General features: G+C 34.6%; 2 protein-coding genes across 2 annotated transcripts; one reads left to right on the top strand and one right to left on the bottom strand.

Annotated features, from left to right (window-relative positions):
* Positions 1 to 41,831: 41,831 nt before the first annotated feature.
* On the top strand, positions 41,832 to 43,010 carry LOC130936209 (S-adenosylmethionine synthase 3). Its single transcript, XM_057866246.1, has one exon. The coding sequence runs from the start codon at positions 41,838 to 41,840 to the stop codon at positions 43,008 to 43,010; it is 1,173 nt and encodes a 390-aa protein (XP_057722229.1). The 5' UTR covers positions 41,832 to 41,837.
* A 523-nt stretch (positions 43,011 to 43,533) lies between these two features.
* LOC130934158 (thioredoxin-like 3-3) lies at positions 43,534 to 44,228 on the bottom strand. Its single transcript, XM_057863745.1, has 3 exons — positions 44,088 to 44,228; positions 43,970 to 43,995; positions 43,534 to 43,753 (listed from the first exon to the last, which is right to left on the bottom strand). The coding sequence occupies exons 1-3, from the start codon at positions 44,226 to 44,228 to the stop codon at positions 43,534 to 43,536; spliced, it is 387 nt and encodes a 128-aa protein (XP_057719728.1).
* Positions 44,229 to 72,089: the final 27,861 nt, after the last annotated feature.

Genomic DNA, 72,089 nt, shown 5'->3' with positions numbered 1-72,089 from the left:
GTGTAGTATGACATAGAGGGCTGATTTTGATGAAAAATGGAGTTTGAATGGGTTGGTATGGTTTGGAATGTGTATGGAAAGAAATTGTGGGAATTATGAACTTGGTTAAAAATTGGTTTTTGGTAAACTTTGTTCGATCATAACTTTTGCCTCGGTTTTCAAAATTGATTGAAATTTATTTGAAATGAAAGCTTATTGAAAATCCTTCAATTTGATATAAAGTTTGTAAAATTTGGGATTTTGTAGAGGAAGTTATCATCATTTAAAGTTGGTGTTAAAAATCTGAAATTTTGCAAAGTTGCAGAATTTTATGATTTCTGATGTGTGCGCACGCACAGCCTTGTGCACACACACAACCCTGCAAAAATCTTACTCTGTGCGAACGCACACACCTGTGTGCACTCACAGGCAGGGAAGTGCCTACTGGTTGCAGCGCGAGCACAGCTGGTGCGCGCACACATCAATAGAGAATTACAACCTGTGCGGACGCACACACCCCTGTGCGCACGCACAAGTCGGGAAGGGGAGTCTGTTGGGGGCGCTAGCACACCCTGTGCAAGTGAACAGACCTTATGGATTTCAGTATCTGTGCGTACGCACACACCCCTGTACGCACACACACTTTTAAGATCTCCTGGGCGTGCGCACGCACACTCTTGTGCGGCCACACACGCCCAATTTCTCAAATTTTACTTTGTTTTTAACTATTCCACCTTCCCAACATGGTTGTAAGCTTCTATAACACCATTTTAAGACTTTGGGCTTAGTTTTGGACATTTAAAACATGGGAAAGAAATTAATGGATTTGGATGATATTATTTGGAAAAGTTAGAAGATGGAGGTCTAGGTTTCGGGTGTACTGGGATGGTTTGATGGTATGTGATGAATGGTTAATGTATGAGATGAGAATTGGGGAACTGATGAGTTCGAAATGGAAATGTGAATTTATAGTGGTTGGGATGAGTAGAGGACTCGAAAGGGTGATGAGGAATCACTGATGTACTGAAACTATTTTCTGAAAACTACTGATGTATCATTTTCATATTGAGAATATGAGAAGCTATGCGCCCGGTGGGGGCTGCGGTTGCATCTCGCCTGTCGAGGTAGCGGCGGTGGCATAAGGGCAGTGGTTTGTCCCGCTTGCGCTTAGATGCGAGGTCAGTGGCAAGAGTATCCCGCGTGAAGACGCTGGTAAGGGTGTTCATAAAAAAACTAAAATGTGGTTAACCAGTTAAAAAACCATAACCATATTTTGGTTAACCAGTTTAATAAAATAATTTTAAAAACCATATCCATATTTTTCAGAATTGGTTAACCAAAACAAAATTAAAAAAACCGGTTTTTAACCGGTTTCATCATGTAAAACCAATTTTTTTTCTTTTCTCTCTTTCTCTCTCTTTCTCTCTCTTTCTCTCTCCTTTCCCTCCCCTCTCTTTCTCTCTCTCGCTCCTGTCTCTTTTCTTTTCTTCTTTTTCTCTCTCCTCATCTTCCTCTCTTCCTTTCCTCTTCTTTTCCTCTTTCTTTTCTTACTCTCTTTTTTCTCTTTCTCTCTCTACCTTCTCCAATCTCTATCCCTCTTCTGTCTTTTTTTTCCTCTTCTCTCTAAAGCGAGAGAAAAGAGAAAGAGGAAGAAAAGATAGAGGATGAGAAAAAAAAAGGAGAGAGATAAGAAGAGAGAAGAAGGATAGGAGAGAGAGAAGAAGAGAGAGAAAGAGGAAAAGAAAGGGGACAAAGAGCAGTTTGGACGTTTAACTTCAACTTTTATGCCAGCTCTGGCGTTTTGACGCCAGAAAAGAGTAGAGAGCTGGCGTTTTGACACCAATATACGTCGTCAAAATTCGCTCAAAGTATGGACTATTATATATTTCTGGAAAGCCCTGGATGTCTACTTTTCAACGCAATTGGGAGCGCGCCGGTTAGAGTTTTTTAGCTCTAGAAAATCCACTTTGAGTGCAGGGAGGTCAGAATCCAACAGCATTTGCAGTCCTTCTTTAGCCTCTGAATCAGATTTTTGCTCAGGTCCCTCAATTTCAGCCAGAAAATACCTGAAATTACAGAAAAACACACAAACTCATAGTAAAGTCCAGAAATATGATTTTTGCATAAAAACTAATAAAAGTATACTAAAAAGTGGCTAAATCCTACTAAAAACTATATGAAAATACCCCCAAAAAGTGTATAAAATATCCGCTCATCATTTACATAATTATGCGTATCTATTTTAGTATGCCTTAAGATTGAATCTTGTGATGGATATGGATCTTAGGATTGCCTTTGGCATCCCGGGGTCTTATATCCTACATCATTGGGCACTGTTATCATACTGAGAACCTCCAGTTCTCATACCATATCTCTGTTGTGTGTTTTCAGATGCAGGTAGTAACCCACCCCTGTGAGTTGTTTGATTGGTGACAGAAGCGGAGGACCGGATACTTCTTTTGAGTCTTTTGATTTATTTTGTATATGACTCTCTCTTTTGTATTTTGTTTTGCCTAAAGACGTGTATTTGAGAGAACAAAACTTGTATAAGCTGTTTTTACTGTCTGGTTTCTGTGTATATGGCTAGCCGGCTCAAACTCCGCGAGCCATGGCTAGACTCTTATGATATTATACTATGATATTTGTTATACTGTAGTTATTTCTTGTGTCTTAAGTTAGAAGCTTCGTTAGTACATTTTGCGCTTTTCAAATCCTGTCTTTGAACTATATTCTTCGTCGGGCTTCTAGATTATACTATTCATTATATATATATATATATATATATATATATATATATATATATATATATATATTATGTATGAGCTTAGAACTGTCGTAATCTCTGATTATCCTTTGCTTTACGACGCAAGGTAAAGCTTAGGCTAATTAGGGTGTTACGTTAAGAAAGTGATAAGGATAGAATTTGTGGCCAAAATTATCTTCTAAGGGATAATTATCAAGTGTGATAATTATTTAAACGCATGTGTTTTAATTTATCCGATCAAATAACTATTTTACCAGTGCAAATGATACTCGTATATTAGGTTATCTCAGTTATAAATAAAACAGAAATAATATAAGCTTTTAACACTGAGGACAGTTATAGAATGTCAATGCATAAGAACTACATTAAAAAGTACTTATTAGTGGTGATTCTAATTTAAGTTATTCACTTGAATAATCTTTATTCTTCATTTAAAACATTCTAAAACAAAATGACAAAAAAAGGAAGGTATCTCAGGTTTGTAGCAATAAGAGTTTTGAAGATACTATATTTTTTAGCTATGGAAATAATGTATCAATGGGGAAACTTTATAGTAGTTTAGCTTAGAACTCATCTGCAACCACAGTAGGTAATTTAATCAAGTCATTAACGTCTAAGTTTGGATTTGAATGAAAATATACACTACAAGAAACACGGAAGATAGCGGCAACAAATTGCCTACGGTTTTTCCATGAGCTGCAAATTGGCAACATAGCTGCGGTTGACATCCGATCTCTTCAATGTGACGCAGAATTGAATGGATTAGCGTCGAATCCATGAAGCACCGCCACCAACCCCAACCCTTTATCATATACTTGATTACTTAGTGGTTGTGTTACCTAATCTGATCAGATTACCCAAAATCTAGAAAAACAGGAACCTGCGAAAGGAGAGTGGAAGCGCGCAAACCCCTCTTCTCTGCTCTGCCGTCTGCCTTTGTGTCACCTTGGAATCGCGTGGCTGCCGACCCATCCTCCTCTCAGCGCCATCGACCGTTCCCCTCTACTCTACAGTGCGTGAAACCCCTAATCCTTTCTCCACGGTGTGCGAAACCCACCCCTGCTCTCTACTCTACCGTGTGCGTCTGTGCCATCTTTGAATCGCGTGGTTGCCCAGACACCCTCCTCTCACCGTCCTCGACTGTACCCCTCTCCTCCACCCCTTACTCCCTCCTCTATCGTGCGCGATCTGAGCTATCTCGGCCTCTCCCTTGGTTCGTTCTTCTATCCAATTTGTTCCCTATTTTCATCAAAATTTTCTATATCTTCTCGGTTCAGATTATGCTTTTAGGTTAATTTGATTTAGATTTTGTCTATATCTTCTTTTAATTCAAGTTAATTGTTGCTGTATAGAGTTAAAGGATTTGAAGGTACCACTATTATGTTTTTGGGTTGGTCTGATGGAATCAAAATAGTTCTCTGCGTTGTTTTAATAATTGATATAAAGTATTGACATGTACCTTTTACCAATCAACAGCTCCAATTGATGGGTTTCCACTTTCAAATACTTAATAGCTGAGCTATGGAATTGTGAATAGTGTAGAGGGACGAATTTTTTTACTCAAAAATTATCTAACAATTTTTCTTATTATGAAAAAATAATATGTGATGACAAGTGATGTGACTGGGATTGTTGTGCAGATCGTGGTTAAGAGTCAAGTTTTGGCTGGTGGAATGGCTTGGGAACTTTTAAAAATGGTCTTAAGGGTGGTATTGATGAGCGGATAATTTATACGCTTTTTGGCATTGTTTTTAGGTAGTTTTTAGTAAGTTTAAGCTACTTTTAGGGATGTTTTCATTAGTTTTTATGTTAAATTCACATTTCTGGACTTTACTATGAGTTTGTGTGTTTTTCTGTGATTTCAGGTAATTTCTGGCTGAAATTGAGGGACTTGAGCAAAACTCTGAAAAAGGCTGACAAAAGGACTGCTGATGCTGTTGGAATCTGACCTCCCTGCACTCGAAATGGATTTTCTGGAGCTACAGAACTCCAATTAGCGCGCTCTTAATGGCGTTGGAAAGTAGACATCCAGAGCTTTCCAGCAATATATAATAGTCCATACTTTATTTGGAAATTGACGACGTAACTTGGCGTTGAACGCCAAGTACATGCTGCTGTCTGGAGTTAAACGCCAGAAACACGTCATGATCCGGAGTTGAACGCCCAAAACACGTTATAACTTGGAGTTCAACTCCAATAAAAGCCTCAGCTCGTGGATAGACAAGGGTTAGCCCAAACATACACCAAGTGGGCCCCGGAAGTGGATTTATGCATCAATTACTTACTCATGTAAACCCTAGGAGCTAGTTTATTATAAATAGAACTTTTTACTATCATAATCTCATCCTGGATTGTAATTTGAATCCTGTGATCACGTTTTGGGGGCTGGCCATTCGGCCATGCCTGAACCTTTCACTTATGTATTTTCAACAGTGGAGTTTCTGCACACCATAGATTAAGGGTGTGGAGCTCTGCTGTACCTCAAGTTTTAATACAATTACTATTACTTTCTATTCAATTCTCTTTTATTCTTATTCCAAGATATACGTTGCACTTCAACTTGATGAATGTGATGATCCGTGACACTCATCATCATTCTCACCTATGAACGCGCGTGACTGACAACCACTTCCGTTCTACCTTAGGCCGGGCGCATATCTCTTAGATTCCCCAACAGAATCTTCGTGGTATAAGCTAGATAGATGGCGGCATTCATGGGGATCCAGAAAGTCTAACCTTGTCTGTGGTATTCCGAGTAGGATTCTGGTATTGAATGACTGTGACGAGTTTCAAACTCCTGAAGGCTGGGCGTTAGTGACAGACGCAAAAGAATCAATGGATTCTACTCCAACCTGATTGAGAACCGACAGATGATTAGCCGTGCTGTGACAGAGCATTTGGACCATTTTCACTGAGAGGATGGGATGTAGCTATCAACCAAGGGTGATGCCTCCAGACGATTAGCCGTGCAGTGACAGCGCATAGGACCATTTTCCCGAGAGGATTGAAAGTAGCCATTGATGATAGTGATGCCCTACATACAGCTTGCCATGGAAAGGAGTAAGAAGGATTGAAGGAAGAGTGAATAGTGAAGTAGAGTTTCAAGAGGAACACAGCATCTCCATACACCTATCTGAAATTCCCACTATTGATTTACATAAGTATTTCTATCCCTTTTATTTTCTTTTTATATTTGATTTTCTAAATTCCATAATTTTATCCTCCTGACTGGGATTTACAAGGTGACCATAGCTTGCTTCATACCAACAATCTCTGTGGGATCGACCCTTACTTGCGTAAGGTTTATTACTTGGACGACCCAGTACACTTGCTGGTTAGTTGAACGGAGTTGTGTCCACACATAGCAAAGAGCCACAAGAATAATTCCATATAAAATAAAGAATACAGTATTGTGAGTATCACAATTTCGTCCACCAGGTATACACATTGTTAAGGCTGACTATGTTGCAGATATTGCTGGTAATACATGTTCCCTCTGAGATCACTAACCAAAATGAACCTTTTTTTGGTTCTCATTTGAATTTATATGCGTGTGGCTTTTGATATGACAATCTCAGTTGATTCATTTCAATATTATGGTCTTGATTTAGAGTTGAGTTCATTGAGGATGGATGTGCATAGTGGTATTATTGTTTTGTAGTTGTTGTAGTTATTGGCAATGTTATTATTTTGATCACTACCTAAAATGAACCTTTTTAGTGGTTCGATTGGTCACCTGGACTTGCTTGTATTCATATTAGCTATTTGGTGACTAGAAATTTGTTCTTATCATCTATCTCTATACTTCTGCTCTAGGGAGCTGCTATGGGATTATGCAGATAGATCTGCTGTGTAATTTCTGCAACAATAAATCTGCTGTGTATGGCTTGGGAAAAATATGCAGATACAAGACCAGGTTTGGATGGCTAAATTGGGAATAAAATCTGTTTATAGTTGCATCTGGTTCAGGAGATGGGGCACAATGCAGTTCTAATCAAATAAAACTTGGAGTTCCAATTAAAATACAAGGCCTAGTGGCCAAGAAGAGCGGTCCTAAAACTATATATATTAAAGTGGTATTGATGAAATGCTAATGACCCCACTACCAATTACACAATTTGATGAGCACAATATACCCAATTAGAGCCGTTGTTTTGTTTGGAAATGATGTTCAAATTTTTTTATGCACAATCATATATGAAATGGATACACGGTCTTATTGGATGGATTAATTTTTTGATATTTCTAATTGTTTGTTTTCTACAGGTTTATTTATGTCAAAAACTAGCACTTGTGAATGAGATGTACTTTTTTATAATCCTAGATCGTAAGTCTGCTGGTCCTGTAAGTATTTTGTACCGTTTGTTTAAATTTAATTTGCGTTATTTGCAGTGTTAAACCCTTGCAACTTCTTTATGGTATTTATGTAACTGAATTTCAATTCTTTCAACTTTTATTGGTTTTGCAGCTTGTCATTGCATGTAGTAAGGGAAGAACTAGCATTGAAGACCTTGCAGAGAAATTCTCAGACATGATAAAAGCAATGCTCTGTGTGATTTCACCATAAAATATATAGGTGCTACCGTGCTAGACATGAGTAAGTGAGACATCTACTTTGAAGTATCTTCTGCTTTTTTTTTGGCTTAAAATGGGGAGATTTATGATCTGATTGTGTTTTCATTAATCATGCCAATCTAGAATTAATCATATTTATTTTTCTTTTTTCTCCAGATTCCTCACCAGCCTATTATCATTACTATATTTCGACAACACTGGGCTCTCTGTTTCATCCTGTCTGCCATATTTTCTCTCCATCTCTTCCTACATTGTGCGTGGTTCAAATCTACTATAGTTATATAGGTTCCTGCCTCCATCACCTCTAACCTTCAACAGCGCACACCCATCGTAGGTTCAGATCTGTTGGTGCATCCTTTCTCCTACTTTTCTCATTTACTTCTGGTTTATTCTTTTTGGTTTGATTTGTTCTGAATTTTTTTTCTATGAACTTTGAAATTGATTTTGCTTGTTTTTTGTATCCATTAATTGCTTTGCTTCATCAATGAAAGAAAAAAATAAGATCAATAGGGACCAACTGTACGTGCAGTATTTTTCACAGAACTATTATAATTACCATAAGCTACATTGAAGTTTGACATATGGGATACAGCAGGACAAGAAAGATACCATAATTTGGCTCTTATATACTTTCATGGTGCAGCAGTAGTAATTGTTATTTATGATATCTCAAGCATTGTATGAATTTCAGCTTAGTTAATTTTAAAAGAATCCAACAATTCTAGTCTTAGTTTCTTACTAAAATTCATGAAAACTTTTCTAATATATATCTTACTTTTTTTGTTTTGTTTTTAATCCCAGGATATATTTGTTAAAGCCAAAAAATGGGTTGAAGAATTGCAAGTACATGGTAATGCCTTAGAATACTAGAAATGATAATTATTACAACAACCTCAATGTTCTTTTTTAACCCCAAGAACTCATTGTTGAAACTCATGCTTGTGTCATGAGAAACTTTAACTTCAATTCAAAACCAGCCACTTATAAATCAATCACTATCCAAATTTATAATATTTACTCAACTTGATCTGTTGTTCCCTTTGAAAACTTTCCACTTTGTTCTTTCTCGTTGTTCTATTTATACTAACAAAAGCAAGTTTAAATTCAAATGCTTATGCTTGTCTCAGTCTCACTTTAATAAAACTTTAACACTGTCTATAGGAAGCCATAAGTTTGTAATGGCATTGGTGGCAAACAAATTGGATTTGGAGCCAAATAGAGAGGTTGAAGTTGAGGTGTTGTTTACTTACTTTACAGGATCTAAACCCACGATCTTGACTGCATCATATTATTTTTGTTTCCACTTAAATGAATTAAAACTATTGCAGGAAGGGGAGCAATTTGCTCATGAGTGAAATGTTCTACATTGAAACATCTACGAAGACGGGTGATCAGAGAACATCAATGAGCTTTTCTATGAAATAGGTAAATAATGATGAAAATCATCTTCATTTTCATCTGATAGTGAGCTTAAAGTTTGTGTTTATATAACTGGCTAGAGATATAAGTATATGCTGCCTAGCTGCGCAAGCAACGATTAGGAGAGTTAGTTCATAATATGTCCCCCTTAGGTTTTTAGCCTTTCACGTTTTATCTTAATTCTTGTTGCATTAGTGCACATGTTTTGTACAACATAGACCATGGGCTAGAAACAAAATATATTTTTTGGGCTAATCTCCTTTACCATATTTTTATTATTAGAGAAATACTATGTTAGTTTAGCAAGAGATACTTTCTTTGAAACTATTTTCGAATCTTTGATACACTATGCCTTAACTGCTTGCTCTGCCCATGTATCTTAACAGTATTGCCATCTTCATTTGAACTTTCCATTTGACCAATTTCCTTATTATATTTAGAAATCTTCCATCGAAATTCTTCTCTGTCAGCTTACAGAGACTTATAATTATCACAAGTGAAATTGAAGAAAATAAAATAATTATAAATGACTAAAAGCTTATCCCTGATGTAAGATATGTTCTCTAACCCTTTTAAATGTAGCCTTGTAGTTATCACATCATTGTACAAAAGTTGAAGTCTATTTTCTTCATGTTACCCTTTGTCTTATATATTTATCCTTTTGTTTGTACTATAGTACTTCCTGGAGACTCTAAGATTTGCAATAATCTGAATCTCTCTTATATGATATTGCAAACACCATGCACAATAATGCCTTGTAGTTTAAAGGGAGCTACTTGCTATATTTATGTTACATTTCTTGTTTGAAGATATCATATTTATTGCTTTTTTTTATGTTTTATTACTATAGGTTGTTATATTTATGTTACATTTCCTGTTTGAAGATATCATATTTATTGCTTATTATTTTCTATTTTATTACTACAGGTAATATTCTTCTGCTAAGAAACAACATAAATTTGAGTTCATATATTTCTGAAATCTCATAGGAGAAATTATTGTTATTGGTTGCAGAGCAATTAATTGTTACTTGCTAGATGAATCAAGCTGTTAGTGTATTATCTAATTTGGTTCTTTAATAGAGTCATTACTAAATTTGTTATTACTTTATTTGTGATATTTTAGCTATTTTTGGCTTGCTCTTATTTTTGTATTTGTCTAGATGTAGAAGCAATATAATTGTGTAGCTTTATGAAACCAAATTTTTTTTAATATAAATGTAAAAATTACGGGGGTTATAAACCTCTGCAATATACATTTTTTTTAAACTGCTTTCAGAATTGTAGCTGTTTACAAACTGCTGCAATTTTTTTTTTTGAAAACCTATTAAGCAAATTGTGGCGGTTTTAAACCGCCGCAAATAATCTAATCCTATTTTGCAGCGGTTGTGCCAGCGGTTTATTAGAACCGCCGCAAAATCGTATTACCACCCCCTAATAGGCGACGTTTAACGAACCAATGGAATTTCGTTTCGCGACGGTTTAAAACCGCCGCAAATACCTATATGAACCGCCGCAATTTCCCGCTTCCTCCGTAGTGATAGCAGCTAAAGATTATTTTTAGCTGCGTAAAAAGTAAAATCATATAAGGCTTATGTTAACATTAAAATAAGTGAGTGTGCAATATTAATAATAGAAACACAAAGAACAAGTGAAAATTCACAGTAATTATTAAGTATTTTGTAGAAGAATGTAAATGAAACTGCTTTAAAAATGAATTTGTGGTACCCCTTCAATACAAGTTTTATTATGATTGAGAATCATGACAATTTTAGAATAGGCATGCATGGGATGACAGCATTGAAGTAGTTAGTAGTAGTGATTCTATTGTAGATTAAACAGTGCAATAATCATTTTTAAGTTTTTAGAACAATGCAAACCAAAGAGTTAAAGAACAATACAATGGAAGCTGAGGTATGTAATAAAATGGAGTTTTGAATATTTTAAAATTTTTATTGAGTTGGATAAACCAAAGATGGCTTTACAAGGTTTTATTAAGTTGGATCAATTAAAAAGTACTTTTATCGATAAGTATATTTTTTAATAAAAGTTAATTTTTTTTAGTAGTAAAAGAAACCAACCCTCAAGTTCAGCAAGGAGCCAGTTAATTGATAAAGAAAACACATTTGGTGCAAGAAAATTTTCAGAAAGTAGTGAGAATATGGAAGTGTTCCAAATTTGATCCAAGAGTCCATATATGAGCGAACGAGTAAATGGTTAAATTAGTCTCCGAAAGAATATTCATTTTTCAAATTAGTTTCCAAAATATTTTTTAATTAAATTTGTCTTTTAAAGATTTTAAGTTAGTCATTTTAATCCTTCCGTCACTTTCGTTGCTAACGACGTCAAAATTTGTTGATGTGACACGTTAAGTGACACCACGGCACACACCTAGTGGTCTTAATTGACGACTAACATGATAAGTTTATAAAATTAAATCAAATAAACTCCAAATTGAGGAATTCCAATGCCTCAAGTTATCCCCTCAATTAGGTTTTGATTTAATCTAATTTCATAAACTTATCATGCTAAGAGACAATTAAGATTTCTATGTATGTGTTGTAGTATCATTTAACGTATTATATTAACAACTTTTGATGTCACGAACAAAGAAAATGACAGAAGGACTAACGCGACTAATTTAAAATCTTTGAAAGGCGAATTTGATTAAAAAAATCTTTTGGAGACTAATTTAGAGAACGAGTAATTATTTAGGACGAAATCGACCATTTACACATTTAGCGAATTATTTCAGAATTCATCTCCATAAGATATCTTTGGCAATAGGTATGACAAGTTAACTCAGATTGTTGGTATAGGCTTGCTTGGAGCATGTTTTATTGTTTGGTGTGTTTGACTGATGATTGGATTTTTGTGTGTTCTAGAATTTCACAATTGAAGTCTCGTTGCAAGTATAGTTTCTAAACCAACAATAATCCTTTTATACAAACATTTGTTTGTCACAAGTACAAACCCCTAAAATTAATAACCGAAGCATTTAAATATCGAGTCGTTCTCCCTAGGAATTACAATAAAGTGTCTTGTTATTGGTTATGAGTTATCTTTTTGGGATTTTGATAAGAGACATGAAAGATAAATGACAAGGAAGTAAACTAATAGCTAAAAAGGTCTTGGCAAGGGTTGGTGGTCAAGGATCTCTATCCATATCACTAACCACAATATGAGAATTGGCAAGAATCAATCCCATTAAATCATCCTCTAACTAGTAAAGAAAAGTCAAATGAGCTATATAAATCCAAGTCCATAAGTCCTAACTTTCCACTAATTCAATTAGTGAGAACTAGAATCAATGGCTCCCAATCATCAATTACTTAGACATTAGTAACTCAAGAGTTCCTAAGTTACCTCTCCAAGCCAAGAGCATAAAATTCTACTTTAAAATCCAACCAAGCATTTTAGCAAACACTTGGAAGGCACAAAAGATAAACAACATGAATTACAAGAATTAAAGAGAACTACAACTACAAAAGCAAGAGATCAACAATAGAAAATCAAAACAATTATGAAACAACAAAGAACTTACTAATTGCATTGAAGAAGAAATGTAGATCTACAAAAGAATTCATAAACTACAACAATACAAAGGAATTACAAGAGAAGAGGAATTCTACAACTACAAGAGAACAATTGAGGATGAAAGAGGAAAATTAAGAGAGAAGAAGAAGAAGTAGATCTAGATCTAAACCAAATCCTAATTCTAGAGAGAAGAGAGAGCTTCTCTCTCTAGAAACTAACTCTAACTACTTCTAAAACTAAACTATGACTAATGATAAAAAATATGTGAAGTATGTCACTCCCCCTTCAATCCTTGGGTTAAATAGCATCAGAAATGAGTTGGATTGGGCCCACAAGGCTTCTAAAATTGCTGGCCATGAGTTGCATTTTAAAAAGTCACGTGCAGCATCGGTGTGAACACATACAGTGTGCGTACGCATCCCTATACTTGATGCAACTATGGCAAATCTTATATCAATTCGAAGCCCCGGATGTTAGCTTTCCAACGCAACTAGAACCGCATCATGTGGACCTATATAGCTCAAGTTATGACCGATTAAGTGTGAAGAGGTCGGGCTTGACAGCTTTTGCGATTCCTTCATTTCTTCATGAGTTCTCCATTTCTACATGCTTTTTCTTCATTCCCTCAAACCAATCTTTGCCTCCTAAACCTGAAATCACTTAACAAACATATCAAGGCATCTAATGGAATCAAGGTGAATTAAATTTAGCTCTCTTAAGACCTAAAAAGCATGTTTTCACATTCAAGCACAATTAAAGGAGAATTTATAAAATCATGCTATTTCATTGAATAAATGTGAGAAAAGTTGACAAAATCCTCTAAATCTAACACAAGATAAACCCTAAAAATGGGGTTTATCATTAACAAGCTCATCTACCTCGACCCCATTTACTATACAATTGTGTTACAGAATGAAATAAAAAATTCAAAAAAGAATGAGATATGAAAGATACAAAATGAAAAGAGAATTTTTAATAATACATTTAATATTTAAAAAAAAACATCTTTTCTTGATTTTCAGTGTTAAAAGAAAGTTGACAACAACTAGATTTTACCAAATAACCAGCTAATAGATAAAGAAAACACATTTGCTACAAGAAGCTAGCCACAAGAAAGTGAGAATATGGCTATATCTTACTGTGATAATGACAATCTTAATGAGGGGAAAAACGATTCCACACAAAACTCACCGGCAAGTACCGGGTCGCATCAAGTAGTAATAACTCACAAGAGTGAGGTCGATCCCACAGGGATTGATGGATCAAGCAACTTTAGTGAGTGATTAGTTTAGTCAAGTTAACATTGGTGAATTGGATGAAATTGAAGCAATAGAATGTAAATTGCAGGAAATTTAGATCGCAGAATGTAAATTGCAGAAGTTTAGATGACAAGAAATGTAAATTGCAGTAAATGTAAAGGGGATTGGGTGCTGGAAATTAAAGAGGAAGTAAATCAAAGCTTGGAACAAGTGACAGAATCTTAAATGACAAGAAAAGTAAATTGCATCAACAGAAAAGGGAATTGAGGTGCAGGGAAATTTAAATTGCTTAGAAATGTAAATCAAGCTCACAGCAAACTCATGTAAAATTTCAGAAAGGAAAACTTGCAAAAGAAGATTATCAGAAACTGAAATTGCATAAGCTAAAGTGAATTGCAACACTGAAATGTAAAGATGCAAAAAAATTAAAGTGTTTCAAAGAGAACTTTCTATTTTACTTCTACTCATACTCCTAATGCTCTCTAGCAGAGCCAACCTCCTTTCTAAAATGAAACAGATGCCTTTTTACAGGCTTTTACAAAAATGAAAATAAAATTAAAATTAAAAACAAATTACAAAATGAAATTCCTAATCTAGCTTCTCGGTGTCTTGTGCCTTTGAGTGATGTCCATAAGTTTTGCTTGCTTTGGGCTTGAAGAAGAGTGGATTGATTTGGATTTGGCCTTGGATGAATTTGTATCAGGTGGGTCAGGGTGTGTTTAGTGAGGCTCCAGTCGAACGCTCCATTGGGTTAGTGAGCGTTGCGCACACTTACCGCTACACATGCTGCCTTGTTTCCCCCTTCAAGCCTTGGTTGCTCCCTTTGTGCCAATTTCCTCTTGGGGTAGCACTCAGTTTGGATCTTTGAACGTAGCGCTCTTTTGATGCCTTGGTCTCCTCTTCGAGCCTGGCTTGCTCCCCTTTGTGAGTGCTGCGCTTTGTTTTTCTTGCATTGGAAGCCCGAAAACGCTCAATTAAATGAGCGTAGCGTTCACTTTAACGAACGCTTGCCTTTGCATGGTTCATGGATAATTTCAACACTCATTGCCTATTGAATGCTAGCGTTCTATTTTATGAGCGCTCTTCCTTGCCTTTGGTGAGCGCTACGTTGCTTCATTTTAACGTTACATGCATTCTTTCATTGGTCTCTTTAGTAATGCCATATTTATTCAATGCATTCATTCACTTGGCATTAATGATTTAGTGCTTCACGCATGCATTCATTGTATTTTAATTAATAAAGCCAATTGCATTTGAAATGTATGGCTTTAATGAATAATGCTAATGCATTAACGTTAAAGCATTCATTCATTAATTCATTGGCTTTAATAATGTATTACATGCATGCTTGATTAGTAATGCCGTAAAGCTCATTCATTTATTTCATTCTAATTAAATGCATGCACTAGTTATTAAATCATGTATGCATACGGCATTAATAATCATATGCATGCTTTAGTTATTAATTCATGCATGCATAAAGCATTAATAATTGAATGCATGCATGCCTTTGTTATTAATGATAAATTTATGCATAAGGCATTAATGCATATGCCACGGCTTCATGGTCATGGGCCATGCTTTTAAAAGCGTGACCTAAGGTTTCAAAACGTGTTCAATCTTCAAAGCGTGCCCAAAATTCTTCTTTTCTTCTTTTTAGCTTATTTTGTGCTTTTTTTCCTTCTTTTTCTTCTTATTTCCTACAAAGTTTATAAAATCAAAAGATCAAAGAAATATACCATTTAAGCACAAAAGAATGCAATATTTAAACACTAATCATCAATTTCTTGTATGAAAAAGCATAGAAAAATATGACATGATGACATGTCATCACAACACCAAACTTAAACCTTGTTTGTCCCCAAGTAAGAAAAGAATCATGCAATAGAGATTGACAATCCAAGGTGAGAAGAATAGCAAGTTAATGTTCATGGTAAGCTAGTTTTCTATTCATGCTTCAATCACAAAAGAAATGTAAATGCTTCTATATAGCTCATTTTATGAAATCTTTCCCTTTTGTTTCTTCCTTGAAACAAGCCTTTGATTTTCTTATTAGCTTCTCCTTTTGGCTGCTTTACCCCATGAGTTGATAACAAAGCTACGATTCTAAATGCTTTGTTTTCAAGTATTACCACTTGATACATAAGCACCACAAGCATTGATTTAGAGGACTTCATTAAGCTCATTTGTTTCTTTTCTTGACTCTCTAATCATTGATGCTCAGAGCCTTGAGCTTTGAGGGAGTGCATTTGCACTTGAGACTAGCCTTGACTCTAAGTGTTTTGTTTTCAAGCTTTTTGCTTGATACATAAACACCACAAGCACTTAACAAGGAAATTGTCATTGGTATTCAGAGCCTTCAGCTTTCTCATTCTTTCCGTTTTTCTTTTCTTGTCTTAACTGCATTTGCTTTTTCAAGGTTTTCATGATTTTAAAAAAAAATTCATAAAATTTCCTAGATGAAAACTTCAATTAAATAAAATCCAATGCAATTGAGCAACAATTAATCATGCTAGCCTTCCAATTACTTGTATGCACATGCTAAGTTCTCCTTTAATTCCTTGTTTGTTTATAATCATGATACTTTACTACTTTGAACTTTACAAAACTCAAGTTGGTAGTCATAGTGGCATAGCAACATGTTATAGATCAAAATTCAGGCTATGCTTATTCATACACATATGTAAAAAGAGAAGATAAAGACAATCAAGCAATTTAAAGTGTTGGAAATAAATGAGAGGAAAAGAAACTATACAACCTTGTAATTCATCTTCTCTATTGTTGTCATTTTCCTCCCATTTTTCCCTTTTCCCTACCAACTTCAGCATGCTTGCTCATCCTCAAGCAACAATTAGAACAGTGGTGATGGGGCTAAGATGGATCATGAGTGTCTTACACAATGAAATGTTAGTAGTACATGTGTTTTAAGCAAGCAAAATTAAAGATAACCATGAAGGCACAGAGAAACAGAGACATTGTGATTGCAAAAATAAGAGGGTGTGCATGATACATAGCATAAAAAATAAGTAGCACACCAAACTTAGTGTGACACTTTCACTTAGAATTGATGCAAATATCCAGTAAAGATTGGAAGCAAATTTTGTTGCATAACAACACCGAACTTAGAATGCAATCACATATCCATTTATTTGAACTAAAACTAAACACAAGGAACTGTTATATGTTAAATACAATCACCAAGCCAAGAATCTGTCACGAATAAGGATCTCTTAGTGATGTATTAACAAAAACAGTTAATAAAAGAAAGCATTAAGAACAAGGAAATGACTAAAACAAAGAGAAAACTAAAATTGTCTAACTAAAAGAAAGATAACATTGCAAAGGGCCTTATGATTATGCAGACAAGTGGTGTTGCTGAATGAATTGCATAGAAAAATAAGTGGCACACCAAACTTAGAATCTTAGTGTGTCACTTCCATGTAGAATTGATTCAATCATCCAAAGGGATAGAAAACAAATTGTTGCAAGGCAACACCAAACTTAGAATGTAACCATATGCTAATTTATTAAAATTTAAACAAAGCTAACAGGGAAAATAAACAAAGCAAAGGAACGAAATGATACCTAAGTTGGGTTGCCTCCCAACAAGCACTCTTTTAGTGTCATTAGCTTGACATGTTGTTCCTCACTTTCTTCCTCTTCTTCCAGTTTGTTAAGAGGAATGACCTCAAGGGAAGAGATGAACCAGCTAGTGTCCCCTGTCTTGGCCTCTCCTCAGCAAGCTTCCTTTTGTTAATGGCTTGATTGAGCTTGCTTGCTGGATCAGGGATAGGATCGGTGCTCTTGTTAGTTGCCTTCACTTCTTGGATATCAAGACTTGGTGGTTGTGTGATTGTTGGAGTGATTTCTTCATTAAGAGCCTCTTGAATTGGTGGTTCCATGAGCCCTTCCTTTATGCACTTCTCTGATTCACTTGAGTATGATTTCTCTTGATTGACTTTCCCACTTTCTTGCTCTTTCACTTCCTCCTTTGCACTCAATATTTGACTTAATAGCACTTCCATGTTTTTGAGGGAGTTCTCTTGGTCATTCCAGGACCTCTGTGCTTCCCTTTCATATCTTTCAAACATGGTTTCAAGCCTTGAGAGGCTTTGTTTCATGGAAGTTTGTGTGGACTATGAGTTTTGGAAGAGATTTTGTGTCAAGGGATAGTTGAGTGATGAATAATTTTCAGATGAAAAATTGGGAGGTGAGGTTTGACAGCTTTCTATGAATGAATTGAAGGTTTGCTCAAGTGATGATAGCTCTTGATAAGTGGAGTATGAATTGTCAAATGCTTTCTAATTTTGATTCTCCCAAGCACAACTTGAAGAATTATTGAATTCATCACAGTATGAATCATCTTGTGGCATTGGGGAACAAGTTTCCATGTATGCATTGACAGCACAATCAAAAGATGTTCCTTGATGAACAGAAGATGAAACATTGAAATTCTCTTCCCAGCCACAATTTATGTCAACATCATAGCAATATGAGTCACTTTGTGGCTCTGAAAAATAGTTCATTTCACTTGATTGTTCATACTCTTGTTGATATGCCCAGCTACCATGAGGATAATGACATGAATCATTTTGTGGTTCTGGACAATATCTCATGTGATTTGCTTGATCATTTATCATTTCTTGGTGATACTCCCAGCCACCATTAGAATAATGACTTGCATCATTTTGTGGTGGAGAGAAATATCTCATATGATTCTCTTGCTCATCATGTGTCTCTGAAGCAAATCTCCATGGATTGGAGTGCTCAGGATCTGTAACTTCTTGGTGATATTTCCAACCACCATTAGAACAGTCAATTGGTGATGGTGGGTGATATCCCAGAAAATTTGTTTGATCACAAGATTAGTTGAACTCCATTTGAATTTTGTAAAACACAACACAAACTAAAATTGAAATTCATGTCACAAAGACGAATTTCTTAGTGAGGTAATAACTCAAACACCTTGCTATCAGCTTAAAACAGAAAGCAAAAACAAAGAAAATGCTTAATCTAGACTTCTCACCCACTTAATCATTGTCGATCTAATCAATCCCCGGCAATGGCGCCAAAAACTTGATGAGTGGAAAAATGATTCCACACAAAACTCACCGGCAAGTGTACCGGGTCGCATCAAGTAGTAATAACTCACAAGAGTGAGGTCGATCCCACAGGGATTGATGGATCAAGCAACTTTAGTGAGTGATTAGTTTAGTCAAGCTAACATTGGTGAATTGGATGAAATTGAAGCAATAGAATGTAAATTGTAGGAAATTTAGATCGCAGAATGTAAATTGCAAAAGTTTAGATGACAAGAAATGTAAATTGCAGTAAATGTAAAGGGGATTGGGTGCTGAAAATTAAAGACGCAGTAAATCAAAGCTTAGAACAAGTGACAGGATCTTAAATGACAAGGAAAGTAAATTGCATCAACAGAAAAAGGGAATTAAGGTGCAGGGAAATTTAAATTGCTTAGAAATGTAAATCAAGCTCACAGCAAACTCATGTAAAATTTCAGAAAGGAAAACTTGCAAAAGAAGATTATCAGAAACTGAAACTGCATAAGCTAAAGTGAATTGCAACACTGAATTGTAAAGATGTAGAAAAATTAAAGTGTTTCAAAGAGAACTTTCTATTCTACTTCTACTCCTACTCCTAATGCTCTCTGGCTGAGCCAACCTTCTTTCTCAAATGGAAAAGATGCTTTTTATAGGATTTTTACATAAATAAAAATGAAATTGAAATTAAAAACAAATTACAAAATGAAATTCCTAATCTAGCTTCTCTGTGTCTTGTGCCTTTGAGTGATGTCCAAGAGTTTTGTTTGCTTTGGACTTGAAGAATAGTGGATTGATTTGAATTTGGCCTTAGATGAATTTGGATCAGGTGGGTCTGGGTGTGTTTAGTGAGGCTCCAGTGGAGCGCTCCGTTGGGTTAGTGAGCGTTGCGCTCACTTGCCTTGTGTGCTTCTCTTGTCCCAGGCTTTTTGGTGTAGCGCTCAGTTAGAATTGTGAACGTAGCGCTACACATGCTGCCTTGTTTCCTCCTTCGAGCCTTGGTTGCTCCCCTTTGTGCCAATTTCCTCTTGGGGTAGCGCTCAGTTTGGATCTTTGAACGTAGCGCTCTTTTGATGCCTTGGTCTCCTCTTCGAGCCTTGGTTGCTCCCCTTTGTGAGTGCTACGCTTTGTTTTTCTTGCATTGGAAGCCCGAAAACGCTCAATTAAATGAGCGTAGCGTTCACTTTAACGAACGCTTGCCTTTGCATGGTTCATGGATAATTTCAACGCTCATTGCCTATTGAACGCTAGCGTTCTCTTTTATGAGCGCTCTTCCTTGTCTTTGGTGAGCGCTACGTTGCTTCATTTTAACGTTACATGCATTCTTTCATTGGTCTCTTTAGTAATGCCATATTTATTCATTGCATTCATTCACTTGACATTAATGATTTAGTGCTTCGTGCATGCATTCATTGTATTTTAATTAATAAAGCCAATTGCATTAGAAATGTATGGCTTTAATGAATAATGCTAATGCATTAACGTAAGCATTCATTAATTCATTGGCTTTAATAATGTATTACATGCATGCTTGATTAGTAATGTCGTAAAGCTCATTCATTTAATTCATTCTAATTAAATGCATGCACTAGTTATTAAATCATGTATGCATACGGCATTAATAATCATATGCATGCTTTAGTTATTAATTCATGCATGCATAAAGCATTAATAATTGAATGCATGCATGCCTTAGTTATTAATAATAAATTTATGCATAAGGCATTAATGCATATGCGTGCCACGGCTTCATGGTCATGGGCCACGCTTTTAAAAGCGTGGCCTAAAATTTCAAAGCGTGCTCAATTTTCAAAACGTGCCCAAAATTCCTCTTTTCTTCTTTTTAGCTTATTTTGTGTTTTTTTTTTTTTGCTTCTTTTTCTTCTTATTTCCTACAAAGTTTATAAAATCAAAAGATCAAAGAAATATACCATTTAAGCACAAAAGAATGCAATATTTAAACACTAATCATCAATTTCTTGTATGAAAAAATATAGAAAATATGACATGATGACATGTCATCAAGTCCACATTTGGACGAAAGAGTTGTGAATTCATTGCCACACGTTATTAATAAAAGAGGTATTACAAGTTAACTCAAATAGTTGGTATAGACTATTAATTATTTTGTTTGAAAATCTCATGTACGTAAACTTGTTGACTATACATTGGTCATCTATAGTGATTCAAAAATCTCTAATGAGATCCAGCTCTAAATGTTAAAGAATGTAAGGATTCCTTTAGTGTTGATCCTCAAAAAGGTCAGGTCACTACAAGAAAAAAGGCCTATGGCTACGCTTTTTTTAGCCACGCTTTAAAAGCATGGCCAAAAGTGGTCAATAGCCACGCTTTTATGAGGGTGGCAATTGAAGAGAGATTTGGCCACATTTTTTTGCTACGCTTCAAAAGCGTGGCAAAAACGGTTAATGGCCACGCTTTTATGAGGGTGGCAATTGATTAGAGATTTGGCCATGCTTTTTTTTCTATGCTTAAAAAGCGTAGCCATAGAGAAAAACAGGCACGTTTTTAAAGGGTGGCGACAGAGTTTCATTATTGTGTCATTTTAAAAGCATAGCCGTTTCCTACAAGTCTTTTGGCACGCTTCAAAAGCGTGGCCAAAAGGTTCCAAAGGCAAAAAAAAAACATTTCAATGAAGTCCCTTCGAAATGACCTTGACTTACACAATTGGCACACCCCTCTCTCTTCGAAACTTCATCTTTCTCCATCTTCATGGTGCACTGGCCCTATCCCGTTTCTCCCTCTTTCAAAGAACCTAAACCCTAACTCGTTCAAATGGCAGCGGTTAACACTCTCTTCATTATCCCTCACCCTAAACACTGACGATTAACCCTCTCTTCAGCACTCCAATGAACGTCGAAGAACCCTAGCACTCCGCCAAGAACCACAGCCCTCTACAAAGAACATCGCCGACGCTCGCAATGCCTCCGTCAATGCTCCCTTCGCCGCCATTCCCTTCCTTTGCTGCAAACCCCTAACCTTTTTCCATTTTTCACTAGGCTATCGAGCCAGCAGGTAGTAGCGTCTTCATCCCCTGCACCATCGTGTCGAGCCCCTTTGCCCCCCATCTTTGAGCCCCGTCCAGCCGTCGTCGTCTAGTGCCTCTCCCTTTCTGGTAGCCACTGTGTCTTCCTCCACTTCCTACACTACAGTCCTTTCAACATAGAGCTAGCGATCGGACATCACAAGGTGCATGGAAACTTCACAACTTTGAACTTCTGTATTTCCAAATTTTTTTTCTTCTTTTCATCATTCTCACTCTTCGATCTCTCCAAAAATCTCATTCTCCTCTCTTCCTTCTATGATTCAAAGGAGTTTTGCTTCGAATTTTTTCCCTTTTTTCTAGTGAGGGTTTTTGTGTTACGGAGAGAGCGAGAGAGAGAGAGAGCGAGAGAGAGAAAGAGAGAGAATGATGATGATTTCCATTTCGAGAGGCTTGTTCGGGTGGTGACCCACCGCACGTACAACTGCTCACGCCGGTATCGGAGCCGTAGGTGTCACCATCATCGTACCTTGACATAATCCCTGCCACTCTTTGTCTGCATCATCAAGAATGGAGCCTTTGACTCAGGTTGGTTCTTGATTTTTTTCGTCTGATTTTTCACTGCATCTATTTGTTTTTCTATTCTGTTCTTGAGTTAATTCTGGTCTGTTCCTAAGTATTTCAGTTCTTGATTTTTTGTTATAATTTTTAATTTGTTCTTGATTCTTGGTTGGCATATTTTTTGCAGTTCTCTAGTATTCTCTTGGTTGCTATTCTTGATTCTTGATTTTTTGTTATGATTTTTTAATGCTTCTATTTTTTCATGTTCTATACTTGAGTTGATTCTGTTCTTGATTTTTCATTGCATCTATTTTTTCATTGCTCGATTCTGTTCTTGATTTCTATTCTTGTATTTTGTCTGCATCTATTTTTTATTGCCAGTTTCTGTTCTGTTCTTGATTCTTGATTTTTGTTGATTTTAAATTTGTTTTCTAATTTTTGGACAAATACTGTGTTGATTTCACTGTCTACATAACTAATTTGGAAGCACTGGCCATTTTTTTGGAGTTATATTAAGTTTATAGCTTCTAACGGATAATGAATTTGGATAAACCAAAGTGAATCTTTCCTCTAATTTACCTCAAGTTTTTCACCAAGCAAGTTAATCCAATAAATAACTTATATACATGAGTGAAGGGTGAAGATTGCTAACATTCACCCTATAGCAGTGAAGGTTATAATTCTCTTAGAGGTTTCCTAACCTTCACTCCTATAGAGTGAAAACCTTAAAGGTGATATTGTTAACCTTCACCATTATAGCATTCCCCATACATATATATCCACCAAGAAATTCTAGTTATGTCTTTCAACATTATAATGAGAAGTTCCAAAAATGGATAGGTTCATCTATCTTTTAACTATTGTAAAATATTCTTAGGTAATACTTTTATTTATGAATAATAGTAAAATGTCATGATACCTCTATGATTTTTCTGTCTTGTTTGCCTTCAGTTGACTTAGCTAAAAACCTTGTAATATCATGTTATTTTAAAAAATATCTAATGTGCTGCATATCAAAGATGGTTGCTATATGTATTTTGTAAAAACCATCATTCTAATATAATGGTTTGGTTATTTAGGTCCTGCTTAGTCAGTGGTTTAGGAAGCCATGGTGCCTTCCAAAAAGAGGAGTTGTGTGGGTCTTCCTAAGGCTTCTTCTGTTGAAAAGCTGACAAAAGACTTATGCACTAGTTAATTGATGAGCAATGATGTCAATGATGTAGTTAATTGAGCAAAACATCTCTTTGCAAAACATCATATTCATATTTTTCTGCATTTGATTTCCAGGATTTCTACAACGCAAACAAATTTGCCAAGCTTGTGAGAAGAAGAGAGTTCATGGCCAGCGCTGCCGAGGGAACCACCGGGGCTCTTACCTGCGCCACTTGTGGCTGCCATAGAAACTTCCATAGAAGAAAGGAACTAGCTGCACCATCTAGGTAGTTGCTACCTCTTTTCTTTCTTTCTTAACACAGACATAGATACTTCAATTCTACTTAGCTTCTAAAATTAAACAAAATGTTTGAAACTATTACTGCTTCAATTATCTAGTTTTATTATTATTATTCAATTGTGGGGATTCTACTTTTGTTATTGTTAAAGAGGGTTTTGATTTATTGATGGGGCTCATTAATGTGTAGAGTTCCATTTTGCTTTGTTGTATGTTGAAATTTTACTAGAAAAGTGTGGGCTTAAATGAGAGTGTTTATTTTTAGGCAGGACTATTATTATGATAAAAAAAATTAAATATATATGGTGGGGATCCTAGATTCTTAGGGGAAATGTTACTTTAAGTAGTCATCATTTTGTAGTTCTATTCACGCTTTTGTCCTAAAGTAAGACCAAATTAAAATTTAATGGCAAATTTGAATTTCTGATGAAAGAAATAATTAACTTATCCCAAGCTTGATGTTATGAGAAAACTATCAATCAACAACTTGATCCTTTATCCCAACTCTAATAATATGTATTTGGATGGCAATTGATCCAAGATGCTTAATTTGGCTTAATAGGGACTCATACATGAGTTTAATGTACCTGAAAGAGCAAATCCAGCATCAGCTGAGTTTCAACCCTCATGGATTTGGAAATGGCATGTTTGCTTTAGTTCTGTCCTTTGGCCTACTGCTTACAGCATTGAGAAGCCGAAAAGCAAGGTCTTGGCGGTATGGTTCAGGTATCGATTTTTTTTATCTGTATAGTTAATTTGTGGATTATTGATAGAAAGTTCCAAGAAATATTAAGCACTTCCATTAGGATATTCTTTAATCATGTTTCAAATAATTCTTATAACAAAATTTATGCGAAGATGATATGTGAGAACCGTTAAATTGATTCATATAAAAATATATATATTCATGTAAAATACTAATCAAATTGAAGACAAAAAGGACTTGATCTAGTAGTAATTAATTGATTTTATTAGCAAAAATCATAATATCTAATCGAATATATATAAATTATATTACAAAATTTACGTGGCAAGTGAGTGCAAACATGTACGGAAATGATAGTTAACCGCTTTTCTGTGCTGAAAAAATTGGAGGGAACATGTACGGAAATGAAAAGTTGCTGGTGTAATACGGGGTTTTATGGAAAATATTTTTTTTCCTATTTCATTTTATGGAAAATACTTGCCAGTCCTGCTTTCATTTTACAAACTTATTTGTACATCTCTATCGTTTCAATGTTTTCTCTTATTTTGTAGTCTAGAGACAGTGCCTATGCTAGGCTGTACACAATTCCCCAGAACAGTGCCTTAATATTGAAGTAAGTCTTTCTATTTTTGAAGTTTCAAAATTTATACATAGCTGCTGATCCATGTATGTTTTCTCTGACATCATGAGTTTCTATAATTGATTATCTTCTAGTCATGTTTTTTCTTGCTTTAAGTTCCTGTGAGGTGGATTTCTACTATGATGATCAAAGATTCTAGTTGAGAGAGTGAATTTTAGTTGCCAGTTAAGGAAATTTCTAAACATGTTTTTTGTTCCCTTGTTGATTTTGCTATTTTTGAATTGCATACTTTGATTGATGTATGAGCTGACTGTTCTTTTTTATTTTCTGCCATAGATCGCTGTACTATTTATGCAAAGATGGTGTATTGATCAAGCACTTCAGAAAGCAATAGATTATGCTTGTAGGAATGGAGCTTTGTAGTGCTCTTCTCCAAAATGGAGCTTGTTACCAACCAAACATTGTGCTGATGGTGTTGAATTGGAGTGAGGTGGGAGTTGAGATTTAGGTGGGTGTTGAATTGAAACTCCTTTAACTATAAATTGTGCAAATTTTGATCTGTTTTAGAGATTTATTTGTTCTTTATCAAAGTATGCATTTGGATGGTTTAGTTTTAGAATTTGAACTTGAGATTTATTTTGTATTTGAGTATTAGTTTTTTAATGTATAAAATAATTATAACAAAAATTATATGTGTCACTAATTAGGTTTGATTTGTCTTGTAATAAAAAATGCATACTATATTTATAGGTTTGGTAATAAAAAACGACAGAAAATTTATATTGTGCAGCGATAAAGGTAAAATCAGAAAAAAGGATTTTCTTTTAATTTGATAAGGCTATCGCCACGCCACGCTTTAAAAGCGTGGCCGTATCTCGCTATCGCCACGCTATAAAAGCGTGGCCGTATCTCGCTATCGCCACGCTTTAAAAGCGTGGCCGTATCTATCTCTATCGCCACGCTTTTAAAGCGTGGCCATGTCTATCTCTATTGTTACGCTTCAAAAGTGTGGCCATATCTCACATATGGCTATGCTTTAAAAAGCATGACAAAAAAAAGCGTGGTGATAGGTCACCAAAAGCGTGGCGATAGAGCAACCGCCACGCTAGCAGTTGTGACCCTTTTAAAAGCGTGGCGGTAGCTTAAAAAGCGTGGCAAAAAGCTATCGCCACGCTTTTCGCCATGCTTTAAAAGTGTGGCAATAGACGTATTTTCTTATAGTGGGTTTAACCCAACAAACATACGATTGCAGCAAACTTAATTTGAATGGGCAAAGATTTATCAAGTTTGAATAATGAAATGCGTGGTTTTGAAAATTAGTTTAATACTTTTAAAGATATCCTTTTTGATCTCTGGATTTGAAGTAAACTTGCCCTAGAGTTTACCAAGAAGCCACCTAATTGGTAAAGAAAACATGTTTAATACAATGAATTTGCCACAAGGTAGTGGAAATATGGTTGTATCTAAAAGTGAACCTGACAAGATAGAAAGTTCAGGTGCAATTAACTTTATGTGAAGTTGATAGTTCATAGTTGTTAGATGATAATTTAGTCAAACCTGCCAAAACATTTAATGACTCTCGACTATAAACTTCACATAAAGTTAACCGCACATGATTTTCTACCTTTCTTCAATCATCTCTCTCAAAAAGGTCAAGTTAAACACCACTAATTTTCCAAATACAAACTTACACAACAATATTATTATATCTATTTCAATAACTCCTATAATGACTTATATATCTTTTCAGGTCAATCCGTATCAATAAGTATTTACTATTCAAACAATGAACAAGCAAATGAGGTCAAACAAAGTCAAATGTCATTACTAAATTGGGATGAGAATGTAGAAATTAGTGCGCTCTTTGAAAGGAGCTATTCTAGAGGTAAGTCAATTGCAGGATATAAATATACTCAAGTCTATGAAACACAAAATTTTAGAAAAATATATGACATGTTTGATGAAATTCTAACTACTTGATTAAACTAAGCAGATATTACAAAGAATGATGAACTTCAATGCACATAAACACAATCCATCCGAAGAGCATTTAATAACTTCGATGAAGTTGAGGGTGGCGCAACCAAAAACCCAAAAGCAAAATGATAGTGAGCACATAGGAGAAAGGATCAGCGCAAATAGAAGCAATTCTAGATACATGGAGGAAGAGGGAGAAGAACTAGTTAGCGTAGAGAGGAATTGGTGAGAAAACCGAGTGAGAAGAATGATTTTGATTTGATTTGGATTGAGCTGTCTAAGTCCAAACTTTGATCTAAATGTGGATATTTTTTTTGTCTAGATATAAAGTTGGATTAAATTTACATTTTGAATATGATTAAAAATAGTCTTTAGCTGCTGTATCTTCATTCAAACCCAAACTTAGACGTTAATTACTTGATTAAATTACTTACTGTGGTTGCGGATGAGTTTTAAGCTAAACTGCTATAGAGTTCCCCCGTCAATACATTATCTGCAAAGCTGAAAAATCTAGCATCTTCAAAACTACTCTTATTGCTACAAACCTCAGATACCTTCCTTTTGTTGTTTGAAGTTTTTGTTACAATGTTTTAAAGGAAGAATAAAGATTATTCAACTGAATAACTTAAATTAGAATCACCACTAATAAGTATTTTTTAATGTAGTCCTCACACATCTAGAAAATGGATTAATACAGACAGATTGTCTTTATTACAGACGGATTTTTGGTTACCGACGAAATTACTGACGGATTTTGACCCTCTGTAAAAGCCTCGTCGGAAATTATTTACCGACGGATTTTTTTCCGTCAAAAAATTACCGACGGATTTTCCCTCTGTAAATTCTCCCTCCATTTCCTGAAGGCGACAAACTTACAGACGAATTTTCTGTCTGTAATTACAGACGGATTTTCCGTCTGTAATTACAGACGAATTTTTAGACGGATTATAGACGGATTTTTCGACGAATTTTCTGTCTGTAATTACAGACCGATTTTCCGACAGATTTTTCGTCTGTAATTTAAACTTTAAAAAATCATGATTACAGACAAAAATTCCGTCTGTAAATCCGTCTGTAAGGTAAAATAGAATTTTTTTTAACTTTTTCTAATTACAAAATAAACTTTTTTTCATACAAAATAAATATAAATTTAATACAAATTTTTATCTAATTTATATTCGAATATTTACAATATTTCAAAAAAAAAAATAAATTCATCGTATTAAAAATAAACAATATTTACAATAAATTATTCAATATGAATTGAAGATACAACTGAAGTGATTTCATTTGTTCTAAGGTCAGCACTTTCTAAAGAAACGCCACAAGGATCTTCTTTAACCAGAAGGGCAAGAACATTGAGTGAGCTCCATGTTTTTGTCACATTGCTGCTTGAATCTCCCAAAATAACAGCAAAGACAGCATCAAATCCTCCTGCTCCTGGAACTCCAGCCAACAAACACTGCTTTAATAACTGCTTCCTTGTTGGGTTCAGAAGCTTGCTCTATCCACCGTGAGAATTGCATTTTCAACATCAACACAAGAAGAAAAGCAAGAACATGAGAGCCTAAAGTGTAGTCTCAAGAACATGATATCACATATGTGCATTAGAAATTCAGTCACACCACTTGAAACTGAAAACCAGGCAAACAGTAAAGTTGGATATATAATCTCTTTCAAACCCATCAAAAGTCAACTTAATTGTATAAGTCTAATAGTAAAGATGCCCTATCTCATTAAAATAACTAATAAAACAGGAATGTAAAAATTTAATCTAATGTAAGGCATACCATAAGGCCAAAATGTTCTAGTTATTTAACAGTGAGCATTATCAATCAGTTTACTCTACATCCACAGGAGTAAAAATTCTAATTTTGATGTTACTTCCATTAATTAAAATAGTATAAGTTTGAGATTTCATGACAATACTATTCATCTTGACTTGAATCCACTTTGGTCTTAGTCTTATTGAGTAGCTTTTTATACTTGATTTTTCTTTCATTTATTAACTAAAATTCTTAGTATTGTTTGGATCTATATAATTTCCAGTTTGTAGTGAGAATTACCTGTTTATTTAAAGCATCTAAAGTTTCCTCATTAAGATCATTACTAGCTATAATACTAATCTTCCCAAAGCCAGACACCGCGAATTCCTTTTTAATGCAGCAAATGATCTTCCTGGCTTGACAAGACAAATAGGCAAGGTCACCAGAGTCCAGTCTAATGCCAACTGCTTTGTATCTGCACCACAAAGCAACTAATGTTTTATTTTAGGGGGTTGAGGATGTTTAGACATTATTCAAAAGCCAAAACCAATCTGCAATCCTTAAAGTGAAAACAAGGAATTCTTAGAAACTAATCAAAGCCAAAACAAATCTGCAATCCTTAAACCAGAAACAAGGAACACCAAGGCATAATAGAACATATTAGCTAATAATGAAGGAAGTAATTCATGGAAGGAAAATAAGAAATGAATAACAAAATTGTGTGTCCCGATTAATCAAAATCAATAGGGAAAACTAACAAACCACAATATGAAACTTCTAACCAAGTATTGACAATAAAAATGAAGGGGAGGAATAATCAACTTCGGGCATACCCTAACTCATTGAGAGCTAAAGCAACTGCACAGAAGTTGGGGATTCCACTTCGTATGACCTGCCAAGAAATGCAAAGGTGATTATATGGAGAAACAGCTAAGCTAAACTAAACCGGAAGTAATTCAGAACAGCGAGATTTGCACACAAGGATGGAACATTGCTGACAAATATTCTTGATCTCACGACTTTAGAATATAGATTAATCTTCTCATAATAGCTAATCTTTCTTTTGCGACACATTTAACTTGGACAATAAGAGCTATATTTCTCACCGGAAGTGCTAGTTTCCACAACAGGACTTCTGGTTGCCACAGGAGAAGAATCAGGTGATTGTTTCTTCTTCTCAGCAGTAAGAACTTGAGAGAGAGCAGCTACTGCTGCTGCTCTTTGTGATCCTTGACTTCTTCCAGTTGTCTTAGGGCTAGAACTTTTGGTTCCGGATGATGATTTAAATGCAGAGTTTAAAGCAGCCAAAGCTTCTGCTCTTTGTCTTGGTCCTCCTTGATTCAGCCCATTCAATCTATCCTGTGACTGTAGCACAATATTTTTATAATCAACAAAAGAATCATTTTTTGTCTTGAGTTGCTAGCAGAAAAGTAGATCTACTCATTAGGCAAAATGTTTAAAAGGTAGTAGCCAATGAATCTCTTTGTTGTGGATATCTAGATCAGCAATTAATTAAGCATTGTATATCTAGTGATTACATAATTGACCAGTCAATGAGTCAAGTAAATCTGTATTCTCATATTAGATTAGTGAACACGGAAAGCATAGAACTAAGTACACATTTCCAAGAACTATTAGCCCCTAAAAATGCTTAGAACTTAAAACTAGATTAAGAAACACTCATAATTAAAAGCAGAAACTACCCGGCCAGCAATCATTCCAAGTCCCGTGCTTTGCATTAAAGACTTTACACCCATGCCATCACCAAGTTTTTGACTAGCTGCTCGGAACTCTTCCATAGATTTCTCAGGGTTATTGCACTAAGATCAACGGGCGTGACTTCTCTTTTTCCCATAGAATGCAAACATGTCAGTTACTATTAATAGAAATCCTTACTATATATATATAGTCTATGATTTTTAAATTGCTTTTATAAAATAATTGACACCAGTAGTATAATACTTGACTCAAGTTTCAGTCCAAGAAAAAAAAAACCATTAAGTTGCTGTTTGTAGCAGCGGAAGTTGAACTCCACAAGCTTTTCCATAGCTTTTAGATTGAACCCTTCTGCCTACTATATATATATATATATATATATATATATATATATATATATATATATATATATATATATATGTTATATTTCAAAACCTTGAGCCTAAGTTGCTTATTCATATCTCCAAGATGGCGCTCCTGCAAGATCAATGAAAAATACAAAAATTGAGAATAATAGCATGCAAGTTCAAGTGAACTCCTTATACACTTTTGCAAATATTCCTATATGAAAATGCACTTTTACTAAAATTCCAACCAGAAGAACCTTTACAAAATCTCAATCAAAAGAAGAGGTCGAACATATTAGTTGGATGCACATGGGGACCATCACTCTTTCAACAAGACAACAACAATCTAAGGCAAGAGAGTAATATTCTCCATCTTCCTCAAAATATACATATATCTCCATTTCCCTTAGAAAAATAATGCCAAAAATTAAGTTTGATATATGGTCGTTCAACTTTATGGTTTAGGATATAAGAAAAATATTTAGATTTACGGTTCAAGACAACATGATTTTTTCACCTTAACTTCATGCTAAAAAGCAGAACCTCTACAAAATTCTAGTATCTAAAATTCTGAATAGCAGTAAGCAAAAATGAGTCACAAACAGTGAGCATTTAACTATAAAGCAGCAAAAATGAAGGCATGATCACCATGAAGCTGTCACCAAATTCTTTGATCAGAAATCTCTTTTCTCAATATTTATTCATGGAAGCTATATCCAACTATAAAGCAGCATCAGGATCCAACCTTCTCTGGATTGCAGCAGCAGCCTATAGTGACAAAATTACAAATAAACAAGCAAAACCATTAAAACCAACCAAAGAGCCTCAAATAGTTTAATTTGGGATTCTCACCTCAAAGTTACCAAGCTTGTATTGGTATGCCATTTTCTCCCTCAGTTGAGCTTGTTCTTTCATTGCCTGTGCCTGTAAAAGACAGCCTAGAAGTGTGAGAAGAAAAGGACCTTGACATCAAGAAAATAATCTAAGAATAGGAGTCACATCAACATAAAAAAGCAATCTGGTAAAAACTAACCATTCCACTTTGCTGAATAAAAAAGTAATCAAAAGCTCAATAAAGCAGCAAGGCAAATCCAAAAGAGCGAAAATAAGTACATTAGAGATTTACTATACAGAGCAGGCATGACTGTTGCTAAATCTGTACCAACTCCAATGCTGTCCTTTGAAAAACTATCCAAACATGGCTCTGAGTCCTATCCAGATCCTTCTATTGGTGCCTTGTAATATTGTACCCTAACAAGGCCTGAATTGTCTTTCTCTGTTAACAAAGTTAGTCAATTCATGCAAAATCCATTGATAACTCACTGGAAATCAGTGAAAAGAATATTAAGATATCTGGCCAGTTCAATAGATCATGGTTTATTGTTTCATCCATCAGCTAATTTTCGAATTTTTAGTATTGCTGATGCAGATTGGGCTTCTGACATTTATAATCGAAGATCTACATCTGGTTATTGTGTCTTTCTTGGGAGAAATCTGTTAGCATGGTCAAGTCGAAAGCAACATGTTGTAAGTAGGTCCAGTGTTGAATCAGAGTTTCGAAGTCTGGCAGCAGCAACAACTTATCTTATTTGGTTACAAAATCTTCTTTTTGAACTTGGTTTCAAGCATTCTAGCACACCAACTCTTTATTGTGATAATGCAAGTGCTATGAAAATGTCAGCTAATCTAATTCAGCACTCAAACCAAGCATTTTGAGCTTAATATTCATTTTGTGAAAGGCTTAGTTATTTAATATAAGCTGTATATTATTCACATTCCACACAAAGGCTTGCAAAAAGAGAATTTTTTCATGTAAATTCATATTCCACACAAAGGATTTTTAAAAAGGACTTTCATTTAGTTTCATGTGGGAGTCAAGAAAAAACAAGTTACTAGAGCATTTGCTAAATGAGAAAAATTATTTCTCGAACAAGTGACCTTCCAAGTCATAATTAAGAAAACCTCAGGTCACCAAGTTCAAATAGAACAACAAGGCAACACACAATAAACAAGTTTCAAGAGCACAATGACAAAAAGAAATATTAAATACCCTTGGTAAAGGCAGAACACGACCATCCACTTGAGTAAAGCCAGTGCTTATAGAAATTCCACAATTTCGAAGCACAAACTAATCAGCAAGCAAATGCATGGAACAAGTCCTTCAATTTTCAAACCAAACCCTTCAAGTTAGACCCTTTTTCTTCACAATAGTCCTTATGCAGAAAATTAAACTTTAAAGCTAATGATATTAATTATGGTTTACCTGCTAGAGCTAGTTGTCTCCAAGTTATGACAATTCCTATTAAGAATGAGACTGAAGCTCCAATGACAATCATAAGTTGCAATACAATTGCAGTTAAGACCAAAATTCACTCCAATGGTGCGCTTCAACATTTTAATCATCAAACAAGTAATATGATCATTCTTAATGTTTTCCTACCTGATTTGTTGTTGCAAGTCCACCTCGAAGATTCTTTGGTGCTATTTCAGCTATATATATAGGAACCTATTCCATTTTGCTAACATAAGATATAGCTTTCTATCAAAGCTTCTAATTAGGAAAAGAAAAATATTGATAATATTATAATATACTATAGTTAATTACCACATATGAGATAACTCCAATTCCATATCCTGTGAAAAATCTTCCAAAGTCAAGTGAGTAAGGATCTTGAAGCAGACAAAATAACAAATTGAACCTCATTTCAATTTTGATAACCTTTTTTTAGGAGATGAATTTACATATTGCATGAGATTCATACCTTTGAGAAGAAGAGGGCTAACCATCCTGTTATGCAAAATGCTGTTGACATTCTCATTGCCTGTTTCCTATGAGAAGCAAGGATTGTTTATCAAAATTTAAAGTTCCTCATAAACTGCATAAACTTATTTGGAATTTAGATTTCACATACCCCTTTCCGGCCAACTCTAACTCTGCCACCACCACCTCTTCTCTTGCCACCGCCACAAAGTGATGGAGTTACAAAGTTACAAGAACTTGCAACCTTGTTAGAAAGCAAGTGCCATGATAAATTGTACAATATCAACTAGCCATCTGCTAGCAAGAGCCTACAACAAATTCAACTATTCAATTCAAATTCATAGAAGAACAAATGCATCATTTGCATCCCTGCTACCAACAGCTTGAATAAATTGAATTTAAGACTTTCAAACCCATAGATATCAAGAACTCCAATGACAGATTTAGAATTTGGCTAATGCATCCCTGCTACCAACAGCTGCAATAGGATCAAGGGTTCTTGTAATGACCTCCTCAGGTGTTACCATCACACGCTTCCAAGCTCTTAGCATCACACCTACAATAGAATTACATAAAATAAACTGATCCACTTGGAATTTGAGAAAATGTTTTGCATTTGATCAAAGTAGTTAAAATTACCTAACACTTTGAGCTTGGTATATATCCAGCTGATATAATTGTATCCAATCTTCCATAACCTATGCTACCGCCAACACAAATTTTTAATAAATCAATAAGATTGAATGAAAAAGCAAATTAAAATACACATTAATAAGATTGAATGAAAAAACATTAGATCTAAATTAAGGTGGAGTAAAAAACATGCAGGAAGCAATTCCATGGAAAATTGAAGGAGAAAGGGGGAAAATAACGCAGAAAGCACTTACAATTCATGGCTGTGAATCAGAACGAGCTCAGAAGAGAACAGAGATGCGTTCACCAACGGAAAAATTGTTCAGAAAAATAGATCGTCGCTCGAGGAATTGAACAGTAAGAGAAGTGAGAGAGTGAAGGTGGAAGAAGAAATCGAAGGAGTGGTGGAGGCGAGGCCGCAGACGACGACGACGACGATGGAGGGACGATCAGGAAGAGATGGAGGAGGCGTTCTCTGTGAGCTATGTATGTGTATGAGAAGGGGAGCTCGAAACCTAATTAACCCTCGATAAAAAGAGAAACATAAGGTTACTAATTCTCTTAGTCTTACCGACGGATTTTCTCAATAATTAATTTTCATAAAATAGGCGGCAATATTACAGAGGAAATTATAGACGTATTTTTATATCTGTCGGTTAAATTTGTGCAAATTCATTCTTTTTGTTATCAACGGAAAATCTATCGAAAAATCTGTCAGTATTTTTGTAGGATAAAATTCGTCGAAAATATCCGTCTGTAATAAATAAATTTCTAGTAGTGTCATGCATTGACATTCTATAACTGTCCTTAGTGTTAAAAGCTTCTATTAGTTCTATTTTATTTATAACTAAGATTCAAGATATCACAATCTTATTTTTAACACTTTGAAACTACACTCTTATACAATAACATGAACAATTGCTGTGAAGCTTCATTTGTTGTTTGAGATGTGAGAGAGAACAAATTATAAAAGTTCAATTTATTTTACTTTTTTATTAAAAAATTTTTAAAAAAATATAATAATAAAAAGTATAATTATAAAAAATTAACAAGAATAATAAAAGAAAAAATAAAAAATAGATTGTGTCTTTTGTTATTGTCTCTATGTCTTTTGTGCCATGATGGATATAAAATATTTTAATTTAGTATTTTTAGACACAATATCTTTATCCATTCTCATTTACCAAACACAATTTTGTGTCTCTATAATTCTATTTTAGTGTCCCATACTTATAAATAAATGCAGCTTTATAGAGGTCTTCTGATCAGTGCCGTATTCACACCAATGGACTATGAATCCCTTTACAATTTCCTAATCATCCATGATATTTTTCCTTTTCAAACTGGCTAATGAAGCTGAGTTTTGTTGTATTGCTCCACCTATTCTATTTGTGTATACCTGTTTATGTTCTCATGGACCACGCATGGTTCTTGCCGTTTGTCCTCATCTTTACAACATTATCCAGCCTCCAAGTTCTGTTTGTTTTCCTTTTTTTAATGTTATTTAAAGCCTTTGTTGTCAACCTTAAAAATCACATAACTTCATAAAATTCTAAAATAAACTCTATGTACTTATCTTCGCCGTTTGTGTTTGTCACCAGTGGCCCATAATATGGTATCTATTTCAACTATAAACACATTCAGTCCCTATTAATATAAATATATCTCTTAATCTAACTACAACTTCCATTCAATCTCTAATTTCTCTGTATTTTTCTCAATTTATTTGCTTTATATGTTTGTTTTTATTTATTTGTTGAACTTTATTTTAGCTAACCAAAGGATAATTAATATGAAAATTATGTGTTTTCAAAAAAATTTTAATTTGATTTATAGCAAAATGTTTCAATTTATATACATTATAATACTTGAAAATTATCCCCATCTAACCAGGCATAATAGCTAGAATTTCGATTTAACTTTTAAAATTTTTCGATATTATGATTTTAAATGAGTCTATTAATTTTACAAAATTCGTACTAAGTCTAACGATTTTACAATTTAAATTTTGTTAAAATTTTATGTTTTACGTTCTTAATTTACTTTTTCTATTTTACGTAAAATCTCGATTTTCTTAAAAACTATTCTATTGTTTCTTGTAAACTGGCTATTTCTTCCAATACCTCTAGTTTGCATTTTATTAGTCCAGGTGTTGTATTATTATTTCTTTGATGGAAAGAATCCTTAATTTATTAAAGGTATGAGACTAACTTGGGATAGAAATTCACAATAATAGTATTCCTTAGCAATGTTAATCTCCAATTTATTAAACACACTACTATAGATTTATGTAGTTATTATAATCAAAAATTTGTATTCCGCATTTTTTTTATATTTTAATAAAAAACTTTCTATCAGAGTTATCAAAGTTACTTACCACAAATTTTATTACCCGACTCTTGTCTATTCGGTGTGCTCCTTATTTTCTAATGATTTTATTTAAGACTATTTACGTGCTATTAATATATCTTTCACGGCTAATTTTTTAAAAAATGTAAGACTAATTTAACAATAATTTTATAAAAACAATTTTTAATAAAAATAAATCAAACATAATTTTCATGAATTATTATCAATTTTAAAATTATAAGACAATTTTAAAAATTATTTCTATAATTTATTCCTACTTTTTTTTTGGTAATTAATTTATTCCTACTTTAAATCATTTATTAGCAATTTTTATATTGTCAAATTCAACATCACATCCTCATAGTACTAAAAAAATATATAATTGAATTGGACTTTTTTTCACTTTGCTTGGGCTGAAAAGTCATTCCTGACATCACTGGATCTGTTTGTGACCATACGATGATATTATTCAAGCATCGAATCCAAGACAAAAAAAAAAAAAAAACATTGAATCCATCAATTTAAATAATGGCTAAAATGCTTTCATAATTGGGACTTTGGTCAGACTTAATCCCTTTTTATGTAAATTTAGGACTTAATGAATCTTAAACCCACGTGCATTGGACAAATTATATCACCTTCACAGCCTACCAAAATTTTGTGAAAAACAATGATGAAATTTGTATGTTAATACATGTGTAAAGGTTACACATTATATCATCTAAATTCTTTTTAACAATCTAATGCAATTTCTTATCCCAGGATTCTTTGAGACTAAAGATTTGGAGAACCGATTTTGTGATTGGTCTTTAGCATTATTTATTTGCTTCTGTCTTTATAATTAAATCGAGATTCTAGTTAATAAACAGAAATATACTGATTCACTAAAGCATATTTTTAACCTTTAAATTATGCAATTCAAAAGTATAAACATAAAAAAGTTTAAATAGTGATATTTTTAAAAACTCATCGCTCAATTTCTCAGATACCAAAAGACTAAATCAACATTTCATTTTGTCAATTTAGTGGCCGCAGTGTGGATATGATAAAGCTACTTGTCAAGTAACAATAGGAAGCCATTATTAGGGCTCATCTCACCCTTTGGAATAGGACTGATGAGGAGTGAAAAATTTTGCTGTAATAATATAAGATTGAAAAATGGCATTTGTATTTATAATTGTTAAATACTATCTAAAAGAGAAAGTTTAGAGGCTATTATTTTTATTAAAATTTGGTCAACACTTAATCTATAAAAAAAAAATAAGTAATTTTATATTATTAGATATAATTTTACATTATTAAAAATATTAATAATAACTAATTACTAATCACAAAATTTGCTGCTCCAAGCACTCTTTCTATCTAAAATTTAATTCTGATTTTTACACTTTGTCATGCAAAGAGAGGCTTCTTTTCTTTTCTTTTGTTCACACACAACTACACAAGCAATCTATCATATACGTGCTACTACTTGCAACTATTGAAACACTTTTCATATATGTTGGTGGTTCAATTAAAAAAAATATCACGGCATTTTATAAAGTTATAGGGTATAAGTATTCTTATGGTGCATATAATTGATAAATTATTACGTGTTTCATTAACTAAAATAGATTATTTTTAATCTTTTTACATTAATTAGATAAAGGGTATTGCTATCTTTATATATAAGCAATGTAGAGAAAATTTTTAATAAGATAATTAATAATTGACAATAAATATAAAATTTTATTGATAGATAAATTGAATCAGTAATATAAATAGAATAATACTATTTATTAAAATGTTTTGTGTATTTTTATGAGATTTTTTTTAAATAAATAAATTAAATATTTTATTCATAGAATATTTATTAATTTCTATTTTTTATATATATTTTATTTATAGTGTAAACGAATTAAAATTACTTATATTTGGTTTACATTATAAATGAAATAAGACACGATTTTATTTGGCTTGATTTCGTTTGCAAAACGAAATATATAAAATTTGAAAAAATACACATATTTTTTTTACAGTGCAAACGAGATAAATTCATAATTATTTTGTTTACACTATAAACGATATACATGTATTGTAAATATAAAAATATAATTTTTGAAAATAATAAAAAATAAAAATTGATGTACTTTGTAATTATTTAGATCGACTTTAATTAATTTATACGTGATTTATATTTTAAATTTTAAATTAATAACTTTGTTTGTTTGTACGAACTCTTCAAAACAGAACATTTCAAATAATAGAGAAAATGAACGGTTTCAAAATAATAAGAAAGATGACTGGTTTTAAAATAGGAATGGCAATACCACCTGAATCCACAGGTACCCACTCCGCCTCTACCCGCTCGGGCCGGGTAATTACCCGCCCCACACCGGAGCAGGTTTTTAGCGGGACAGGTTGTTGGGAGGGACGGGAGGGACGGGACGGGATCGGGTTTAGGTAATACTCGCCCCGCTATATATACAATATATATAATTTTAATATATAATATGTATAATATATGTAAAATAATTAGTAAATGATTAATAATATTGTATCATATTTAAATTTTTACTTTACTTTATGTTATGTATGTGATGATAATTATATAAATTTTGAAATTTAATTTTATTTATTGAATTTTAATAATGATAGGGGCGGATAGGGCGGGACGGGTACCCGCATGGGCGGGTTAGAGTTCAACGTTTTACTACTTGCGGGTAGAAGCGAGATAGGTTCTATATGGATTGTTATATGACGGAACGGGATCGGGTAAAGTAAAAACCCGCCCCTACCCGCCCCCGTTGTCACCTCTATTTCAAAATGATAGGGGAGATAGGGGGTTTTAACTCACAGATTAGTGGACAACTAAAAGTATTACGAAATTTGAAACTACCAATTTAAAATTAGTACATTATTTTCCTAAAAACTAATACATTTAAATTAGAACTAAAAAAATAAAAATTATATAAAAATTTTAAAAATTTTAATTAGTACCAACTACCAATGTGCACGTATTAAAAATTAAATTATTCTAGAAACTAATATATTTAAATTAGTACTCATACATAAAAAAATTTTAAAATTGTTATATTAAAAATTTAAAATTTAAATAATGTATTGTTCAAATTTTTTTTAACAAAATTTTTAATTTTTTATGTTTTTTTATTCATTTTAAGTATTAATTTAAATGTGTTGGTTTCTAGAAAAATAATGTGCTGGTTTTAATTTAAAATCACCTATTTTTTTTATTATTTGAAATCGTCCATCTTTTTTGTTACTTGAAATTGCATATCTTCGCTATTATTTGAAACATTTTATTTTAAAGAAGAATTCTGTACAATCAAATAAATTTATTAATTTAAAATTTAAAATATAAATGACATATAAATTAATTAAAGTCGATTCAATAGTTACAAAATATCAATTCTTATTTTTGAAATGGATCTAAATTAAATTATTAATATTTTTTATTATTTTCAAAAATTATATTTTATATTTATAAATATACATATCTCATTTGCAATTGAGATAAAGTAAAATAAAATAAAATTTTATCTTGTTTAAATGAGATATAAGCAATCTTAAATCTTAATTCGTTTATACTGTAAATGAAATATGTAAAAAGGATAAAAATTAATAAATATGCTATAAATAATCTATATTCATAAATAAAATATTTAAATTATTTGTTTAAAAAAAAATCGATTGTTATGGACAAACTCGTGATAAATATTAAAAACTCACTTATTAGTTAGGAATTTCAGCGGTACTCACAAAAGTAATGCTACATTATTATTTGAAAATGAATATTGTCATTCTTATTTTAATAATATCATTATTTTCTTATAAGTTTATGCAAACACATAATATAAAAAAATTATATATAAAATGACATTATCAAAAATAGGAATCACATTAATTCTATTATTTAAGAAAACTTCTACGCCTATTATTTGTAATTTAATGGAAGTCCAAGAAACAAAGCAGAGGAAAGGAAGCTACTAGTTATTTCTCACAATAAGAAGGAACAATGTGAAACATATGACATAAGAGTGAGATTAATACTAATTATATAACGACTTTACTACCACAAACAAACCGGAAAGAGTGAGATTAATTAATTAATCAAAACTAAAAAAAAAAAAAAAGCGGGGGAGAAAAAGAGCGAGTCATTCGTGTAAATTTTCTTACCGCGAATATTCAGAATGTCTGTCTATATAATGCTACACTCGCTTCCATTTCCCTTCCTCTTTGAATTCCTCACGTTCCTAGCCTCAACGCAGCAGCACAAAGGTGCGTAACTCTTTTTTCCTTAGTTTCTCTCGCATTTCGATCATCGCTTGCTCATTATCTTTCAGAATTCATCTACTCATGATCAATCTATAACTGCATTTTAGTGTTTTCAGATCTTCGATCCAAATTTCACAATGTCTACTTTAGAATTTGCTCTTTTTCGTCTTGATTAGGTCTAGTGCTTAATTGCTAATTAAGGATTTACCATAAAATTGAATGTGTTGTTCTTCTGGTTCTTCTTGTTTGGACTTGTGCGAAATTATTCGTTTGTTATTATTGCCTTTATCCAAATCCATTTGGATCTGCTCCGCATTATCGTTATCAAGATCTGGTATAAAATATTTGTGTCTCTCGATTTCTGCAGCTCATTCGGATCTATATGTCCTTTCTTTTTTTTTTTGTGTGTTTGTGATTTTTTTTTATTTGCTTGGTGACTATGCTTGCATGAAGTAATAATAAAGTGAAATTGTAATTCTCTAGTGAAAGCTCAGAGAATTGAGAGATCGGTTGTGCGGTTTTTGATCTATTTTATCAGGCATGAAACAAAGTAGCTTTTGAAAATAAATATTTGCAAGCTAGTAGAAACCAAAACTATCGCTACCTTTCCTAGATCATTAGAGTAACGATAAATCAACGTGTCGACTTTACTTAAAATTACGCAGTGCTTGATTCCTGTTGTAAACATTTCACATCGTAGATCTACATACGATTCAATGATTTCATCACAGATTTAATGTGATAATGAAATCTAATTTCATCTTCATTGACCTGAGATGTATATAAAGTATGATAGATATAACAACAAATCAACTGTACAAGTGCAACTCCTAACTAACTCACGAACTGTTATACTGCATAACTTCATTATATGCAAAGACATTTGGCCAAAAGGTTATCTACGATCATTATGGCTTTACATGGAGCTATAATGGCTGACAACTTATGCACTAATCAATCGATTAAAACATATTTGAAGGTGCTACAGAAATTTGATATTTGTTAATTTCATGCATTAGAATGTACATTGTTTACTCTTTGATTATTATTTTATATATTATTCATTAAACACATTTCAACATATCTTTTCTCACCTGACACCCTTCTTCCTTATTTAGTGTCAGATATGGAGACCTTTCTCTTCACCTCCGAATCTGTAAATGAAGGCCACCCTGACAAGATCTGTGACCAGGTTTCGGATGCCATCCTTGATGCTTGTTTGGAGCAAGACCCGGAGAGCAAGGTTGCCTGTGAGACCTGTACAAAAACCAACATGGTTATGGTCTTTGGTGAGATCACAACCAAGGCAAATGTGAACTATGAGAAAATAGTTCGAGACACTTGCAGAGGCATTGGGTTCGTTTCAGCTGATGTCGGTCTTGATGCTGACAACTGCAAAGTTCTGGTCAACATTGAGCAACAGAGCCCTGATATTGCCCAAGGAGTTCATGGTCACATGACTAAAAAGCCTGAGGAAATTGGTGCTGGTGACCAGGGACACATGTTTGGCTATGCCACAGATGAAACACCTGAGCTAATGCCACTTACTCATGTCCTTGCTACTAAACTTGGTGCCAAGCTCACTGAAGTTAGAAAGAACAAAACATGCCCATGGGTGAGACCTGATGGAAAAACTCAGGTTACTGTTGAGTACAAGAATGATAATGGAGCCATGATCCCGATTCGTGTGCACACTGTCCTCATCTCAACACAACATGATGAAACTGTCACCAATGACAAGATAGCCAGCGATTTGAAGGAGCATGTAATAAAACCTGTCATCCCAGCTAAATACCTTGATGACAAGACTATCTTCCACCTCAACCCTTCTGGTCGTTTTGTGATTGGTGGACCCCATGGAGATGCAGGGCTAACTGGCCGTAAGATCATCATTGACACCTATGGTGGTTGGGGTGCTCATGGTGGAGGTGCCTTCTCCGGCAAGGACCCAACCAAGGTCGATAGGAGTGGTGCATACATTGTTAGGCAAGCAGCGAAAAGTGTGGTAGCTTCAGGGCTTGCTCGACGCTGTCTTGTGCAGGTTTCTTATGCAATTGGAGTCCCAGAGCCACTCTCTGTTTTTGTAGACACCTACAAAACAGGAAAGATTCCAGACAAGGACATATTGGCTCTGATTAAGGAAAATTTTGACTTCAGGCCAGGAATGATTGCCATCAATCTTGACCTCATGAGAGGAGGCAACTTCAGGTACCAGAAGACTGCTGCTTACGGACATTTCGGACGTGACGATCCTGATTTCACTTGGGAGACGGTGAAGATGCTCAAGCCCAAGGCTTGATGAGATAGCCAGATTACAGGTGGTTATCATCGCAGCCATCTTTCAAACTTTGGGTAAACAAGAAAATAAAAGGAGCTTCAATGCGTACCTCTTATTGAAGATTACGTTTCACAGTTTGATGAGGAACGAGGGTTAGATATGCTTCTTAGGCGGATACGTTAGTAAAATAGGAGCTTGCAGCATTAGCTGCCTCTTTTTTTTTCGGTTTTACCACTTCAAATTTCTTAAACCGTTGCCGATTCTTTTCCCATTTCTGCTATTGATTGTTTTGCAGCCAATCTCGTGTAGTTGGTGTAAACTTAAAATGCTATCTACGTGATATATATATTTTTTTAATCAATTTATGAAGCTGTTTACCTCATAAAAGGACGGTTTATATGGTTGTAGTTTCAAATGGAAACATTCGATACTGGGTTTGCCTGAATATTCACTGAATTGTTCATGATTCACAATGTTACATCTACCGGAAAATTGCAAGCATGTCACCTTACTCTGACAATAAAAATGACATTGTATAGTGTACTCAAGAGTGCAACCAGACACGATCACACAGCCTCTCTTCTCCAGCACCATACATTTCATCTACCTTTTCACCATCTCGAAAAAATTGAAAAGTAGGGGTGTATCGAATGTGTTGAGTTGTTTCTGGGAATTCATCAATATCTGCATAGACGAAGGAGAGCTTTGGAAAATTATTGCTCAATCTATGGAATGCAGGGAGGATTTCACTGCACACGCGGCACCTGAAAAACCAGGAAACTAGATCATTCATAATCTCCTGTTCCATATTTCAATTTCACACAACCACCTTACAAGTTACAACAATCAAGTAAGCCTAAATGGTAAAAGATGCTAACTGCTTTTGTGTTCACTTAACATCAGTTTCCATTATTATATTGATTCTTAATAACTTGTATAGTAATATAAATCAAACATATTCAGAGAAGAGATAAACATACCAAGAGGCGCCATAATTGATAACAGCCTGCAAAAAAAAAATAATCAAACATATGTCATATTAGAAATTGCAGAAAGATGAAGGGAAGAGATTGTTGGGAAATGGAAAGGGGTGGTTACGGAAGTTTTGGAGAATTTGATGTTGAAGAGGATGTGAGCGAGGTCATCGTCCGTGGAAGCAGTTTTGAAGTTGGAATGAGGGGTGAGAGGTAACCCTTCCTTGCTGCTGCTGCTGGTGGTGCTACTTAAGCCCTTCTCCATTCTATGCCTACCGGTAATCAATCCCAATCCAATCCTAGGGATGTATAAGTCAATTCAGTAATAGAATTCCAAGAAAGTATGAGTGATATCAAACCTAGTTGTCAGAACCGAACCAATAATCAAACCGGTTAGACTACTAGATCACTAGGTTATTAGTTCAACTAGTGGATCACAAGTTGAACCGGTTGACCCGGTCTCAAATAAAAATATAAAATCATCAAAATTAAAATTTAAAATACACGTCTTCATTAACACTTTAACAACAATCAAGTATCAATTTCTAAAAATAACTAATAGAAAAATAGACATCAAATTAGTTAGTACTACAATAGTTATTTTTTTTTGTTTCTACGGTGTCTCCTAGCCCGATAGGCGAACAACTAATTCGCCGCGGATTTGAGCTCCATTTAAGGGTTTGCCGCGCCAATGAGTTTCTGCATGCACAAGACGATATTCGAATCGATACTTGCTTAAGCGAATTAGTGAGTTAACCGATAGACTAATCCAAGTTGATTTGCTTAATAAGATCTTAATTTGACACAATAAAAGTGCAAACATAACAATCCATAAATTATGTCCAAGGAGTTTGTGAGAAGCCATCTTTAAACACTGTTTAAAAAAAAATCAATCAATCACAGCACCTATTATCTCTGACAAATTCTTCCCATTCCAATCTCTTGATTCACAGAACCTATGAGCATCAATATTACCTATAAAATTACAAATACAATTAATCTAAACCTATTACAAATTAAATCAATCAGTTGTACATACAAAAACAATTAGCATCAATACATTAAAACAGCAAAAATCCAGTATAAAAATTAAAAAGAATAACTAAAAAAATAAAAAACTGACCTACAGCAGAAGCAGAAACAGAGTCAGGGATGGTTTTCCAACTTGGAGTCGGTGCAGGTTGCGCCGTTGCAGAGCAGACCACCGGCGAGAGAGGGCAGAGCTTCCAAGAGGAGCAGAGGGGAGCTTGCAGAGGAGCCAACACGATGACGACGGAGGCAGCAGAAGCAGACGAGCACAAGGTTGAGGCAGAACAGATGAGGCACGGCACAAACAAGCGGCCGGAAAGACAGAGACGGAGGTGGCAGAGGCGAGCAAACACTGGCAGCGTGGGGACGAGGCGAAGGAGCCGGCGAGGAGAGTGTGTGAGTGAGATAGAGAGGTGAGAGTGTGTGAGTGAAGCTGTGATTCTTGGGAGATAGTGAGTTGAGGTTGGGGATGACCGGATGGTTTCGGGTGCCGTTGGGAAATTATGTTTCTTTATTTTTTTTTTTCAAATTCATAAACCAAAATGGCGTCGGAATAAGAGAATTTTTCTAATCTTTCTTAAAAAACCCATTAAAATTCAATGTCAAAAATAAATTTTTAAAATAATTTTGTTATTATAAAATAGGCAACGGATTCCTTGCTCCATATTTTATGTGGGAGTATCATTAACCCACTTCAAAATAATTATAAATTGAACCCCGTTTTTTTTTTTTGAAAAAACTAAAAATTAGAAATTGACCTCTGTATTTATTAAGTTTTACACTCTTCCCTTTTTTATTTTGATCACAAATTCAACGTTGTAAACCATTTGCTCTGATAGGGTTTTGCCCTCTTTCAATAGTGATTGACATGGTCTCTTCCTCTTCCTCTGCCGTCTCTCTCATCCGCTCATCTTCGCCATGTAACCCGCTTCTGCAGCTGCCTCACAACTTGCTTCCGCTTCTACTGCGCCGCGCAACCCACTTCCCCGCCGCCGCGCAACCCGCTTCCCCGGCTTTCTATCAGGTAACATTTTCACCCTATCTCTTGTATATATATATTTTCTTACTTCTTTCCAAACTCAGATTCTATTTAGTTTATTTTGTTTTATTGCTTTTTCTATGGTAAGTTTTTGGTAAATTTAAATGAAGTTTAATTTCAATTTGTGTTTGATATATGTTAAAGGAAACTTTGTTTCAATTGTTTATCAGTGATTCTATTTTTCTGGTTCATATGTGTTGTTTCTTCTTATTTATTGGTAACAACCTTAATTTGATTGATTTTGTATGTGCATATTAAATTTGATTTCTTACTAGCTAGCTAGCTTGCTATAGTGATATGACATTATTATTATGCACAGCTTCGTATTTAGGGCTTAAAGAGTTTTTACCACCATATTTGGATCCAAATTTCACAAATCAAGAACTCATCACAGGAGTCAACTTTGTCTCTGATGGTTCTGGTTATGACACACTTACACCAACTCCTCAGTGTATCTATAACACTACTCTCTTTCTTTATCTACATCTTATTTATCACATGCATGAAATGGTTATAATTTCTTTTTTTTTCCTCAAATATATGTTTCATGCCTAGCTTTAATTTGTCAATTTGGTTAAAAATATTTTTGTACAAAATTACTTACCTAAATCCTCTTTATGTATAGATATAGATGGATAGAAGTATTAAGTATACATAGATTGGTTAATTTTTCTGAATTTGCATTGGTCTCTCTATTAATTGCAGAATGTAATTTCAATTCGAAAACAGTTGGAACATTTAAAAGAATACAAAAATAGGTTGGAGAGAATTCTTGGTAAACAGAAGATCATATGAAGAACGCTATATTTTTCAGAAGTGCAGGGACAAATGACTTTGTTATTAATTATTTTACATTGCCAATACGAAGAAAGACAGAGGATAAGTTATTATTTGGAACGGTGTAGAATTGAAGGAAGTAATTGGTATCCAGAGGAAGAGAAAGAAGAGGACAGAGGATAAGTTATTGTTTTGCAGCATGAAGCAGCAGCTACCTGGCGTTGATGCTAAATTGCAGAAGATTACAGAGAAGATAAGAGAAGAGAAGAGAAGAGAAGCATTTCTGCTAGGGTTTTTCATTCAATTTCATTCAGCGCCATTCTCTCATCCTCTTCCTCTACTGTATCTCTTGTTCGCCAATCCTTGCCGCCACATCACGCTTCAGACGACGCCGCAACCTGCTTCCACCGCCGCCGCGCAAGACGCTGCCTCAACGTTTGGAGGTTAGTTAATCATTATGCCTTTTCAATTCATCATTTCGTATGTTTTTTTCTTTTTTGGGTGATAATAGTGATGATATTGCTGTGCTACTCAGTAGTTAGGAGGAATGTTATTGCCATGAAAATGAAACAAAATTGAGTGTAAAGGCCAATCAAATCTGAACTTTGAGCATAAGGGGATCAAATCCTTGTTGAACCATTCCCTTTTCAACGTCAAAACCTCAACTAGCAAAGTAGATGACTGAATCAAAGAATTTTACCTTTATAACAATAATGATTTCATGTCTATATAAATTTGTTTCCAGCAAAGTTATAATTAAATTCTTGTGCAGATGTGTGAATGTGATTCCATACAAAATAATAATTTTTCTTTGTATAATTATGGCCTCATGTCCATTTTAACCCCCCTTCTTGGTTTTTTGCACTTTGCTATTCCTTTTTTCTTGCCTTTATTGCAAGTCCATATCCATATGATATGATATGAATGTCATTTGATAATGACTTGGATGATCACATGAACATTGAAGATGACTCACTAGTAAGTATTTTTACCAATGAGTTAAGACAAAGTCTTAATTGCTGCCTATTAGCTAGTACTATTGATATTATATTGCTTATATTGTAGGTATATGATGAGAATGCTTCGTACAGTAGCAATGAAGTGGTGTAATATGGTATAGTATTTTGGTTTAAGGTTGTGGAATCCTTTATTTCTGGTTTAAGATGCTAGTTAGGAATATTTCATGTAGATTTATTTACAAAGGCCATGTGAAATGCGAGATTTAACTTGAGCATTAGACCATACATTAGGTTCCAAAAATTGACTCCCATAGAATTCATTGTAAACATTTTCTCCCTTCCCCCTTTCCTTTTTAAATCCTGTTGTAATTTCAATTAAAATTATTCAATATGATATGGTTAATTTTGATCTTACCTGTAATTGTGTGACAGTTCTGATCTGAAATTAGCAATAGCCTTGCAACAACAGGATATCACTACATTCCAAATATGTATAAGCCACTGCCTTTTCACTTTCATCTTTCTTTCTGGTTAATTTTTATGAATCTAAGATGAGTTTGTGTTGTGAAATTGGATTCTGAGTTTTCAGATTCTAAGTTTTCAGATGGCTTTAAGATCAAGGAACGTAGGACTGTCTACTAACAGCAATAACGCAGAATGGATTGAACCATGATCTTTAGGGCAATTGCTTTAAATGCTATATCCTTTGGTGTGTCTTGTTGGATTTATCTTAAACTAGGCTAATATCTTTGGTCCTATATGAAGTATTTGGTCAAGAAAACTACTCTTACCAACATTTTTAATTCTCCCAGTTGCCCTTACTAACATTCATCTTTCATGTTCATGTCATTTGGAGTTGGTTTTTACTTTTTACCATTAAAAAAGGAAACCGGCATTCCTTCTGAAACCATCTACACTCACATTTTCAACGTCTCTTTCCTAACTTTTTTTTGTATGGAATTTCTAAAAAATATTTTTTAGGTGAGTACTATTGTTACTTTTAGAACACTAAAATAAATATAATACAGATCCTAGACATGGAGTGCTTATCAGTTTCTAGTATTGAGTGGTGTTTGCATCTCCCTGATTATTATCAGTGCTGTTTTAATTCATCATATTCTATATGTAATCGATGTAGTGGTGAATTAAATTGACTTTCAGCAAGGAAAGATTCGGACTGCGTCAAGCAGAGACTTGATGGTCAGAGAACCGGGATAAGGTATACAAAAGGTACAATGTTCATAGTAGTGCAGTCAAGTCTTCCAACCAAGCAGGGGCACCGCATAGGACAGAAGGTGCTGGTTCTATTGAGGGACACCGCACAAGGATTCTGTTTAAGAGCAAACTATAAAAAATATTGGTTTTATTTTATAGTGTTAGTTTGAATCACACTTTTGTTTCTTATAAAGGTTGATAATGCTCCCGTGAATCGCACTCTTCTGTCTATCATTTAATTATTTTTCTTTTATAATATCCCATTTTTGTATGGAGGGAGGAGGATCCGACGTGGAAGTGACATGGAAGCATTTTTTATATTCTTTCTTTTTCTTCTTTTCTTTTAACTTTTTCTAATTCAAATATGTATAGCAAGAGCCATTTTACTGCGTGATAAGAGCTAAACACATGCTCATCTCTCTTTTTTGGTTTTCAATAATTTTTGCTTCTCTCTTTGATTCGGTGCCTATCAAGAAAGATTGTTTCTCGATTGCAAAAATATAAATATATTAGTTTTAAAAATATTAAAATTTAAAATTTTATTTAAAAATGAAGAAGATAAATTTAAAATTTTAAGAGTAAAATTTTACTTTGGTCTTTAACCATTTACGGGACATAGTGTAATTAGTGAATAGATCATTATTATCTAAATTTCAAATAATTTTGTACTTATAGTTGTAAAATATATATTATACAGTTTATTTTTTTACTTTAAAAAAGATGAGTTCATCATAAAAAAAATTTAAAGAAATAAGATAAATAAAACTGATGATTTTTAGTTTTATCCAGAATTATAAGTAAGTTTTTAATAGGATAATGTAAAAGTGATACACAATGAGAGAGATAAAAAATAATCATACAAATAATTGATCTATCTTAAGTTATATAATACAATATACTTCATACAAATAATCATATAAAACTACAGAATACAACATCAATCATAAAATAAAGTAACACAATTATTATTCACTTGAGGGAGGAGGAAGAGGCAAGACTTTTTTAGAAATATTCTAATATTGCATCACTGTCGTGCACATATCATAGCATATTGGTCTATGCTGCAAGGATTCGCAAATTCTTTGGATAACAGCTTATATGCACTCTGGTTGTAATATTTAAGACAGAATTCATCATTGTTGACATTGAGCCTACAATCATCCATTTTCCTTTAAAAGAAAATAGAACTGAAGTATAATCTAGCCCGTAGGTACATTCATAGAACTGAAGTATATCTCATGAAAAGTAAGAAAAGTAAGAATAATAGAAAAGACTCAAAGAAAAGTATATCTCATGAAAAGTAAGAAAAGGCTCAAAGTGGTCGCAGCCTCGCAGGAATAATCTAAGCCCGTAGGTACATTCATAGGTTGAGGGATACGTTACCTACAATCAAATCATAACCAAACTTAGTATAAAAAAGGCTCAAAGTTTGACAATAATGTCAATTTGCTTATATAACTGGAATATACAAGTATCAATATATAGGAAGCAAATTTTATCATAAGTGCTGATAAGTTGTCCTTGTGAGTTTCTGCGGCCTTTCTCAACTCTGCAATGTTAATGTTACCCTTGGGGTTGCTGCACATCATAGTTTCCTAATGCACATCATACGTTTGATGCTTTAATTCTAGTTATGCAATTGCCTAAGACAGCTGCATGAAATGAACCATTAGTTGACACTCATTCCTTTTGATATCATCTTTGAACTTTCTACTATTAAGCATTACTTCATACAGACTAATTTATAATAATAGAACAGAAGTAAGCATTATGCCATTCTAATCACTTTACTCTATCTAAAGTACAAAAACCACCAACCAGGAGACAATGATATCATATTTGATCTACTTTCTGAGAAGAAACTAATGCCATCTCAACAGATTTATTATGACAGCAAAATTAACACAGACTGAAATTCGAGACAGAGCAGATGGTGAGAATTTAATTACCTTTGATTTTTGAGTAATGTTCAATGACATCATCAACAAGACCATCAAAACTAGGGATATAGCCATGGAGGCCTTGTGAAAGGCCAAATCCAGGATAATCCATAGCAAAGACCCCGTATCCAGCTAATGCTATCTTCCTAGCTATGCCTGAAAATAATCCCATGACACGTTTGAGTTGCTAATTCACAACATTACTGCCCTAGTTAATTGCAGATACATGTTACTAATACTAGGAACATGCCTTCAAAGAAAAAAGTGCAGATGTCTCCATATCCATCACAGAAAAATACTGTTGCTTTTGGCTTGGATGCCTCAGGAAGCCAACTCTTACAGAATATTTCAATGCCCCTTGAATTCACCTCGTATGACTGTTACATTGCATATCAGATAACCATCAATCATCTGATGACAATAACTAACTTCGTAGAATCTGCAATCTTCTGCAATTTAGCATCAACGCCAGGTAGCTGCTGCTTCATGCTGCAAAACAATAACTTACCCTCTGTCCTCTTCTTTCTCTTCCTCTGGATACCAATTACTTCCTTCAATTCTACACCGTTCCAAACAATAACTTATCCTCTTTCTTTCTTCGTATTGGCAATGTAAAATAATTAATAACAAAGTCATTTGTCCCTGCACTTCTGAAAAATATAGCGTTCTTCATATGATCTTCTGTTTACCAAGAATCCTCTCCAACCTATTTTTGTATTCTTTTAAATGTTCCAACTGTTTTCGAATTGAAATTACATTCTGCAATTAATAGAGAGACCAATGCAAATTCAGAAAAATTAACCAATCTATGTATACTTAATACTTCTATCCATCTATATCTATACATAAAAAGGATTTAGGTAAGTAATTTTGTACAAAAATATTTTTAACCAAATTGACAAATTAAAGCTAGGCATGAAACATATATTTGAGGAAAAAAAAAAGAAATTATAACCATTTCAGGCATGTGATAAATAAGATGTAGATAAAGAAAGAGAGTAGTGTTATAGATACACTGAGAGTTGGTGTAAGTGTGTCATAACCAGAACCATCAGAGGCAAAGTTGACTCCTGTGATGAGTTCTTGATTTGTGAGATTTGGATCCAAATATGGTGGTAAAAACTCTTTAAGCCCTAAATACGAAGCTGTGCATAATAATAATGTCATATCACTATAGCAAGCTAGCTAGCTAGTAAGAAATCAAATTTAATATGCACATACAGAATCAATCAAATTAAGGTTGTTACCAATAAATAAGAAGAAACAACACATATGAACCAGAAAAATAGAATCACTGATAAACAATTGAAACAAAGTTTCCTTTAACATATATCAAACACAAATTGAAATTAAACTTCATTCAAATTTACCAAAAACTTACCATAGAAAAAGCAATAAAACAAAATAAACTAAATAGAATCTGAGTTTGGAAAGAAGTAAGAAAATATATATATACAAGAGATAGGGTGAAAATGTTACCTGATAGAAAGCTGGGGAAGCGGGTTGTGCGGCGGCGGGGAAGCGGGTTGCGCGACGGCGGGGAAATGGGTTGCGCGGCGCAGTAGAAGCGGAAGCAAGTTGCGAGGCAGCTGCAGAAGCGGGTTACATGGCGAAGATGAGCGGATGAGAGAGACGGCAGAGGAAGAGGAAGAGACCATGTCAATCACTATTGAAAGAGGGCAAAACCCTATCAGAGCAAATGGTTTACAACGTTGAATTTGTGATCAAAATTAAAAAGGGAAGAGTGTAAAACTTAATAAATACAGAGGTCAATTTCTAATTTTTAGTTTTTTCAAAAAAAAAACGGGTTCAATTTATAATTATTTTGAAGTGGGTTAATGATACTCCCACATAAAATATGGAGCAAGGAATCCATTGCCTATAAAATATGAGTTATTCTTGTCAAAATTTCAAGAAGATGGATACAATTTTTAATTTTTAATAGTTTACTGTTTATCTAAATTTTAAAAATAAATAAAAATTTGACTTTATTTTAAAAATTAGACTAATAACTGATTTTCATATAACCTGCACTTAGAGGCTTAGAGCAATTTCAATGGATGAGTCTCCAACTCACTTTTTTTGATCCGCAGACTTTTATCTCTTGGAGAAGAAAAAAGTTAAGTCCTTTCGCATAGTTCGAGGAAAAAAAAATCAAAGATTTTTTTGTATCTAATGGTAACTTGCCATATAGAAAATTATCTTTAAAATAAATAATTATATTAAATTATAATTAATTAAATAATTATATTAAATTATTATTAAATATTATATATGTTCTTGCAAGGATACTCTTTTTGAACTATACGTCGGCTCCTTGTTGATCTTGGTATGCTTGATAGTTTTAGCTGGATCGAAAATATCTTCGTAAATTTGGACTCGAGCGTGGTACCTGCAAAAAGGACTCCAACACCCAAGTCAGTAAAAGAATAATTTAAATAAAAAGCGTGTATACGATTGCAGATACTGTTCTGTAGTATGTTGTTGTGAGACGAATTATTTGTGTTTTTTATCATTGACACCATGCTCGTTTTATAGCTTGGTGTGGAATTCAACAGTTTGCTTCGTCCGAGATTTTGGTGACTGATTTCCTTCCGAGATTGTGGGGAGCGTTCTGTTGAGATAGAGCCGTTGTGCCGAGGTATAACTCGATTTTATCCGAGATCTTAGGGGTACAGTACACAGCTCCCAAGCTTGAGTTGATGTAATTTCAGCAAGTTGAGCTTTTTTTTAAAGTTATACCTCGGCATTTTGAGGTAGAATACTGAAGCCCCAAGCTCAACGTGCATTTCAAGCTTGGGTTAAAAAATAAATGGATTCGAAATATTAAAAATTAAAAAATAAAAAATGCTTTTTGAAAAAAGTTTTTGCTTTGTGAATTGGGCTGTAATAAATTTGCGCTTAACTGTGATGGAGCCGGACCGTTTTGCATTGGGCGAGTAATTTTTGTTTTTCCAACTTCCCACTAGAATAGTGGGTTGTAATTAATTTCTGCCGTTTTGGAAAACACGAGACACAATGTAAACCCCGTTAAATTAGTAGATAATTAGTTAATAAATTAGTTTTTAATAAGAAAGATTAGAAATACAGATATTATATCAAATTAGGATAGAGCTCATTGAAACGAGAATTTTGACACTAATTTCGAAGAAATCGGTCCAAAATTAGACCGAATGGGCCGAACCGGTTGAACCGGGCCCAAACTGGGCCGTCGGTCCTACCGGATGGACCTATTAAATGAACCCAAGAATTGCCTTCTCCCTCATTTCAGCAACACGAAGCTGAAAGCCTCCCAGGGAGAAGAAGAACGAAACACTCCCGAAACCTTACGGCAACCTTCCGATCCCCGTAACTTCTCCGTCTGAGCTCCGATTGTTGTATCGTTTGCGGCCACGTGTCCACCGTGTTGGACTCTACATTTCTACTGGAACAATTTTACTAGTAACGTTTTTAATCACTCTCAGCCTCCTCTTCCCCCAATTTTTGAATTTCGAATAGAAATGTTGAATTTCTTTTATTTCTGATGTTTTATGATCCAATTAGCTTGAGAAAAACGTTCACTCTTGCTTATGTGAAGCTTGGGTAAGGTGAGAATACGATAATTTTATTTTAATTTCATTGGATTTGAGCTTTGAGTATTAAATTGGATATATATGTGTTATAAATGTGTATTAGGTTGAAAGTAAATAATTGGAGCTTGAAATTGTGAATATTGAAACATGGAGAAAGCTGAGCTTAGAGTTTGTTGGATTTTGAGGGCCGCCTTGGTTCTAAATAAATTGCTTTGGTCAATACGTGGAAATCGGCCAAGGTATGGTTTAGGCTTCTTGCATTTAATATATAATGTTCTGTGAAAACATAGGCTAGATGACCATAGGATAAGTTGAATTGCACGGAATGGTACAATGCTTAGTATATTTGATATTTATGATGAGATTTGACTGTCAAATAGAGCTTATTATTATGTGGACATTCTAATGAAATATGAATAATGAGATATGGGTAAGTTGATGATTTTATAGGTTATATGCATATTGATTGAAGGCTTGATGGTTGTGTTGGTGTACATATAATATTGATGGTTTGTGGTTGATAAATAGTGCAAAGTATTGTTGAGTTTTGTTATTGGCTTATGAGGTTGCATTTAGCAAGGTTAGTAAGGAATGGAATGGAAGTTTTGGAATGTAAATGAGTTTTAAGAGGTTTGTAAAGTTGGTTTTGGGCAAACTTCGGCAAGGCATAACTTGGCCTTCGGACCCTCAATTTTCTTCTAACTTATTTTGAAATGAAAATTGGGTTTGTGAGGTTTATGCTACTCGAAGAACAGAAGAAAAATATTGTAAAACGAAGAAGTTATGGGGATTGAAAGGTTGCACCTATAAACTGTCCTATTTTTAACAGATTCCCTACTACTACTGCATTGCTACTGCATCTGCCTTATTTTTTAAAAGGACGTACGCCCACGCGTACGCGTAGAGTGGATTTTTGGCGATGTGTACGCGACGAGTCCCATGCGTGCACGTAAGGAGCAAACAAGCATGTCCACGCGCACGCGTGACATGAAGTTTACATCCACGCGTACGCATGACAAGGGACGCGCGCGCGAGCTGTAGTTCTACATCACCACGCACATGCGTGAACCACGCGTATGCGTGGACCCTATTTCAGCAAACATGATTTTTAATATTTTAAACTATATTTCAGCTCTCTAAACCTCTATTTTCATTCTTTTAATCATGAATACTAGTATTACACCTGATAATCAAATGAAGCTAGGAGATGGGGATAATTTGGAGGTGAAGTAAAGCTGAAAAGTGATGAATTGATTCGGAAATGTTATAAATGATCATGTATGATACTTGGCTTGAATAATTTGATCTGAGATACGAGGTTCCCTGGATAAAGTGTCGTGACTTGCCATCACGTGTACCGGGTTGAAAACTCGATACTTTGTTGACCCTACGACGTAAGGGTGACCGGGCACTATAAATTCCCAGGAATGTAACCCCCATTGAGCAATATTGATTATTTGAGAAAAAGCTATGCATAGACTATTAGGGATGCACGTCGAGGGACAATCTAAGGTTTTTGGACTTGTCGGGTTGGCTGGATAACCGACAGATAAGCCTCATCAGCCATAGGACAGGCATGCATCATATGCATATTACGTATGTGAATTGCTGACAGAGATGGAGGTATGGAGGAATGGCAGTATGAGACTTAGATTTAAGGTTAAGTTAAGCTGGGTTTATATACTCTTAGAAAACTACCTTTTATGCCTTCTGTTTAATACTTTAAGCTCTAGGATTGCCTCTGGCATTCCCAGGACCTTATATATTATGTGTGTGGCACCTTTACCATACTGAGGACCTCTGGTTCTCATTCCATACTATGTTGTTATTTTTAGATGCAGGTCGTGAAGCATCTCACTAGACGTCTGGATACCTGAAGCAAAGTGGTTACTGGGTTATTTTGTTGTACAGTGTTATATATATATGTACTCAACTCTTCTCTCCACATAACTTATTCTTTTTTATCCCTTTGGAGGTTTATGGAGAGGCAGGACTTTGTTTATGTACATTTGGGTTTTGGTTATGTATGTATATATGTGTAAATACTCTCCGGCTAGTCTTGACTTCGCAGACTGAGTTTGAAGCTTGTTATTTTGTATCTTTGGCACTCTATTCCTACTTTTATTATCTTATGTTTAATAGTTATAGTTTTCTTAGCACGCAAGTTTACACGTTCCTTGAGCGTTGCGCTTTTATTTCGCGATTTTATTTTCCCTATTCTTCAAGAATCCTAGCATATCACAATCTTTCTCCTATTACATATATACATTTTATTTTAGAGGTCGTAATACCACACCACCTCTATTTTACGACTTAAGCGTAAAGCTTTGTGTGGTAGGGTGTTACACACAACTTCAGTTTGCAAAAATTTGATAAGTGTGAGAAGACATGTCTTCCAGAGGTTAGTCTTCTCTTCTTCTAACTGTCTTCTCATCTTCTTGTCTTCTCACTGTCCTCACTTTCTCATTGTTCCTCTTATTTCTCCCTCTCTGTTTATTTTTTGAAAAATGGCTAAAGAAAAAGAGAAAGAAAAGGTGAAAGTTGTCGAAGTAAATAAGGAGAACCCTTACCATTGGGTTCATGTTGATGTAAAAACTCGTGCGTCGTCATACTGTAATCATGAGTCGGTTCGTGTTTTAGAAGCCCTAAAGTTTGTTAGGGGGGTTCTGGTGTTCGTATTGAATTTCTTCCCTATACCAGTGAGGAGATGGTTTGTGAGAGGAGAGGGGACTGGGGTTATTTTTACATGTATGTTCCTTGTTTGTCTGAGTTGCATGTGAGGTTTCCTTTTTCAGATTTTGAATATAAGGTTTTGACTCAGCTAAACTGTGCCCCGTCGCAGTTGCACCCAAATTCCTGGGTATTTTTGCGTGCGTTTGAATGTCTGATGAGTTTTCTGAAGTCTCCTCCTTATCTTAATGTTTTCTTTTCTTTGTTTTAATCGAAAGGGGTACGTAAAGGGCTTTGGGTGTTTCTGAGTAGCTTCCTGATGAGCGGATAATTTATACGCTTTTGGCATTGTTTTTAGGTAGTTTTTAGCATGATTTAGTTAGTTTTTAGTATATTTTTATTATTTTTAGGAAAAAAATCACATTTCTGGACTTTACTATGAGTTTGTGTGTTTTTCTGTGATTTCAGGTATTTTCTGGCTGAAATTGAGGGACCTGAGCAAAAATCTTATTCAGAGGCTGAAAAAGGACTGCAGATGTTGTTGGATTCTGACCTTCCTGCACTCGAAATAGATTTTCTAGAGCTTCAGAAGCCCAATTAGCGCACTCTCAATTGCGTTGGAAAGTATACATCTTGGGCTTTCCAACAATGTATAATAGTTCATACTTTGTCTGAGATTTGATGGCCCAAATTGGCGTCAAAACGCCGGTCAGAGACCCTTTTCTAGTGTTAAACGCTAGAACTGGCATAAAAGCTGGAGTTAAACGCCCAAACTGGCACCAGAGCTGGTGTTTAACTCCAAGAAAAGCCTATGCACGTGAAAGCTTCAATGCTCAGCCCAAGCACACACCAAGTGGGCCCCGAAAGTGGATTTCTGCACTATCTACCTTAGTTACTCATTTTCTGTAAACCCTAGGCTACTAGTTCATTAAATAGAACCCTTTACTATTGTATCTTTCATCTTCTGATCATCTTTGATCTTGGGATCAGGTCTTTGAACCCTTTTTGATTGTTTCATGTTATTTGGGAGGCATGACCGGACCTTATTCTTATGTATTTTCAATGGTGGAGTTTTGACGAACTGATTTCTATTGGTAAAGAAATTCACAAATATAATCGCGTTGTAAGTATAGTTTCTAAACCAACGGAGAATCCTTTCGTGCAAAAGTTTTGGTTGTTACAAGTAACAAAACCCAATAAAATTTATAACCAAAGTATTTAAACCTCGGGTCGTCTTCTCAAGAAATTGCAGGGAGGTGTGTTTTATTATTGGTTATGGAAAATAGTATTTTGGGTTTTTGAAAGGTTTGAACATGAGAAATAAATTGCAGGAATTAATAAATCAATAGCTAAGAAAACTCTTGACAAGTCCTAGTCAATTCCCAAAGAAAGACTAGAGTTAGTGGAATTCAAGTCAATTAGCAACTTCCAATTATCAATCAACAAAAGAATTTAATAACTCAAGAGTCTCTAATTACTCAACCAAAGCCGAGAATATAGAAAGCTAAATAAAAATCATATATCTGAAATACCTCAAATTGAATTAATAAAGATATCAAATGTAACATGAAAAAGTTCATAAATTAAATTGAGAAAATAAATAAAAGGAACATTGAACCTAGAAATTGAGAAGTAGAAATCCTAATCCTAAAAGAAATATTAAATCCTAATCCTAATTCTAAGAGAGAGGAGAGAGCCTTCCTCTCTAAAAACTACATCTAAACCTAAAATTATGTATTTTGAATGTTGTGTGAATTGTTTAATGAATGGATGGATTCTCCCACTTTATAGCCTCTAATCTGTGTTTTTTGGGCTTGGATCTGGTCTGAAAAGGGTCCAGAAATCGCTGGGGCCGACTTCTGTAATTTTTTGCACGTTGGGTCCATCACGCGTTCGCGTCATCTGGAGTTTTTCTCTTCCACGCGTCCGCGTCAGTCACGCGTCCGTGTCAGTTGTGTTTCGCGCTAGTCACGCGTCCGTGTCGTTCACGCGTTCGCGTCGATGCCATTTGCGCAAGGCACGCGGTCGCGTCGTCCATGCGTTCGCGTCGCTGCCAATTCTTCAAAAACTCCATTTTGTGCGTTCCTTCCATTTTTGCGTGTTTTCTTTCTGTCCTCTAAGCCATTCCTGCCCTATAAAGCCTGAAAATACTCAACACACAGATCACGGCATCGAATGGTAATAAAGGATAATTAAATTTAACATTTTTAAGGCATAGGAAACATATTTTCACATATATCATAAAATAAGGAAGGAATTATAAAACCATGCAATTCGTATGAATAAGTGGGTGAAGATTTAATAAAATCACTGAATTGAGCACAAGATAAACCATAAAATAGTAGTTTATCAACCTCCCCACACTTAAACATTAACATGTCCTCATGCTAAGCTCAAGAGAACTAAAAGAGTGAAGGGGAATGGTAGAATGTATGAAATGTAACCTATCTATATGAATGCAACTACATGCAAAAATGATTCTACCTACTTGGTGAAAAAGTAAATAAATCTTTCAAGAACAAATATGAACTGGATTTCACTAATTCAAATCACAAAATAAAGTACAAGTGAACTTGCAGATGAAAATAGCTCATGAAAGCCGAGAACAAAGAATCGAGCATCGAACCCTCACTAGAAGTGATTGCACTCTAATCGCTCAGGTGTTTAAGGTTCGAACTCTCAATTCTCTACTAATCTTGCTTTCTAAGACTTGCTCTTCTTCTACCAATCAAAGAAAGTTTAATGCACAAATACACATATCAAGAGGTCTTTTAAGGGTTGTAATGGGGTTAGGTCAAGGTAGGATTGTATTTGGCCAAGTGGACTAAAATCTGAATCCTTAATTAACTTAAACTTTTCCCACCTAACTTAAGAAAATTCATGTAATCACAATACAAGATCTAACTGCCCATTAACTATGTTTACCACATATTCATGCATCCCAAATTTAAGTACAACTCATATGCATTGATATTATTACTTTAACTTGGGGCATTTTGTCCCCTTTTTGTTTATTTGATCTTTTTCTTTTCTTTTCTTTTTTTCTCTTTTTATTTTTTTTCTTTTTCTATTTTTCTTTTCTTAATCTATTTTTTTCCTTTTTCAATGCATATGATTAAGGTATTGAATGCATAAACATGTTCTTAACATTTTTCACATTTTCACACAAAGTCTAACGTACTCAATTCCCAAACCAAACGTTTCTAAACCCACTTTCCCCACACTTAATTCATAAGCACTTTCAGTAGTCTAAGCTAATCAAGGATTCAAATTAAGGACATTATTGTTTTCCACTTAGAGTTAATGATGTGCTAAAGTAAAGAATAAAAGGGGTAAAATAGGCTCAAATTGGTTTGCAAAGGATAATGAAAGGTTAAGGTCATATGGGTATGCAAGCTTAGTGAAACAAGGCCTCAATCACATAAGTGCATGCATACATCAAATAATGGACATATAGAATTAAGCAAGACAAAGATCACAATTTTAGAGAGAACAACACACACCAAAAATAAAATATTAGTTGATAAAATGCAACCAATCAAGTAGGCTAAAAAATCTAACTAGTTTTGTGTGTTCGAGCTCTAAACCATGTTCCAAAATAATATTTCTTCAAACAAGTTAAACAGAAAATTTTAATTCAAATTAGTGAAATGCTATAAAAAGTTTCTTGAAAAAGAAAATATTACTTCAACCAAGTAGTAGCTAAATGCACAAAATCAAACAAATATGCAAACAAACATGCAAATGCAACAATTAACAAGGAAAATAAAGAATTGATGTTTGGTGCACGAAATTGTGATCTCAATGGCGCCAACAACTTGGTACGCACAATTGTAATATCACTCTTTTTCACAACTTTGCACAACTAACCAGCAAGTGCACTGGGTCGTGATGACTAGATTTTTGACGGTTTAGAATTTTACAAATGAATTCTCGTTGCAAGTATAGTTTCTAAACCAACAATAATCTTTTCATACAAAAGATTGTTTGTCACAAGTAACAAACCCCTAAAATTATAAACCGAAGTATTCAAACCTCGGGTCGTTCTCCCTAGGAATTACAATAAAGTGTCTTGTTATTGGTTATGAGTTATTTTGGGGTTTTGGATAAGAAGCATGAAAAGTAAAAGGCAATGAAAATAAACTAACAACTATAAAAGGCTCTTGGCAAGGTATGAAAATTAGAAGTCCTATCCTAGTTATCCTTCTCAATTGTGATGAGAATTGTTCATTGCTACCACTTAGTTAACCCTTGCTAAATAAAGGAAAGTCAAGTGGATGAATTGACTTGAGCCACAAGTCCTAGCCAACTCCCAAGGAAAGACTAGCTTTAGTGCACTCCAAACCAATTAGCAATCTCTCCAATTATCAATCAACAAAGGAATTAGATAACTCAAGTGTCACTAATTACTCTACCTAGGCCAAGAGGAACAAAATCTATACTATACCTAGAAGAGGCATTTCAACAAACACATAAAAGGCAATAAAAGTAAACAACATAAATTGCAAGAATTAAAGAGAGATCTAACTACAAAGGCAAGAGATCAACAATAGAAAAGCAAAGAAGAACAATTATTATGAATTACCTCTTATTGAATTGAAAGAGAAATGGAAGGAACAATAGTAGATCTACAACAAAATATAAGAACAACATAAAGGAAATTATAACAAAAGAGTGGAAGAAGAATGAATGTAACTACAAGGAATTGAGATGTAGAAGTAAAAGAAAGCAAAGATTAAAATCTAGATCTAAGAACTAAACCTAATCCTAATCCTAATTCTAGAGAGAAGTGAGAGCTTCTCTCTCTAGAAACTAATTCTAAACTCTAAACTAATCCTAATGTGTGTGTAATGAATGGAATCCCCTTTGCTCTTTAATCCTTGGCTTTAAATAGCATCTTTGGCGCCAAAGTTGGTTAGGATTGGGCCCCACAACCCTTCAGAATTCGTTGGCCACATTTTCATTAAAAAATCATAAACCAACACCGACGCGTATGCGCACATCACGCGTATGCGTCCATGGGGTAATTCGCAGGTGCGCGCAAGCGCCAGGTGCGCGCCCGCGTCCATGGGCGAGTTCAACTTCTTTGACTTTTCATGATTTCTCCACTTTGCATGCTTTCCCTCTTCACTCCTTTGATCCATTCCTAGCCCTTTTCAATCTGAAATCACTAACAAACATATCAGGGCATCTAGTGGAATCAAAGGGAGATTAAAACCATCAAATCAAGGGTCTAAAAGCATGTTTTCACATCTAAGCACAAATAAGGAGACAATCACAAAACCATGCTATTTCAATGGATAAATGAGGGTAAAAGGTTATAAAATCACCTAAAATCAATACAAGATAAACCGTCAAAATGGGGTTTGTCAGGTCGTCCAAGTAATAAACCTTACGTGAGTAAGGGTCAATCCCACGGAGATTGTCGGCTTGAAGCAAGCTATGTTCACCTTGTAAATCTCAGTCAGGCGGATTCAAATGGTTATGGAGTTTTAATAATTAAAAGATAAATAAACAGAAAATAAAGATAGAGATACTTATGTAAATCATTGGTGGAAATTTTAGATAAGTGTATGGAGATGCTTTATTGGTAGACGAAATTGTGATCAACAATATTAGCTCTTTGGTATGTGCACAAAACATTAACTCAGCACTTTCTTTTCACAACTCCGTTCAACTAACCAGCAAGTGTACTGGGTCGTCCAAGTAATAAACCTTACGCGAGTAAGGGTCGATCCCACAGAGATTGTTGGTATGAAGCAAGCTATGGTCATCTTGTAACTCTCAGTTAGGCAGATTAAATTGGTTTATGGATTTTCGAATAATTAATAATAAATAGAAAATAAAAAGGGATAGAAATACTTATGTAAATCAATAGTGGGAATTTCAGATAGGCGTATGGAGATGCTGTGCTCCTCTCGAATCTCTACTTTCTTATTGCTTTCATCCAATCCTTCTTACTCCTTTCCATGGCAAGCTGTATGTAGGGCATCACCGTTGTCAATGGCTACATCACATCCTCTCAGTGAAAACGTTCCTATGCTCTGTCACAGCACGGCTAATCATCTGTCGGTTCTCAATCAGGTTGGAATAGAATCCCTTAATTCTTTTGCGTTTGTCATCACGCCCAGCCTTCAGGAGTTTGAAGCTCGTCACAGTCATTCAATCCCAGAATCCTACTCGGAATACCATAGACAAGGTTTAGACTTTCCGGATCCTCATGAATGCCGCCATCTATCTAACTTATACCACGAAGATTCTGTTGGGGAATCTAAGAGATATGCGCCCGGCCTAAGGTAGAACGGAAGTGGTTGTCAATTACGCACGTTCATAGGTGAGAATGATGATGAGTGTCACAGATCATCACATTCATCAAAGTGTTGTGCAACGTATATCTTGGAATAAGAATAAAAGAGAATTGAATAGAAAGTAATAGTAATTGTATTGAAACTTGAGGTACAGCAGAGCTTCACACCCTTAATCTATGGTGTGTAGAAACTCCACCGTTGAAAATACATAAGTGAAAGGTTCAGGCATGGCCGAATGGCCAGCCCCAAAACGTGATCACAGGATTCAAAATACAATCTAGGATCCAGGATAATAATATGATAGTAAAAAGTTCTATTTGTAATAAACTAGCTCCTAGGGTTTACATGAGTAAGTAATTGATGCATAAATCCACTTCCGGGGCCCACTTGGTGTATGCTTGGGCTGAGCTTGATCTATCCACGAGCTGAGGTTTTTATTGGAGTTGAACCAAGTTATAACGTGTTTTGGGCGTTCAACTCCGGATCATGACGTTTTTCTGGCGTTTAACTCTAGACAGCAGCATGTACTTGGCGTTCAACGCCAAGTTACGTCGTCAATTTCCGAATAAAGTATGAACTATTACATATTGCTGGAAAGCTCTGGATGTCTACTTTCCAACGCCGTTGAGAGCGCGCCTGTTGGAGTTCCGTAGCTCCAGAAAATCCATTTTGAGTGCAGGGAGGTCAGATTCCAACAGCATCAGCAGTCCTTTTGTCAGCCTTTTTCAGAGTTTTGCTCAAGTCCCTCAATTTCAGCCAGAAATTACCTAAAATCACAGAAAAACACACAAACTCATAGTAAAGTCCAGAAATGTGAATTTAACATAAAAACTAATGAAAACATCCCTAAAAGTAGCTTGAACTTACTAAAAACTACCTAAAAACAATGCCAAAAAGCGTATAAATTATCCGCTCATCACAACACCAAACTTAAATTGTTGCTTGTCCCCAAGCAACTGAAAATCAATTAGGATAAAAAGAAGAGAATATACTATAAATTCCAGAATATCAATGAATATTAATTATAATTAGATGAGCGGGACTTGTAGCTTTTTGCTTCTGAACAGTTTTGGCATCTCACTTTTTCCTTTGAAGTTCTGAATGATTGGCTTCTTAGAATTTTGGATAGTGTTATTGACTTTCCTAGTTAAGCATGTTGATTCTTGAACACAGCTACTTATGAGTCTTGGCCGTGGCCCTAAGCACTTTGTTTCCCAGTATTACCACCGGATACATAAATGCCACAGACACATAACTGGGTGAACCTTTTCAGATTGTGACTTAGCTTTGCTAGAGTCCCCAGTTAGAGGTGTCCAGAGCTCTTAAGCACACTCTTTTTGCTTTGGATCACGACTTTAACCACTCAGTCTCAAGCTTTTTACTTGGACCTTCATGACACAAGCACATGGTTAGGGACAGCTTGATTTAGCCGCTTAGGCCTGGATTTTATTTCCTTGGGCCCTCCTATCCATTGATGCTCAAAGCCTTGGATCCTTTTTTCCCTTGCCTTTTGGTTTTAAGGGCTATTGGCTTTTTCTGCTTGCTTTTTCTTTTTCTTTGCTATTTTTTTCGCCAATATTTTTTTATTTTTTTCGCAAGCTTTTGTTTTTCACTGCTTTTTCTTGCTTCAAGAATCAATTTCATGATTTTTCAGATCATCAATAATATTTCTCTTTGTTCATCATTCTTTCAAGAGCCAACAGTTTTAACATTCATAAACAACAAGATCCAAAATTATGCACTGTTCAAGCATTCATTCAGAAAACAAAAGTATTGTCACCACATCAATATAATTAAATTAATTTCAAGGATAAATTCAAAATTCATGTACTTCTTGTTCTTTTGAATTAAAACATTTTTTTTCTTTAAGAGAGGTGAAGGATTCATGGAATTATTCATAACTTTAAGACATAGTTACTAACTACTAATGATCATGAAGTAGAGACACAAAACATAGATAAACACAGCATAAAAACCGAAAAGCAGAAAGAAATAAGAACAAGGAATGAATCCACCTGAGTGAGGGTGGCGCCTTCTTGAAGGTCCAATGGTGCTTTTTGAGCTCCTTTATGTCTCTTCCCTGCTTCTGTTGCATGATTCCTAGTAATTTTGGTGTTCCTATCCTTAGTTGCTCCCAATAATTGTGTGGAGGACAATTTATCCCCTGAGGTATCTCAGGGATCTCTTGATTTGCAGTCAAATGTTCTACCACTGAGCTATAAACCCTTTACACGAGTCTTTCCATCTCCCATGACTCAGAGGTGGAAGCTTTTGTCTTCCCTTTTTTTTTCTTTTTTTTTCTTTTTTTTTGCGGTTTCTCTGGCCTTAGGTGCCATTAATGGTAATGGAAAAGCAAAAAAGCTATGCTTTTACCACACCAAACTTAAAAATATTGCTCGTCCTCGAGCAAGAGAAGAAAGAAGAGAAGAAGAAGAAGAAGAAGAAAATGGAGGAGAGTGAGGGGAGATGGATTCGGCTATATGGGTGGGATTGGGTGGGAAAGAGAAGTTGAATTGTAAAGGTAGGTGGGGTGTATGGGGAAGAGTGGATAGATGTAGGTGGTGAATGAAAAACAGAAGGGATGACCATGAATGGAGAGAGAGAGGGCGAGGTAGGTGGGGATCCTGTGAGGTCCATGGTGGACGAAATTGTGATCACATCAATGTAGTATTCTTTGTTGTTGTATGGAATCCTTATTATGGCACTTATGTGTGGACACAACTCCGTTCAACTAACCAGCAAGTGTACTGGGTCGTCCAAGTAATACCTTACGTGAGTAAGGGTCGATCCCACAGAGATTGTTGGTATGAAGCAAGCTATGGTCATCTTGTAAATCCCAGTCAGGAGGATAAAATTATGGAATTTAGAAAATCAAATATGATTATAAAATAACAGAAAATAAAATGGATAGAGATACTTATGTAAATCAATAGTGGAAATTTCAGATAGGCGTATGGAGATGTTGTGCTCCTCTTGAATCTCTACTTTCTTATTACATTCATCCAATCCTTCTTACTCCTTTCCATGGCAAGCTGTATGTAGGGCATCACCGTTGTCAATGGCTACATCCCATCCTCTCAGTGAAAACGTTCCTATGCTCTGTCACAGCACGGCTAATCATCTGTCGGTTCTCAATCAGGTTGGAATAGAATCCCTTGATTCTTTTGCGCTTGTCATCACGCCCAGCCTTCAGGAGTTTGAAGCTCGTCATAGTCATTCAATCCCAGAATCCTACTCGGAATACCATAGACAAGGTTTAGACTTTCCGGATCCTCATGAATGCCGCCATCTATCTAGCTTATACCACGAAGATTATGTTGGGGAATCTAAGAGATATGCGCCCGGCCTAGAGTAGAACGGAAGTGGTTGTCAGTCACGCGTGTTCATAGGTGAGAATGATGATGAGTGTCACGGATCATCACATTCATCAAAGTGTTGTGCAACGTATATCTTGGAATAAGAATAAAAGAGAATTGAATAAAAAGTAATAGTAATTGTATTGAAACTTGAGGTACAGCAGAGCTCCACACCCTTAATCTATGGTGTGCAGAAACTCCACTGTTGAAAATACATAAGTGAAAGGTTCTGGCATGGCCGAATGGCCAGCTCCCAAAACGTGATCTCAGGATTCCAAATACAATCCAGGATGAGATTATGATAGTAAAAAGTTCTATTTATAATAAACTAGCTCCTAGGGTTTACATGAGTAAGTAATTGATGCATAAATCCACTTCCGGGGCCCACTTGGTATATGTTTGGGCTGAGCTTGATCTATTCACGAGCTGAGGCTTTTATTGGAGTTGAACTCCAAGTTATAACGTGTTTTGGGCGTTCAACTCCGGATCATGACGTGTTTCTGGCGTTTAACTCCAGACAGCAGCATGTACTTGGCGTTCAACGCCACGTTACGTCGTCAATTCTCGAATAAAGTATGGACTATTATATATTTCTGGAAAGCTCTAGATGTCTACTTTCCAACGCCGTTGAGAGCGCGCAATTTGGAGTTTTTTAGCTCCAGAAAATCCATTTTGAGTGCAGGGAGGTCAGATTCCAACAGCATCAGCAGTCCTTTTGTCAGCCTTTTTCAGAGTTTTGCTCAAGTCCCTCAATTTCAGCCAGAAATTACCTGAAATCACAGAAAAACACACAAACTCATAGTAAAGTCTAGAAATGTGAATTTAACATAAAAACTAATGAAAACATCCCTAAAAGTAGCTTGAACTTACTAAAAACTACCTAAAAACAATGCCAAAAAGCGTATAAATTATCCGCTCATCACAACACCAAACTTAAATTTGCTTTCCCCAAGCAACTGAAAATCAAATAGGATAAAAGAAGAGAATATACTATAAATTCCAAAATATCAATGAATATTACTTATAATTAGATGAGCGGGACTTGTAGCTTTTTGCTTCTGAACAGTTTTGGCATCTCACTTTTTCCTTTGAAGTTTTGAATGATTGGCTTCTCTAGAAACTTAGAATTTCGGATAGTGTTATTGACTTTCCTAGTTAAGCATGTTGATTCTTGAACACAGCTACTTATGAGTCTTGGCCGTGGCCCTAAGCACTTTATTTTCCAGTATTACCTCCGGATACATAAATGCCACAGACACATAACTGGGTGAACCTTTTCAGATTGTGACTCAGCTTTGCTAGAGTCCCTAGTTAGAGGTGTCCAGAGCTCTTAAGCACACTCTTTTTGCTTTGGATCACGACTTTAACCACTCAGTCTCAAGCTTTTCACTTGGACCTTCATGACACAAGCACATGGTTAGGGACAGCTTGATTTAGCCGCTTAGGCCTGGATTTTATTTCCTTGGGCCCTCCTATCCATTGATGCTCAAAGCCTTGGATCCTTTTTACCCTTGCCTTTTGGTTTTAAGGGCTATTGGCTTTTTCTGCTTGCTTTTTTTTTTCTTTCTATTTTTTCGCCACTTTTTTTTCCGCAAGCTTCTTCTTTTTCACTGCTTTTTCTTGCTTCAAGAATCAATTTCATGATTTTCAGATCATCAATAACATTTCTCTTTGTTCATCATTCTTTCAAGAGCCAACAATTTTAACATTCATAACAACAAGATCAAAAATATGCACTGTTCAAGCATTCATTCAGAAAACAAAAGTATTGTCACCACATCAATATAATTAAACTAAATTCAAGGATTAATTCGAAATTCATGTACTTCTTGTTCTTTTGAATTAAAACATTTTTCTTTTAAGAGAGGTGAAGGATTAATGGAATTATTCATAATCTTTAAGGCATAGTTACTACATACTAATGATCATGAAGTAGAGACACAAAATATAGATAAACATGAAGGATAAAAACCGAAAAAATAGAGAAAATAAGAACAAGGAATGAGTCCACCTGAGTGAGGGTGACGCCTTCTTGAAGATCCAATGGTGCTTTTTGAGCTCCTTTATGTCTGTTCCTTGCTTCTGTTGCATGATCCCTAGTGATTTTGGTGTTTTTATCCTTATTTGCTTCCAATAATTATGTGGATGAACATGTATCCCCTAAGGTATCTCAGGGATCTCTTGATTTGCAGTCAAATATTCTACCACTGAGCTATAAACCCTTTAGATGAGTCTTTCCATCTCCCATGACTCGGAGGTGGAAGCTTTTTTCTTTCCTTTTTGTCTTTTTTTTTTCTTCTTTTTTTTTTGAGGTTTCTCTGAATTGTTGATTTTTAGTTTTTCTTGACTTCCTCTTCAGAGTCCTTTCAGGTTCATGATCTGCTTCAATAAGAATGTTCTTGTCCTTGCTCCTGCTCATATAGGGAAGAAGAGAACAAGAAAAGAAAGAGGAATCCTCTATGTCACAGTAAAGAGGTTCCTTATTGTTAGTAGAAGAAGAAAGGAATAAAAGTGGAGAATCCAATCACAATGGTGAGGATAGAGGCAGTGATTGGAGATGAAGAGAAGTGAAGAGAAGTGTTAGTAAATAAATAAAATAAATAGAAAGAGATGAGGGGGAGAGAAATTCGAAAATAATTTTGAAAAATGGGTTAGTAATTTTCGAAAATTAAAACTAAAATTTGAAACAATTAATTAATTAAAAAGAATTTTTGAAAAAGAGGGAGGTATTTCGAAATTAGAGAGGTAAAAGTAGTTAAGTGGTTTTGAAAAGATAAGAAACAAACAAAAATTAATTAGTTAGTTAAAAAAAGATATTAAAATCAATTTTGAAAAGATAAGAAGATAAGAAGTTAGAAAAGATATTTTAAAATTTTTTTGAAAAAGATAAAATTTTGAAAAAAATATGATATAAAAGATATGATTTAAAAAGATATGGTTTTGAAAAGATAAGATTGAAATTAGTTTTGAAAAAGATTTGAATTTTAAAATCACAATTAATGACTTGACTCACAAGAAATCACAAGATATGATTCTAGAACTTAAAATTTGAATCTTTCTTAACAAGAAAGTAACAAACTTGAAATTTTTGAATCAAAACATTAATTTTTGATGCAATTTTCGAAAATATGATGTAAAGATAAGAAAAAGATTTTTGAAAAATAATTTTTAAAATTTTCGAAAAATAGAAAAAAAATGAAAAAGATATGATTTTTGAAAAAGATTTTGAAAAGATAAGATTTTTAAAATTGAAAATTTGACTTGACTTGTAAGAAACAACTAATTTTTAAAATTTTTTGACCAAGTCAACCCAAAATTTTGAAAATTTGGAGAAAATTAAGGAAAATATATTTTTTTTTGAATTTTTTGAATTTTTAATGATGAGAGAGAAAAACATAAAAATGACCCAAAACATGAAAATTTTGGATCTAAACACATGATGCATGCAAGAATAATATGAATGTCAAGATAAACACCAAGAACACTTTGAAGATCATGATGAACATCAAGAACATATTTTTGAAAAATTTTTGATGCAAAGAAAACATGCAAGACACCAAACTTAGAAATTTTTCATGTTTAGACTCTATGAATGCAAGAATGCATATGAAAAACACCATACAACACAAAACAAGAAAATATGAAGATCAAATAAGAAAGTTCATAAAGAACAACTTGAAGATCATGATGAATGCAATGCATGAATGCATTTTTCGAAAATTTCAAGAAATTTTTAAAACATGCAATTGACACCAAACTTAAAAATTGACACTAGACTCAAACAAGAAACATAAAATATTTTTGGTTTTTATGATTTTATGAATTTTTTTGTATTTTCTTTTATTTTTTTCGAAAAATTAATTTGAAGAAAAGAATAAGGAAATTCAAAATTTTTAATAAGAATTCCAAGAATCTTAGCAATGTTAGTCTAAAGCTCCGGTCCAGGAATTAGACTTGGCTTCATAGCCAGCAAAAACACTAGACATGGCCAATGGCCAGCCAAGCTTTAATTGTAACATCCTATACAGTAGCCAATTTGCTGAGAAAGACAAAGAAGCTCTTCTCTAAGGACGAGTGAAACCTCGGTCCAAAAGAATTTAGACATGGCTTTTACAGCCAGCCAGGCTTCAACATGCTTTATGAAACTCTAGAATTCATTCTTAAAAATTTAGAATAATTTCTGAAAATAGATGAGAAATTTTTGAAAAATATTTTTGAAAACTTTTTGAAAAGAAAATAAAAAAGAAAATTACCTAATCTGAGCAACAAGATGAACCGTTAGTTGTCCATACTCGAACAATCCCCGGCAACGGCGCCAAAAACTTGGTGGACAAAATTGTGATCACATCAATGTAGTATTCTTTGTTGTTGTATGGAATCCTTATTATGGCACTTATGTGTGGACACAACTCCGTTCAACTAACCAGCAAGTGTACTGGGTCGTCCAAGTAATACCTTACGTGAGTAAGGGTCGATCCCACAGAGATTGTTGGTATGAAGCAAGCTATGGTCATCTTGTAAATCCCAGTCAGGAGGATAAAATTATGGAATTTAGAAAATCAAATATGATTAATAAAAATAAACAGAAAATAAAATGGATAGAGATACTTATGTAAATCAATAGTGGAAATTTCAGATAGGCGTATGGAGATGTTGTGCTCCTCTTGAATCTCTACTTTCTTATTACATTCATCCAATCCTTCTTACTCCTTTTCATGGCAAGCTGTATGTAGGGCATCACCGTTGTCAATGGCTACATCCCATCCTCTCAGTGAAAACGTTCCTATGCTCTGTCACAGCACGGCTAATCATCTGTCGGTTCTCAATCAGGTTGGAATAGAATCTCTTGATTCTTTTGCGCTTGTCATCACGCCCAGCCTTCAGGAGTTTGAAGCTCGTCACAGTCATTCAATCCCAGAATCCTACTCGGAATACCATAGACAAGGTTTAGACTTTCCGGATCCTCATGAATGCCGCCATCTATCTAGCTTATACCACGAAGATTCTGTTGCGGAATCTAAGAGATATGCGCCCGGCCTAGAGTAGAACGGAAGTGGTTGTCAGTCACGCGCGTTCATAGGTGAGAATGATGATGAGTGTCACGGATCATCACATTCATCAAAGTGTTGTGCAACGTATATCTTGGAAAAAGAATAAAAGAGAATTGAATAGAAAGTAATAGTAATTGTATTGAAACTTGAGGTACAGCAGAGCTCCACACCCTTAATCTATGGTGTGCAGAAACTCCACTGTTGAAAATA

Source organism: Arachis stenosperma, chromosome 6 (genome assembly GCF_014773155.1).
Source record: "Arachis stenosperma cultivar V10309 chromosome 6, arast.V10309.gnm1.PFL2, whole genome shotgun sequence".
Taxonomy (NCBI): Eukaryota; Viridiplantae; Streptophyta; class Magnoliopsida; order Fabales; family Fabaceae; genus Arachis; species Arachis stenosperma.
This window is presented reverse-complemented; position numbering and strand designations above follow the sequence as displayed.

What these genes read in the sequence shown, in the direction of transcription:
- LOC130936209 (XM_057866246.1), top strand. Translation starts at nt 41,838, where the DNA reads ATGGAGACCTTTCTCTTCACCTCCGAATCTGTAAATGAAGGCCACCCT.
- LOC130934158 (XM_057863745.1), bottom strand. Translation starts at nt 44,228, where the DNA reads ATGGAGAAGGGCTTAAGTAGCACCACCAGCAGCAGCAGCAAGGAAGGG. An exon ending in TCAAATTCTCCAAAACTTCC is followed by an intron (nt 43,996 to 44,087) that starts GTAACCACCCCT and finishes TTTTTTTTGCAG; the next exon opens with GCTGTTATCAATTATGGCGC. An exon ending in ATCAATTATGGCGCCTCTTG is followed by an intron (nt 43,754 to 43,969) that starts GTATGTTTATCT and finishes CTGGTTTTTCAG; the next exon opens with GTGCCGCGTGTGCAGTGAAA.